This window comes from Pan paniscus, chromosome 21, assembly GCF_029289425.2.
Source record: "Pan paniscus chromosome 21, NHGRI_mPanPan1-v2.0_pri, whole genome shotgun sequence".
NCBI classification, from domain to species: domain Eukaryota; kingdom Metazoa; phylum Chordata; class Mammalia; order Primates; family Hominidae; genus Pan; species Pan paniscus.
Genome location: NC_073270.2, coordinates 4,739,379 through 4,807,772, shown reverse-complemented (window position 1 = coordinate 4,807,772; position 68,394 = coordinate 4,739,379). Strand labels below are relative to the sequence as shown.

Sequence of the window (68,394 nt, the reverse complement as noted above, 5' to 3'; positions counted from 1 at the left end):
ATATTCAGTGCAGGAAACAGATGTCACCCTAGGTATTTTGTGCATGGAAGGTTTTGTTTCTTGAAGCACAATTTACATTCAGTGAAATATATCAATCTTAAGTGTATGACTTGACTCTTTTTTTTTTTTTTTGAGACGGAGTCTCACTCTGTCACCAGGCTGGAGTACAGTGGCACGATCTTGGCTCACTGCAACCTCCAACTCCCTGGTTCAAGCAATTCTCCTGCCCCAGCCTCCTGAGTAGCTGGAATTACAGGCATGCTCCACCACACCCAGCTAATTTTTGTATTTTTAGTAGAGACGGGGTTTCACCATGTTGGCCAGGATGGTCTCGATCTCCTGACCTTGTGATCCACCCGCCTTGGCCTCACAAAGTGTTGGGATTACAGGCATGAGCCACCGCACCCAGCTTTCCCTTTTTTTTTTTTTTTTTGAGATGGAGTCTTGCTCTGTCGCCAGGCTGGAGTGCAGTGGTGCGATCTCAGCTCACTGCAACCTCTGCCTCCTGGGTTCAAAGGATTCTCCTACCACAGCCTCTCTAGTAGCTGGGATTACAGGCACCCACCACCACGCCTGGCTAATTTGTGTGGGTTTTTTTTTTTTTTAGTAGAGACAGGGTTTCACCATGTTAGCCAGGCTGGTCTCAAACTCCTGACCTCAGGTGATCCACCCGCCTCCACCCCCAAAGTGCTGGGATTACAGGCGTGAGGACTTGATTCATTTTTATCCAAGTAAATGGGTGTGACACCAGCATCCAGATCAACATCTAGAATATTCCATTTCCCCAAAAGTTCCCAAGGCCTGGCATGGTGCTCACACCTGTAATCCCAGCATTTTGGCAGGTTGAAGCAGGAGAATTGCTTGAGCCCAGGAATCAGAGACCAGCCTGGGCAACATGGCAAAACCCTATCTCTATGAAAAGTACAAAAAATTAGCCAGGCATGGTGGCATGCTCCTCTAGTCTCGGCTACCTGGGAGGCTGAGGCGGGAGGATCAATTGAGCCCAGGAGGCCGAGGTGGAGGTTGCAGTGAGCCATGATCGCATCACTGCATCTGAAGCTTCACTTGTTCAGAACTCAGTTCTGGAGTTCCTTCTGAGCTACTGATCCTCCCGGCTCAGCCTCACAAGTAGCTAGGACGACAAGCACATACCACTGGCTTTTTTTTTTTTTTTTTTTTTTGAGGCGGCGTCTCACTCTGTCGCCCAGGCTTGAGTGCAGTGGCGCTATCTTGGTTCACTGTACGCTCCGCCTCCCAGGTTCATGCCATTCTCCTGCCTCAGCCTCCCGAGTAGCTGGGACTACAGGCACCTGCCACTATGCCCGGCTAATTTTTTGTATTTTTAGTAGAGATGGGTTTCACCGTGTTAGCCAGGATGGTCTCGATCTCCTGACCTCGTGATCCGCCCGCCTCCGCCTCCCAAAGTGCTGGGATTACAGGCATGAGCCACCGCACCCGGCCACCACTGGTTCTTTTTTATTTTTTGTAGAGACAGGGTCTTGCTATGTTACACAGGTTGGTCCCAAACTCCTGGGCTCCAGCAGTCCTCCCACTTTGGATTCCCAAAGTGCTGGAACTACAGTTTTGAAGCACATTAGACCTCTTACTGCTTTGACTGCTTTTTTTTTTTTGAGACTATTTTAGCCCAGGCTGGAGTGCAATGGCACGATCTCATCTAACTGCAACCTCCACCTCCAACCTCCACGTCCTGGGTTCAAGCAATTTTCCTGCCTCAGGCTCTGAGTAGCTGGGATTACAGGTGTGCACCACCACACCCGGCCAATTTTGTATTTTTAGGAGAGACAGGGTTTCACCATGTTGGCCAGGCTGGTCTGAAACTCCTGACCTCACGCTATCCTCCTGCCTTAGCCTCCCAAAGTGCTGGGATTACAGGCGTGAGTCACCATGCCCAGCCTCTGACTGCTTTTTAACTCACCTTCCCTCAGGGCAGGAACCAGAGCCTATGGTAATACTCAATCATATTTATTTGTTTTTGTTTTTGTTTTTGTTTTGTTTTTGGCGGGAGTGCAGCGGCTGGAGTGCAGTGGCATGATTGTGGCTCACTGCAACCTCCGCCTCCTGGGTTCAAGTAATTCTTGTGTTTCAGCCTCCCAATTAGCTGGGATTACAGGTGTGCGCCACTACACCCAGCTAATTTTTTATTTTTAGTAGAAACGGGGTTTCGCCATGTTGGCCAGGCTGGTCTCGAACTCCTGACCTCAGGTGATCTGCCTGCCTTAGCCTCCGAAAGTGTTGGGATTACAGGCGTGAGCCACGGTGCCCAGCCCCTCAATCATATTTGTAAACTCTTCCAGAACACTGAGGGGAAAGATAAATTTCTATTCATTAAAAGCAGTGTAGAAAGTCAGGGTAACTTTTTCTTTTTTTTCTTTTCTCTTTCTCCTTCTCCTTCCTTCCTTCTTTTTTTTTTTTTTTTTTTCGAGACAGGGTCTCACTCTGGTTGCCCAGGCTGGAGTGCAGTGGCGTGATCTTGGCTTACTACAGCCTTGACCCCCTGGGCTCAGGTGATTCTTCCACCTCAGCCTCCCAAGTAGCTGGGACTACAGGCACATGCCACCACACCCAGCTAATTTTTTGTATAGATGGGGTTTCTCCATGTTGCCCAGGCTGGTCTCAAACTCCTGGACTCAAGCAATCCACCTGCCTCAGCCTCCCCAGAGTGCTGGGATTACAGGCGTGAGCCACCATGCCTGGCCCAGCCAGGGTAACTTCTGCACATAGGGTGACTTGCAGCAGGAAACTTGCAGGCCCTACACAGCTGCTTCCTTTCTGTAACTTGTGGCTTATCTTCTCGGAAATTGCAAGCAGTCCTGGGAGTAGCATCCTTGAGAGATTAAGAGATATCTTCTATTGTTTCTCTCTGCTTCTCAGGACAAAGAAAAAGTTACATGGTGATGTTGCAGAGTCCCTGGCCCCAGGGGTTTCCTATAAGCCACCTATTCATTCATTCCTTCATTCATTCCTTAGTTCGTTCAGTATATATTGGGTGCCTGTTATGTGCTAGCCGTTGGGTATAATGTAGAAAACAAAAGAGACACAACTCGTGGAGGTTATAACAAGATGGAAAAAAGAAATGGTAAACTAAATAACACAAAAGAAAGACTATGTAGGGGGGGAACGTTGTTGAAAAAGTTGGTAAAGCTCTATGTGCCTCTTAAGGAAAATGCATAATTCATCTCCAGAAGGATATGTCTTTCTGTGGCCCCCTTCAGAACAGACAGACATCAGTGGGGAAGGAGGTCTTGCCCATGAGTTTCATCGTGTTCCTTGAGTCTGTAATTTCAAAGCGGAGTTGAAAACGTGCTTTGAGATGCTAACGGTGGAGCTTCAGCTCTGCATTTTTCCTTCTCTTTTTTTAGTGGGCACAGCTATGATATCAAAAGGTAGGCCTGGAACCAAGCTGATGGGAGAGGGAGACCTGAACTGGTCAGTATAAGAAGGAAATGAGAAATGAACAGGAATGAAATGGGGTGCGAGTGGTCAGAGAGCAAAGAAGGAAGTGTGGGCAGTGAGTGCCTGATGGCTGTGGAGTTTCTGTTTCAAACGATAAAAAAAAAAATTTTAGAAATGGACACAACATTGGCCGGGCACGGTGGCTCACACCTGTAATCCCAGCACTTTGGGAGGCTGAGGCGGGTGGATCACTTGAGGTCAGGGGTTCGAGACCAGCCTGGCTAATATGGTGAAACTCCATCTCTACTAAAAATACAAAAAATTAGCCAGGCGTGATGGCAGGCGCCTATAATCCCAGCTACTCGGGAGACTGAGGCAGGAGAATCACTTGAACCCAGGAGGTGGAGGTTGCAGTGAGCCAAGATTGTGCCATTGCACTCCAGCCTGCGTGACAAGAGCGAGACTTTGTCTCAAAAATAAAAAATAAAATAAAAATAATGGACACAACATTGTGAATGCACTTGATGCCACCAGATTCTACACTTAAAAATGGTTAAATGGTCTTTTTAATGTTAGGTATATTTTACAATAAAAAAGAAAAAAACAACAATTTTCTTTTTTTTAGGATCGAGTCTTGCTCTTGTCGCCCAGGCTGGAGTGCAATGGCGCAATTTCGGCTCACTGCAACCTCCGCATCCTGAGTTCAAGCAATTCTCCTGCCTCAGCCTCCCTAGTAGCTGGGATTACAGGCATGCACCACCACGCCCGGCTAATTTTTGTATTTTTAGTAGAGACAGGGTTTCACCATGTTGGCCAGGCTGGTCTCCAACTCCTGACCTCAGGTGATCCACCCGCCTCAGCCTCCCAAAATGCTGGGATTACAGGCGTGAGCCACTGTGCCTGGCCAAAAAAAACCCCACAATTTTTTAATTAAAAAAAATGAAAAGGAATGTAGCCCCAGCTACACAGGAGGATGAGGCCGGAGGATTGCTTGAGCTGAAGAGATCCAGCCTGGGCAAAAGACAGAGATCCCATCTCTCCAAAAAAAGAAAAGAAAAAAGCTCTTTTTGGCTGGGCGCAGAGACTCACCCCTGTAATCCCAGCACTTTGGGAGGCCGAGGCAGGCAGATTACTTGAGCTTAGAAGTTTGAGACCAGCCTGGGCAACATGGCAAAACCCTGTCTCTACCAAAAGTACAAAAAGGAAATTAGCTAGGGCCAGGCACGGTGGCTCACACCTGTAATCCCAGCACTTTGGGAGGCCAAGGTGGGCGGATAACCTGAGGTCAGGAGTTCGAGACCAGCCTGACCAACATGGAGAAACCCCATCTCTACTAAAAATACAAAATTAGTCAGGCATGGTGGCGCATGCCTGTAATTCCAGCTACTCAGGAGGCTGAGGCAGAAGAATCGCTTGAACCCGAGAGGCGGAGATTGCGGTGAGCCGAGATAGCACCATTGCACTCCAGCCTGGGCAACAAAAGCAAAACTCCGTCTCACAAAAAAAAAAAAAGAAAAAAGAAAGAAAAAGAAAAGAAAATTAGCCAGGCTTGGTGGCACATGCCGGTGGTCCCAGCTACTCGGAAGCCTGAGGGGCCGAGGTGGGAAAATTGCCTGAGCCTGGGAGGCAGAGGTTGCAGTGAGGCGAGATCATGCCATTGCACCCCAGCCTGGGCAACAGAGTGAGACCTCATCTCAAAAAAAAGAAAAAAAAAGCTTTTAAAAATACAATTTTATTAAGATAGGATCTCGCTTTGTTGCCCAGGCTGCTCTCAAACTCCTGGCTTCAAGCGATCCTTTTGCCTCGGCCTCTCAAAGTGCTGGGATTATAGGCATGTGCCACTGTACCCAGCCTGAAAACAGTTTAAAAATAAGGAGTAGCGTGAAAGCTGATGAGAAGCTGAGGCCCCAGGAGGAGACTAGGAGTGGGGAAACCCCACTGGGTGGAATGGGCAAGAGACTCAGGGGAAAGGTAGCATGTAACAATCAATTGTAAGTTTTTTTGCTCTGTCATTCTGTAAGATGACTCTCCTCTATCCCCCTAAATTTTTCTAACAGTTGGCTATACCCAAATGTCTGTTTCTTTAGGGACATCGAGGAAAAGATCTTCGTTTAGACAGACAGCAGGGCAGGGAGAAGAGCCGTATGTCCTGACCCCAAGTGAGACTGACAATGCCATAGAAGCAGAAAGCTAATGTACATAATGCCTAGGAGACATACATCCCCATGAGAAGCCCAGAAATGCTGGAGTACTAGGCATCCCATTGCAGGTAGGATGAGGACTCAGGAACTTCCATTTGCACACTAAGGGATGGAGCAATTCCATAATGGTGGAGGACCTGGAACTGACCAGAAGGCATAGACGTGAGTCACACAAGTGAACCTCCTGAATTTCACAGCTTGCAGCCTCTCTCTTTAGTTAAACTAAAGTGGGTCTTCCCTACGGAGCTACATTGTAGTCCCTACTTTACTGCAAGTAAGAGATACATCTTCAGGAAGCAGTTTTTCTTTTCTAGCGCTTTCTGAGATGCACCAAATTAAAAGGATTAAAGGGGTGGGGACAATATAGCTACAATTGATAGGCAAAGAAGAGCCAACTAGTGCATAATCGGAATTCCTAGATGAGACAGAAACAATGAAATACAATACCTATTTAAAGATATACATTGGGAGGCTGAGGTGGGCAAATCAAGAGGTCAAGAGATCGAGACCATCCTGGCCAACATGGTGAAACCCCGTCTCTACCAAAAATACAAAAATTAGCTGGGCATGGTGGTGTGTGTCTGTAGTCCCAGCTACTCAGGAGGCTGAGGCAGGAGAATCACTTGAACTCCGAAGGCATAGGCTGCAGTGAGCTGAGATTGCGCCACTGCACTCCAGCCTGGCGACAGAGCAAGACTCCATCTCAAAAACAAATAAAAATAAGATATAATTCTGGAAAATATTTCTGAAGTAAAAAAGGACTTCAATCTACTTTTGAAAAAACACAATATGGGCCGGGCGCGTTGGCTCACGCCTGTAATCCCAGCACTTTGGGAGGCCAAGGCGGGCGGATCACCTGAGGTCGGGAGTCTGAGACCAGCCTGACCAACGTGGAGAAACCCCATCTCTACTAAAAATACAAAATTAAACGGGCATGGTGGCGCATGCCTGTAATCTCAGCTACTCGGGAGGCTGAGGCAAGAGAATTGCTTGAACCTGGGAGGTGGAGGTTGCGGTGAGCCAAGATCGAGCCATTGCACACTTCGGCCTGGGCAACAAGAGCAAAACTCCGTCAAAAAAAAAAAAAAAAAAAAAAAGAATAAACACACTATGTTTGCACTATGAGATACATTCTAATAATGTTACTGAAATGTAAAGATAAAGAATCTTTGGGGCACTCAGGCAGAAAGATCAAGTATAAAGGCTCTAAAAAGATTTTTTTTTTTTTTAGACAGAGTTTCGCTCTTGTTACCCAGGCTGGAGTGCAATGGCGCAATCTCGGCTCACTGCAACTTCCATCTCCTGGGTTCAAGTGATTCTCCTGCCTCAGCCTCCCAAATAGCTGAGATTACAGGTATGTGCCACCACGCCCAGCTAATTTTTTGTATTTTTAGCAGAAACAGGGTTTCACCATGTTAGCCAGGCTGGTCTCAAACTCCTGGCCTCAGGTGATCCACCCTCTTTGGCCTCCCAAAGTGCCGGGATTACAGGCATGAGCCACCGTGCCCAGCCAAAAATAATTTTTTAACATACAAGAACTCAAAAATATTGTTCTCACGAAGTCATGTAAAAATAGGGAATTAAGAAGGAAAAAAGTGAAACTACAGATTTCTAGAAAATGTCAACAGTGAAAACACCACATCAGAACATATGGGATACAACTAAAGCTGTATCATAGGAAAATTCATAACTTAAAGACTAATGTCATTTCCTAAGACTGCAAACAAATGACTTAAGCACCCCTAAAGAGGTATGGATATACTAAATGAAAACAGAAGGAAACAGTTCATGAAAATAAAAGCCTAAAATAATGAGGTAATGCTGGGTTTTATTTCTTTTTTGTTTCTGTTTTTGGAGACATAGTTTCACTCTTGTTGCCCAGGCTGAGTGCAATGGCGCGATCTAAGCTCACCACAACCTCTGCCTCCCGGGTTCAAGTGATTCTCCTGCCTCAGCCTCCCAAGTAGCTGGGATTACAGGCATGCACCACCACATCCAGCTAATTTTGTATTTTTAGTAGAGACAGGGTTTCTCCATGTTGGTCAGGCTGGTCTCAAACTCCCGACCTCAGGTGATCTGCCCACCTCAGCCTCCCAAAGTGCTGGGATTACAGGCGTGAGCCACCACACCCAGCTGGTTTTTATTTCTTAAATGAAATGACAGGTACTTGGATGCTCATTATATAATTCTAAGCACCTTTTTGTAAATGTGAAATATTGTAGTTCACAATAGCTTTTAGGTTTGCTACATTAACTATAATCTAGCCACGTGATGGATAAGAATTTAAAAGAATACAGATGCTGTCTCTGTAGTGCTATGACAAAAATATCCAGGATACACTGGTGAGTGAAAAAAGCAAGTGATGGCCAGGTGTGTGGTGGCTCACGCTTGTAATCCCAGCACTTTGGGAGGCTGAGGTGGGTGGATCACTTGAGGTCAGGAGTTCGAGACCAGCCTGGCTAACATGGTGAAACCCCGTCTCTACTAAAAATACAAAAATTAGCCAGGCATGGTGGCGTGCACCTGTAATCCCAGCTACTCAGGAGGCTGAGGCAGTAGAATCGCTTGAACCTGGGACGTGGAGATTGCAGTGAGCCGAGACTGCGCCTAAGTAGCTGGGATTACAGGCGTGTACCACCGTTCCTGGCTTATTTTTGTATTTTTAGTAGAGACGTGGTTTCTGCCATGTTGGCCAGCCTTGTCTCGGACTCCTGACAGAGGGAGGGAAGGAGGGACGGAGGGAAGGAGGGAAGGAAGGAAGGAACGAAGGAAGGAAGGAACGAAGGAAGGAAGGAAGGAAGGAAGGAAGGAAGGAAACTACAGACCAGTATCTCTTGTGAACATAGATGCAAAACTCCTCAACAAAATAGTAGCAAATCAAATCCAGTAATGTATAAAAATAATTACTCAAAATGACCAAGCGGGATTTATTCCAGGTATGTGAGGCTAGTTCAACATTTGAAAATCAATTAAGATAATCAATTACATTGACAGGCTAACGATGTAAAATTGCATTATCATACCAATAAAAGCAGAAAAAGCATGTGGCAAAGTCCAACCACCATTTGCAATAAAAACTCTCAACAAACTAGGAAATAGGAGAACTTCACAAGTTGATAAAGAACATTTACAAAAATCATACTTAATGGTGAGAAACTGGAAGCTTTCCCACTAAGGTCAGGAACAAGGCAATAATGTCCTAACAACTCATTTTCAATGTTGTACCAAAAGTCCTAGCTAATGTAGAAAATCTGAAAGAATCAACAAAAACAAACGAACAAAAACTCTTGGAACGAATAAGCATTACAGCAAGGTTGCAAGATACAACATTAACATACAAAAGTCAATTGCTAAGCTGGACGAAGTGGCTCATGCCTGTAATTCCTGCACTTTGAGAGGTCAAGGCAGGCGGATCTATTGAGTCCAGGAGTTTGAGATCAGCCTTGGCAACATCCCTGTAGGAAGACCTTATCTCTATTAAAAAAAGAAAAACTCAGCCGGGTGTGGTGACTCACACCTGTAATCCCAGCATTTTGGGAGGCTGAGGTGGGTGGATCACTAGGTCAAGAGATTGAGACCATCCTGGCCAACATGGTGAAACCCCGTGTCTATTAAAAATACAAAAATTAGCTGGGCATGGTGGTGCGCACCTGTAGTACCAGCTACTCGGGAGGCTGAGGCAGGAGAATCGCTTGAACCCAGGAGGTGGAGGTTGCAGTGAGCTGAGATGGTGCCACTGCACTCCAGCCTGGGCAACAGAGGAGACTCCGTCTCAAAAAAAAGGAAAAAAATGGTGCCCAGGCACGATGGCTCACGCCTGTAATCCCAGCACTTTGGGAGGCCAAGGTGGGCGGATCACTTGAGATCAGGATTTTGAGACCAGACTGGCCAACATAGTGAAACCTCGTCTCTACTAAAAACACAAAAATTTAGCTGGGCATAGTGGTGCACATCTGTAATCTCAGCTACTTGGGAGGCTGAGGTGGGGGGATCACTTGAGCCCAGAAGGCACAGGCTGCAGTGAGCCAAGACTGCGCCACTGCACTCCAGCTTGGGCAACAGAGTGAGACTCTGTCTCAAAAAAGAAAAAAAAGTCAATTGCTTTCACTTATACAAGCAATCAGCAAGTGCAATGTTTTTTGTTGTTGTTGTTGTTGTTGTTGTTGTTTTTGAGACAGAGTTTCACTCTGTTGCCCAGGCTGGAGTACAGTGGCGCGATCTCGGCTCACTGCAAGCTCCGCCTCCCGGGTTCATGCCATTCTCCTGCCTCAGCCTCCCGAGTAGCTGGGACTACAGGCGCTCACCACCACACCCAGCTAATTTTTTTGTATTTTTAGTAGACACGGGGTTTCACTGTGTTAGCCAGGATGGTCTCGATCTCCTGACCTCGTGATCCGCCTGCCTCAGCCTCTCAAAGTGCTGGGATTATAGGAGTAAGCCACTACGCCCAGCTTTTTTTTTTTTTGAGACAGAGTTTCACTCTGTCACCCAGGCTGAAGTACAGTGGCGTGATCTCAGCTCACTGGACCTCCACCTCCCAGGTTCAAATGATTCTCCTGCCTCAGCCTCCCAAGTAGCTGGGATTATAGGCATGTACCACCACTCCTGGCTAATTTTTGTATTTTTAGTAGAGACACGGTTTCTGCCATGTTGGCCAGGCTGGTCTCGGATTCCTGACCTCAGATGATCTACCCACCTTGGCCTCCCAAAGTGCTGGGATTATAGGCATGAGCCACTGTGCCCAGCCAAGCGCAATCTGATATTAAAACCACATTACCCACTTTGGAAGGCCAAGGTGGGAGGATTGCTTGAGCTCAGGAGTTGAAGGCCAGCCTGGACAACATAGCAAGACCCTGTCTCTACTAAATATTTAAAATTTAGCTGGGTGTGGTGGTGCATGCCTGTGGTGGGAAGATCACTTAGCCAGGGAGGTCCAGGCTGCAGTGAGCCGTGATCACACTACTGTACTGTAGCCTGGGTGACAGAGTAAAGACCTTGTCTCCAAAAAAAAAAAAAAAATATATATATATATATATATACACACACACACACACACACACACCACACACACACATATATATATAGATATATATATGAAGAAAAAAGTTGAAGACTGACACTGCCTGACTTCAAGACTTACTATAAAGTTACAGTAATCAAGATAGTGGGCCAGGTGCAGTGGCTTACGTCTGTAATCCCAGCACTTTGGGAGGCCGAGACGGGCAGATCACAAGGTCAGGAGATCAAGACCATCCTGGCTAATATGGTGAAACCCCGTCTCTGCTAAAAATACAAAAACAAAATTAGCCAGGTGTGGTGGCGGGCGCCTGTAGTCCCAGCTACTCAGGAGCCTGAGGCGGGAGAACGGCGTAAAGCTGGGAGGCGGAGCTTGCAGTGAGCCGAGATTGCGCCACTGCACTCCAGCCTGGGCGACAGAGTGAGACTCTGTCTCAAAAAAAAAAAAAAAAAACCTTGCAAAAAGATAGTGTGGTGGCCAGGCACAGTGGCTCATGCCTATAATCCCAGCATTTTGTGAGGCTGAGGCGGGCAGATTACCAGAGGTCAGGAGTTTGAGACCAGCCTGGCCAACACGGTGAAATCCCATCTCTAACAAAAATAGAAAAATTAGCTAGGCATGGTGGTGCATGCCTATAGTCCCAGCTACTAGGGAGGCTAAGGCGGGAGGGTGGCTTGAACCTGGAAGATGGAGGTTGCAGTGAGCCGAGATTGCACCATTGCACTCCAGGCTGGGTAAGAGTGAGACTCCATCTCAAAAAAAAAAAAAAAAAAAAAAAAAAAAACAGTGTAGTATTGGCAAAAGAATAGACAAACAGATTAATAGAACAGAATAAAGAACCCAGGAGAGACCCACATTAATACAGTCAACTGGTCTCTGACAAAGGAGTAAAAGCAATACAGTGGAACAAAGATAGAAAGACTCTTTTCAAGAGATTATGTTGGAACAACTGAACATCCACATGCAAAAACATGAATCTACACATAGACCTTACACCCTTCACAAAAATGAACTCAAAATGGATCATAGACCTAAATGTAAAACGCAAAACTGTAAAACTTCTAGTAGATAACATAGGAGAAAATCTAGATGATATTGGATTGGTGATGACTTTTTAAATACAACAGTAAAGGCAGGATCCATTTAAAAAATTGACAAACAGCTGGGCATGGTGGCTCACGCCTGTAATCCCAGCACTTTGGGAGGCCGAGGCGGGTGGATCACCTGAGGTCGGGAGTTCGAGACCAGCCTAACCAACATGGAGAAACCCCGTCTCTACGAAAAATACAAAATTAGCCAAGGGTGGTGGCACATGCCTGTAATCCCAGCTACTCAGGAGGCTGAGGCAGGGGAATTGCTTGAGCCCAGGAGGCGAGGTTGTGGTGAGCCGAGATTGCACCATTGCACTCCAACCTGGGCAACAAGAGAGAAACTCCGTCTCAAAAAAAAAAAAAAAATTGACAAACTTCATTAATTTTTTTTTTTTTTTTTTGGAAACAAGGTCTTGCTCTGTCACCCAGGCTGGAGTGCAGTGGCACAGGCACAGGTCAGTGCAGCCTTGACCTCCTGGGCTTAAGCAGTCCTTCGACCTCAGCCTCCCAAGTAGCTGGGACCACAGGTGTGCACCACACTCAGCCAATTTTTGTATTTTTTTGTAGAGATGAAGTCTCTATGTTGTACAGGCTGGTTTCGAACTCCTGGGCTCAAGCAATCCTCCTGCCTTGGCCTCCCAAAGTGCTGGGATTACAGGCCTCATGAGCCACCTCCCCCGGCCCACTTCATTAAATTATATGAAACTGGACTTCATTAAAATTAAAAAGCTCTGCTTTGTGAAAGACACTGTCAAGAGAATGAGAAGACAAGCCACAGACTGGGAGAAAATATTTGCAAAAGGTATATCTGATAAAGAGCTGTTATCCAAAATACACAAAGAACTCTTAAAACTCAACAAAAAGAAATCACCCAAACAAGTTGCCTGTTTTAAAATGGGCAAAAGACTTGAACAGACACCTCACTAAAGATTTACAGATGGCAAGTAAGCATAGGAAAGATACTCTACGTCATGTTATTAGGGAACTGCAAATTAAAACAAGATTTCACTACATACCTATTAGAATGGCCAAAAGCCAGCCGGGTGCAGAGGCTCATGCCTGTAATCCCAGCACTTTGGGAGGCTGAAGCAGGCAGATCACTTCAGGTCAGGAGTTTGAGACCAGCCTGGCCAATATGGTGAAACCCTGTCTCTTCTAAAAATACAAAAATCAGCCGGGCGCGGTGGCGTGTGCCTGTAGTCCCAGCTATTCAGGAGGCTGAGGCAGAAGAATGGTTTGAACCCGGGAGGCGGAGGTTGCAGTGAGTGGAGATTGTGCCACTGCACTCCAGCCTGGATGACAGAGTGAGACTCTGTCTCAGAAAAAAAAAAAAAATCAGCCAGGCGTGGTGGCACACACCTATAATCCCAGCTACTCGGGAAGCTGAGGCAGGAGAATTGCTTGAACCTGGGCAGTCAAGGTTGCAGTGAGGCGAGATAGTGCCACTGCACTCCAGTCTGGATGACAAAGGACACTCCGTCTCAGGAAAAAAAAAAAAAAAAAAAAAAGAATGGGCCAAAACCAAAACAGTGACAAAACCAAATGTTTCAGAGGATATGGAGCAACAGAAACCCTCATTAACTGCCAACAGGAATGCAAAATGGTACAGCCACTTTTGAAGACAGTTTGGCAGTTTCTTACAAAATGAAACATACTCTTACCACAGAATCCAGGACTCATATTCCTTGGTATTTATGAGTATTTATACTCCCAAAGGAGTTGAAAACTTATGCTCACACAAAAACCTGTACACAAATGTTTGTAGCAGTTGTATTCATAATTGCCAAAACTTGGAAGCAACCAAGATGTCCTTCAGTAGGTGAACAGATAATGTACATTCACATAATGGAATACTATTCAGCAGTACTTCCAAAATGAGCTGTCAAGCTCATGATTCAGCCACGAAAAGACTTGGAGGATTCTTAAATGTACATTACTAAGTGAAGGAAGTCAATCTGAAAAGGCTACATATACAGGATGAATCCAACTACACAACATTCTGGAAAAGGCAAAACTATGAAAGCAGTAAAAGGATCAATGGTTGCTAGGGGCTGAGGGGAGGGAAGGATGAATAGGTGCAGAGAGGACTGTTAGGGCAGTGAAACTCTTCTGTATGATACTATAATGGTAGATGCATGTCACTGAAAATACATCCAAACCTATAGAATGTACCACCCCAAGAGTGAACCCTAATGTAAACTATGGACTCTGGTGATAGTGACATGTCAATGAAGGTCCATTAGTTGTAACAAATGACCACTCTGGTGCCCAGTGTTGGTGATAAGGGAGGCTGTGCATGTGTGGGGACAGGGAGTAAATGAGAACTCTCTGTACCCTCTGCTCAGTTTTACTGTGAACCTAAAATTGCACTAAACAAATAAAGTATATTTAAGAAAACGGTCACGGCCACTTCAATTGCAGTAATAAACATACAGAGACTTGGTTAACGGGTCACAGAGTATTGAATCTGACAAACACGGTTAACTGCATTACAATAAAATATAGGAATAATTGTTTAAAAGAAAAGATTGAGGCCAGGCATGGTGGCTCACACCTGTAATCTCAGCACTTTGGGAGGCCAATATGGGTGGATCACCTGAGGTAAGGAGTTCGAGACCAGCCTGGCCAACACGGTGAAACCCTGTCTCTACTAAAGATACAAAAATTAGCCATGCATGGTGGCACATGCTTGTAATCCCAGCTACTTGGGAGGCTGAGGCGGTAGAATTGCTTGAACCCAAGAGGCAGAGGTTGCAGTGAGCCAAGATTGCACCACTGCACTCCAGCCTGAGCAACAGAGTGAGACTCCATCTCAAAAAAAAAAAAGAAAGAAAAAGAAAAGAAAACATTGAGCCCTGGGGGGATGCTGGACAGTGCGCAGCACCACAGGGCTAGAAAAAAACACCCTGCCCTATAGAAGACACGATGATCCAATCCCATCCCAGGGCTCACCACCCTCCCAATCAGTGACCCACATACATGCAGGCCAGTTCCTGCCTTAAAACCTGTGACTTCATGCCAGTCAGTCGTGGTGGCTCACGCCTATAATCCCGGTACTTTGAGAGGCCACGGCGGGCGGATCACAAGGTCAGGAGATGTAGACCAACCTGGCTAACACGGTGAAACCTCGTCTCTACTAAAAATAGAAAAACTTAACCGGGCGTGGTGGCAGGCGCCTGTAGTCCCAGCTACTTGGGAGGCTGAGGCAGAATGGCGTGAATCTGGGAGGTGGAGCTTGCAATGAGCCGAGATTGCGCCACTGCACTCCAGCCTGGGCAACAGAGCGAGACTCCGCCTAAAACAAAACAAAACAAAACAAAACCTGTGACTTCTTCCTCCCTCCAGGTAAGCTCTCTTCTCTGGGCTCTACTGCCCTCCTGTCATCATCTGTTGTCCCAGGAGTGTTTGTGGAGGTACACTGGTAACACTACTAGCTGCTCAAAGTCTCTAGTTCTCTCAAGAAGCTGAGGGATATGTGGTTTGGCCAGGGTTCCTGGGGCAGGGAGAAGAAAGGGAGGAGGCTTGGAGAGGGAGGCAAGTTTGCTTCCATAGCCATCTCACTTTTAGTTCTAAATCCTGGCTCCTTCACTTGGCCTTCGTCACTGAAGTGCCCCTTCTTCCTTTGGGTGTTTAAAGCACTTGTGAGCAGCAATTCAGGGATGCTCAAACCATTGCTGCTTTGCAGTCATCTGCAGTCACCTGGCCTTAGCTCTGTCTCTCCTGGAACTCTGGGGTCATTCTGTATCCTGCATTGCACCCAGCAGAGCATCAGGCCCAAGGGAGGCTCGATAAATATATGGTGAGCATAAACTGTGGTGGAAACCCAGCCCAAGGGGCTGGGGCAGAAGTGTGAAGTGTGGGAAGGGTGCTGGGCAAGCTCATCTGGTTAAGAAAACCCTGGTCCAGCTGGACAGGAACTGGAGCTCAGCAGCCCCAGGGTGTGGTCTCAGTCTCTACTATTCTCTTGTCCATCAGTTTGCCCCACCTCATGAGAACCAGGCCACCAGCCACGCCTAACCTCAACTTCCCACAGCTCCCAGGGGAGCAGAGTCTCAACCTCTTCCTTAAGTTCCGTTTGAAAAAAAGGCAGAAAGAATTCAGATCAGTAAGCTTGAGCCTTTCCATAGAGGACAAAATGGCCTGTTCCCTGAGAACATAGCCAATCCACCAGGACCGCCAGCCTGGGGTGAGGGGTGGGCCAGGAGAACAGAATGTATAGGGAAGGGGTGTCCCTACTAGAGGCCTGTGGGACATTTCCACTGGTGGGACTTGGCCACACACACAGAGTAACATCCCTTTAGGTCTTCACGGTCAAGGTGGTTTGTGGCACCATAAAATGGAAAAGGTGGCCTCATCCCAATTATGTTGACAGTGGAGGTAGAAGGCCTGGCATGGCTGGTGGCCTTGGCCATGGACTTGGAAGGGCTAATCATCAGTGCTGCCTCCAAAGTGGGTGTAGTTGGGTCCATCCTGGATGCTAAAGGGCAACTGATGGATGGCAAGCATGAGAGCTGAGCACCTAGGAGGCTCGTTCTGCCAAGAAAGCCTCACCTTCCTTGGTAACAGGAAGATCATGAAAATCAATGTTAACTGAAGTGGTTCCCCCCCCCCCCAACTGAGTAAGTTTAAACCTTCACTAGAAGCTGCTGATTGAAGACCTCCTAACCACCGGCTTTTGGTACCCCACCCATATCCCTTTGGGACTCAACATGGTGCAGGTAGGCCCAGCTCCACATTGTCTGAAGGCTTTTTCTCAGGGGCAGAAAGAGCCAGGGAATGTATGCACCCTGGGATCAACCTGTAACCACTGACTAGAGGCAGTAGGCAAACACCCACAGCTGCCACCTCTCAGGTGAGGTAACTTCTCAGAGGCAACTGCTGTGTGCAGCCCCCTAGAGGCACTCAGCTCCCTACCATAGTCCTAATAGGCTTGACAAGCATTCACGAGGACTGTGTCCCCTTCCTGCTTCCCGGGATCACCACCCACCCCACATAAACCACTCGCACCAATTCTTAGCCCAAGCACTGCTTCTCAGACGGCTCTGCCACAGACACCTGCCACCTGTGATATATACTTTGGTGGAGAAATGTGTGCCACCATCCAAAGGAGGCCTCTAAGGAGACAGAGGTGAGGTGGGGATGAGAGATGGAGGCATCCCAAGAAGCCTCCTAGGGGGATCCTTGACCACGAAAGCTCAGACACGCAGCTCTGGGGCCATCCAGAGAGGCACTCACTCATAGGAGCAGGATGCACGCATCAAACTCACAGAAAGAGGGTAAAATCACATAGCCAGTGCTTTTAATTCAAAACGAAAAATATGTCATCCAGGCTAGACTGCTCACATTCATCTGACAGCAACTTCTCTCCCTGCAGATGAGGGAAGGCTGTGATGACTTTATCTCGAGCCTGCCTGGTGGGCATGGGCTTGTCACAAAAGGAGCTGCAGAATCCTGCTGCTGATTGGCAGATGCATTTCTGAACTCAGCGGGGGCTGGACACTGAGCAGGACCTTGTTGATAATACTGCCTAAGTGGGCACAAAGCCAGGGGCTGGGGCCTGCCAGCATGCAGGCACAGCTCCTCCACCCTCAGGGGAGTCTGAGACCCCTTTTGTGTTTCGATGACTGTGGGTGTTTTTTTTTTTTTTGAGACGGAGTCTCCCTCTGTTGCCCAGGCTGGAGTGTAGTGGCACACTCTCGGCTCACTGCAAACTCTGCCTCCCAGGTTCAAGTGATTCCCATGCCTCAGCCCCCTGAGCAGCTAGGATTACAGGCGGGCCCCCTACACCCAGCTAATTTTTGTATTTTTAGTAGAGATGGGGTTTCACTATGTTGGCCAGGCTGGTCTTGAACTCCCGACCTGAGGTGGTCCAACCGCCTCAGCCTCCCAAAGTGCTGGGATTACAGGCGTGAGCCACCGCGCCTGGCCTTGACTGTGGGTTTGGAAGAAGTGTGGGCTGAGCTCCAGGCAGCTCCTCACCCTAGCACTAGCAGCTGGCAGGGATGGAGGAAGGTGGGTTCAAGGACAAGCGTGGCTGCCGCACTGCAGTGGTCTAAGTAGCACAGCAGCTCTAGGCTCAGCAAGTTCTGTGGTTCCACTAACCTGAGGATAGGCAGGACCTCCTCCACCCTCTGCCCAGCTCTCTTTCTGCAGGCTTGTGTCACCCACTTGTCCTGGTATAGCAGCACATCAGAGCTGCTGGGTAGGAGGTAGATGCCAAGCTTCATCTGGCTGTGTGTCTACCCTCTGCCTGCCCTCAGAAGCACCATCCCAACGAGGAATCAGCGGGGCCAAGCGGCACTGAATTCCTTCTCCAGGCCTTGGACAAACTGGTCGTTGAGGAAAAGCAGCTGACCATGTGGCAGGAAGCGGGTGAGGATGCCCTCAATGCGGTCAGCCCGCAGCAGAAGGCTGGTGCTGGGTGCCAGCAGCCGGAGGTGGTCAAGGAGGAGGCGTGTCAGCAGCCGGAGCGTGCCCTCAGCCAGTAGCAGGTTCTCATGGGCATCCAGCACCAGGGCAAAGCCTAACGAGAGCACGCCCAGCCACACCACCGTCCGTGGCTCCTGGAAAGGGTTCTCTGCTGCCAGGCGGAAAGCCCCGCGTGGGGCCTCGTGCAGCGGCACTTGCTCATCTGAGGATTGCGGCTGCAGGTCCATGGGGGGCCGGCCAGATGCCTGCTGCTGCAGCCGACACATTGACTCTACCTGCCTGGGGAGAGTAGGCAGGTCAGGGTGGTGGGCTCACACACCAACTCTGTCATCCTCATGATCAACCCTGGTGCTGGGAGCTACCATCATCCCCATATCTCAAGTGAGAAAACTGAGGCCTAGAGAGACTAAGTGATCTGCCCAGGGCCACAGAATCAGGAAGTGTGAGCCTCCAGGTCCTGAACCACTTTATTCCATGTGGCCAAGAGGGCAGGTTTTCAACCCAGCTCCCTGGGCTGAAAAAGGGCACCAGAAGAAGATCCTGCCCTCACCTGCTTCACAGAGGCCTTCTCCACATAAAGGAAAGGGAAGCGGCTTGGCTGGGTGCGGTGGCTCAAGCCTGTAATCCCAGCACTTTGGGAGGCCGAGGCGGGCGGATCACGAGGTCAGGAGATCGAGACCATCCTGGCTAACATAGTGAAACCCCATCTCTACTAAAAATATTTTAAAAAATTAGCCAGGCGTGGTGGCGGGCGCCTGTAGTCCCAGCTACTCGGGAGGCTGAGGCAGGAGAATGGCATGAACCCAGGAGGCGGAGGTTGCAGTGCGCCAAGATTGTGCCACTGCACTCCAGCCTGGGCAACAGAGCAAGATTCCATCTCAAAAAAAGGAAAGGGATGAGGCAGAAAATAAACGCCATCACCCAACATGGGCAGTCCAATCTCCACCCTACCCTGCAACCCTCTCCAAATATGAAAGAAAGACCTTCCATTGGACCAACAAGGCTTCTTAGAAGCTCCCTTTGATCTTTCCTGAATCACCTTCCAGTCTGAGCCACGCACAGGCTGGTTTTAAAGGCATGTATTTGGTTTTCTGAGCTACAGGGAGGGGAAGGAGAATAAGAACAAGGGAAAGGCAGGAGTTGGCAGAAGGTTGCCCCAGAGTGGTGCTACCCCACCCAGAATGCGGAGGTCCAGGAGGCTCCAGCACCTACCAGTTCTGGCTGGGTCTGAGAGGGGAAGAGCCAAGGCTAGCCACCCTAGTCTGGAACAGTATATTCCAAACTGTGATCTGGATCCCTGGCTTTCTGGAGTCCTCACGTACCACATCCTCTCTCTTCGTTAGAGATTCATAAAGTCTACAGGCACACTAAAGGCCCTGTTAAGTACTGCACTGAAAAGCATGTTTAATCTGTACTGTCTGCCTGCCTACTCTCAAATCTTAGTTCTGCTACTTTCTAGCTATGTAACCTTGGACAGGTTAAATTCCTCAAACACTCTGTACCTCAGTTTACTCATCTATAAGGTGGAGATAATAACTATACCTACCTCAAAAGACTATTATGAGGATTAAATGAGTTAATATATATAAGATGTTCAGAATATAAATGCTTAGCACTTACAGGCTGAACAAATGCTAATTATACTAATAATGATAACAGAATTATTATTTATTTAACCCTTTTCACGTAACACTTATGAAAAGCTGTGGAAGACTCTCTGGGAAATGCTTCTCTAAAACTTCCTCTCTGCTTCTTAGTCCTCCTATTTCTCTGCGTCCCCACTCCCCGAAAATACCTATTACAATCAGGTACGTGTTCAATGAAGGCCTGGGGCTGGGCTGTGTGGTTACCTGGCCACAGCTAAAATCTGTTCCTTCCGGAGAAGCCTGTCCCTCTCGGCACCATGCGGCCGTGGGTCATCAGGTGACTTCTCAGCACCAAAGACGCAGGAGTACAGCACTCGGCAAAGGCCCGTGTCCTCAGTATTCGGGGCCCTCAAGGTGTGAATGAGGAAGGCGTGGACCATGGCTCCAGGGTGGGTGCTACAGGGAAGCCAGAGACATTGGTAAGGTGAGAGTGAACCCCAGCAGGAGAGGCGACCACAGGAAGGGGCTGACCTGGCAGTGTCTGGGAGTGTATCCAGAGGCCAGTGAGGCTGGACACTTTGAATAACAGCATCTGAACAACATCACATAACAGAATCCAGTGATAAAAAATCTCAGACATATATAAGCAGAATAGACATAAACTAAAAAAAAAAAAAAAAAAAAAAAAGAAAAACAAACAAACCAAAAAAAAAAATCTCAGACCACCCTAAACCTAGTTCTACAAAACAACAGGAATCTTCAAAAGCGTCAAGGTCATGAGGTCATGGAAAACCTGAGGAGCTGCTCCAGACCGAAGGAGACTGAAGATACCAGATAGCTGAATGCAACGTATACTCCTGGATCGGGTCCTGGACCAAGGAAAGGGTAATTTGGGCCAGTTGTGGTGACTCACGCCTGTAATCCCAGCACCTTGGGAGGTCTAGGTGGGCGGATCACTTGAGGTCAGGAGTTCCAGACCAGCCTGCCAACATGGTGAAACCTCATCTCTACTAAAAATAAATTAGCCGGGCATGGTGGCGCATGGTTGTAACCCCAGCTACTTGAGAGGCTGAAGCCACAGAATCGCTTGAACCCGGGAGGGGAGGCTGCAGTGAGCCGAGATCGCACCACTGCACTTCAGCCTGGGCGACAGAGGGAAACTCTGTCTCAAAAAAAAAGAAAGAAAAACAAAAGGATAATTTCCATAAAGGGCATTATTAGGACACTAATAAAAACTTTAAAAACATTTCAATATGGACTATGGGTCAGAAAAAGTCTTGACCAATGTCACCCGATTTTGAATGCAGGAGCTCGTCCTTGTTTTTAGAAAATAAACACGGATGTGCCTCTAAATATAGAGGAAACAGGATTTCATATCTGCAACTAACTCACATGGTCCAGGGAAGAAAAAAGGCAGAGAGAAAAAACAGAGGAAATAATAAGGTAAATGGGGTAAAAGAGGTTACAACTTGTGAATCTCATCAAAGTGCATACAGGAGTTACCTGAAACTGTTTCAAAATAGAAACTAAATAATAGCAACGGTTATCTGGCTGGCTCAGTGGCCTGCCCGGGGGTTGAAAGGCGGCGGGTACACAGTCAGTGGGTATCTGTAGCTAAGGCTAAACAGACCGTCAGTTTAAACTGGTCAAATAGCAGGTTCGCAAAGGCACTTCGAGAACCGGAGCCCAGCACCCAATTGCTGACCTCCGCAACCCTCCAGCCGCCAGCAGAGCGCGTCATCACTCCGCGCCGCCGCGTCCCCCCTCTACTAAAGAAATGGTAGCGGTCAAGACAGCTTACATCACTGCCTCCGTAACCTTGAGGCGCAATGCACTTCGGGGGTTGTAGTTTCTTACTCCAGTCAGCCAGGCCTAAATGGGGCACCCCGCCCTGAATGTGTTGCCCCTGCAGCTCCGGTCCGCTGTCGTCGAGGCGTCGCCTCAGCCTTCCGTCCGGGCCCGCGGACTGCCAACAAGCGCTCCCCTCCGTGGCAGGAGAGCAATGGCGGCTGCGCGGCCCGTGGGCGCCTGCGCACGTCGGTCGCGGGCGCGCGCGCCAGCTGACGCCATCGGGTTGGGCGGAGCGCTCACGTCCAGCGCGTTGTTGCAGCGGCCAGGTGCGGGCGGCATATCCCGATGCTTGGACCCTCGGCGTGGGCTGACCTTGCAGTCAAAACCCTCCGGCCCCGAGCTGCCGGCAGGGACCATGCTGGTCACTCTCGCTGCGGGCTCGAAGCGTCCCCCGCTCGTTGCCCTAGACCAGCGGAGCTCCAGGCTGCCGACCCCGGCGGCCGCGAGGGGGCGCCGCGGCTCGGAGCACGGAGTCTGCGGAAAAGGCCGGGGCCTAGTTGTCCCCGGAGGGCGGGGCGCGTCGCCTGCGGCCTTAGGAGGCTCCGGGGCGGGCGGCGGGTGGACCCAGGCCGGGCCGCGCAGCTACGGGCTGCGGCTGAGTTCTTATCTAGCCAACATGCGTGAGAATCACTGGGGCACCAGTTCAAATGTACATTCCTGGGCTGTACCCCCGGAAATTATGACTTTGGAGGGAAATATGTGTATTTAGGCACATGGGTATTTTGCGCGGATTTTAAATACAAATATGTGTATTTTGCGCAGATTCTGAATTTGTGGGTTCCTGCAGCGGGTTACTGCTGGCACTCGGTTCGGCGCAGAACGATTCGAACGCTGCTTCCGGACTCTCAGTGTGTGTCCCTGGCAGATCTGTCAATTTCATTGGGCCCCAGTAAAACCTTGTAGAGTGTCGCCCAGGGCGAACGCTTAGTAGGGCTGACCAGCAAGCCCCCTTCTTGACTGGAGGCCATCAAAACAACAGGGAAGAGGTATATACCTTAAACCTGAAAGGGGCACTCTGGCACTAACCCCTATAGAGCCTTACGTAAAAGCCCCAACTTGGAGGCTTGGCCCATTGGTGTTTGGGGGCCCCACAAGGCCTGCCTGGGCCTCACTGCCTGACTTGCATGTGTTCCTCCAGCCACCACCACCACTACCACCCCCACTGCGACCATGAAGCTGCACCTCCTTTACCTCTTGGCATGTGAATGGCTTCAGCCTTGTCCCCCAAATGTGCCTCGGAGCCTCCCCCACTGACTGTTCCCCCAGCCTAGAATTCCCTTTCCTGGCTTTTTTTTTTTTTTTTTTTTTGCAGCCTCGCTGCCCCCTCCCATCAAAATGCTCCTGCCTCAGCCCCCCAAGTAGCTGGGACTATAGGCAGGCAACACATCCAGCTAATTTAAATTTTTTGTAGAGTTAGCGTCTCACTGTATTGCCCAGGCTGGTCTCAAACTCTGGGCTCAAGTGATCCTCCCGCTTCTCCCCCACAAATTGCTAGGATTACAGGCGTGAGTCTCCACGCCTGGCCTTTCCTGTCCTTTTAATTGACCTTGTAGATATATACTCAGACAAAATGGGAGGAAGCCTTCCTGCTCAGGCTGCCCGTTGGCATTCAGCTGCGGCCTTTGCACCCCTGTGAATCAGGTCTCGCCAATAGTGCTGATGGCTTCCATCTCCACTCCCCAGGGCCATGCACAACGCAGGACTGGAGCCGGCTTGAACACGCTCTTTGGTGACAAGAAAGGAGAACAGGGTAGGGTGGCCCAGGCAGGGATCCTAGAGCCAGCACCCCCTGAGAAAGTGCACTCTGGGCCCCTTAAGCCATAGGACCCAGGATAGGTTAGGAGGTGACTGAAGGGAAGCTGCAGGTGGCCAGGGCCTGGCCAAAGCATGTGACAACACATAAATGTGTGTGCAGGTGTTGTGGCAAGCCCAGAGACTGTGGGGCCTCAGCTACGAGGCTGGGGAGTGATGTTGGCACAGCTCCTGGTCCGCAGTCCCTATTGCTCTCAGCCAGGGCTGGTGTCTGCCAGCTGATTACAGCAGAGAGCTAGCAAGGAGAGGGCTCTGGTTGCTGGGGGCCACCTGGCATCTGGAACACAGTTTCCCAGCCTCTGTCCACTCCTCAGGCAGTGAGTCAACACCAAGTTTCTGACCACTAGAGGGCTGGCCTCATGTGAGGTGTGTGGAGGAGACAGCTGTGGGAGGCTGGCTTGAGCTACTACTCCCAGAGGACAGTGGGAGACCCAGATGGAGTGACAGCATGGAGAGCTTCCTCAGCGTACTGGGAGTGGGGGTTTTGCTTGATGGTTTTGCTGGAGGCTGCTTGTGGGTGTGCCCTGGGAGATCCCTTTTCCCTGGCCACTGGGCTCTCCTGGGTCCAACCCATGCTTCTGAGAGTCTGTTCTGGGTACATTGGGAATGTCTATGCCTGCTAGCTCAGACATCAACTAAAACAGCAAGCCCAGCAGTGACTACTCATGCTGACCTCACTGCTCCATGACCCAGCAGCGCCACTCTTGATGTGTACCTGAGTGAAGTAAGGGCTGTTGTTCACCAAAAGACACAAATAGAATATTCATAGTATCTTTGCTCTTTTTTTTTTTTTTTTTTTGAGATGGAGTCTTGCTCTTGTCACCCAGGCTGGAGTGCAGTGGCACGATCTCGGCTCACTGCAACCTTTGCCTCCTGGATTCAAGCGATTCTCCTGCCTTAGCCTCCCGAGTAGCTGGGGTTACAGGCACCCGCCACCACGTCTGTCTAATTTTTGTATTTTCATTAGAGACGGGGTTTCGCCATGTTGGCCAGGCTGGTCTCGAACTCCTGGCCTCATGAACTCCTGCCCGCCTTGGCCTCCCAAAGTGCTGGGATTACAGGCATGAGCCACCACCCCTGGCCAGTATCTTTACTCTTAATTGTCCCAAACTGGAAACTACCCAAATATCCATCAGTTATGGAATGATGGATAAATTGTGGTATACTCGTACAGTGGAATAGTATAGGGCAATGGAAAAGAACAACTACTGATACACAACATGAGTGACTCTCACAGACACAATGTTCAGTGAAAGAAGCCAGTCATAGAAGTGTACATGCCATGTGACTCCATTAACATAAAAGGTCCAAATCTAGGCAAGCCATGCTGCACTGTTACAAGTCAGAATGGTGGTTATCCTAGGGAGGCAATGACTGGAGAGGCATGGAGCTTTAGGAGATGGTCACATTCCGAGTCTTGATCTGGGTGGTGATTACGTGAGTATATTCTCTTTGTAAGTATTAACCAAGCTGGACACTTAAGATACATGCACTTTTCTATATACTAAATTCAATTAAAACCTAAACAATGGCTGTGACAATTCCACTAAAACGATTTTACTTTGAAGTCTGCCTTTAAACTGGAAGATAAGAATGGGATAGCCGGGCGCAGTGGCTCACGCTTGTAATCCCAGCACTTTGGGAGGCCGAGGAGGGTGGATCACGAGGTCAGGAGATCGAGACCACGGTGAAACCCCGTCTCTACTAAAAATACAAAAAATTAGCCGGGCATGGTGGCGGGCGCCTGTAGTCCCAGCTACTCGGAGAGGCTGAGGCAGGAGAATGGTGTGAACCCGGGAGGAGGAGCTTGCAGTGAGCCGAGATCGCGCCACTGCCCTCCAGCCTGGGTGACAGAGCGAGACTCGTCTCAAAAAAAAAAAAAAAAAAAGGAATGTGATAGAATCCTTCCCCTGCCCCAAGGCTTGAATTCTGGCAGGGTTGAGGTTTTTAGCATGAGAAGAAATTTAGAGCATAGCCTTTCATTTAACAGATAACTAAGTGGGCTCAGAGATGCTCCCTGATGTGGCCAGTGTCTCACAGCATGGTGCCAAGTGGAAGGCACCGGGGACATGAGCTCTGCTCCCTGGAGCAGCCACCATGGAAGTAAGAGAGGTCAGGGGAGGACTGTACGTGGAGGGAGGACTTGAACAAGATCGCAGAGGATGGAGATGGCCTAAAAGTGAGAACACACCATTCATTTGTGTGCTCATCCACTCATTCTGCTGGGAAAATCCTCTGGGTGCTTAGAGTTCCCATCAGGCTCTGTGCAGACAGGTGCAATGGCCAAGGCAAGTAGGAGTCAAGATGGCCAACAGATTCAGAAGTGGGGAGGACTCTGGAGGAGCAATCTGGCAAGACTGTGTGGAGGAGGGAGCATCTGAACTGGGCTTTCTGGAGAGGTAGGAGTTCAGTAGCTGCAGATGGCAGGAAGGGCATTCTGGATATAAGGACTAGATCAGAGCAAATACAAAGGGTGAAAAGAAGCCAGCCTTCCCAGACTCAGGGTCCCCTGGCCCTCCTTTATTTAGAGGACATGAGTCCAATCAGAAATGCATCTGCATCCTCCCCAGCCGGTGGGGCACTGTAGGAGCCACCTGGGTGAGGCCTCAGGAAAGTCATTGTTTTCCAAATAAGGGGGGCAGACTCAGTGCCATTCTCTGACTTTTTGTGACCCCAGGGCCAAAAGCTGTGTGCTGAGAACAGTGAGGCAGGAAGGAGCCTCAGCCCCAGAGATGCTGCAGAGTCTACTTGTTGAGTGAGGTGTACAGACATTTATGTGGTTAAACCGCTGAGTGGGATTTCTGTTACATGCAACTTAACGCCCTCCTAAGTGAGGCAGCATGTGAAGTGGACAGGGTAGAGCCTGGCACCTAGTAGGCACTCTATACATCAATAAATGTTGACAACCGTTAATCCAGCGGCAGACAGGGGAAGGTATCAGAGAGGACTTGATCAGCACCAGAAAAAACAGGTGGGGTAGCTCAGAGGTGAGGGGGGACCAGCAGGACATCCTGTGGTTGCCAGACCTGCCCTGAAGACGAAACAGAAGAGTCTGAGTGTGCTGCGGCCATGTGTGTGCATGTTCATGTGTGTGAGGCTTTTTATTTTATTTTTTAGATAGTCTTGCTCTGTCCCCCAAGCTGGAGTGCAATGGCGTGATCTTGGTTCACTGCAACCTCTGCCTCCCCGGTTCAAGCGATTCTCCTGCCTTAGCCTCCTGAGTAGCTGGGATTACAGGCACCTGCCACCACACCCAGCTAATTTTTATAATTTTAGTATAGATGAGGTTTCACCATGTTGGCCAGGCTGGTCTCGAACTCCTGACCTCAAGTGATCCACTCGCCTTGGCCCCCCAAATCGCTGGGATTACAGGCATGAGCCACTGTGCCCAGCCGTGTGTGAGGCTTTTACAGGGGTTAGCCCAGGGCTTGTGGCAGAGCTGGGCACCCAGTGGCTGCAGATGTGGGATTGTGTGTTTGTGTGTGCCAGAGAAAATGAAAAGGAAGAAAGATAAAATAAAGCACTACCAAAAAAAAAAAAAAAAAAAAAAAAAAACCTAGAGAAGCTTGAAGGCAACAGGTGGCTGGATTTGTGACCCAGCCCACCTACCTAGAGGGGCCACGTCTCCCTCATTCTTTCCCTTCCCCTCCCTCTGACTGTGGGCAGAGGCGCCCATCGCCACACCCCCCAACCCTGCTTTTCTCAGTGGTCCTCCAAGTTGGGGGGTTGCCCACAGCCACTCCCTGCCTCCTCACATTGGCCCCTTTCCCACCTTCCCACCCGCCTGCCTTCCACTTTCTATTCACATAGGGTGGGGCCTGCCCCCACAATAGAGGCAGCCGGGCTTGCCTTTTTGTTTGTTTTTTTTTTTTTTTTTTTTTTTTTTCTTTTTTATTGATCATTCTTGGGTGTTTCTCGCAGAGGGGGATTTGGCAGGGTCACAGGACAATAGTGGAGGGAAGGTCAGCAGATAAACAAGTGAACAAAGTTCTCTGGTTTTCCTAGGCAGAGGACCCTGTGGCCTTCCGCAGTGTTTGTGTCCCTGGGTACTTGAGATTAAGGAGTGGTGATGACTCTTAACGAACATGCTGCCTTCAAGCATCTGTTTAACAAAGCACATCTTGCACCGCCCTTAATCCATTCAACCCTGAGTGGATACAGCACATGTTTCAGAGAGCACAGGGTTGGGGGTAAGGTCACAGATCAACAGGATCCCAAGGCAGAAGAATTTTTCTTAGTACAGAACAAAATGAAAAGTCTCCCATGTCTACCTCTTTCTACACAGACACAGCAACCATCCGATTTCTCAATCTTTTCCCCACCTTTCCCCCCTTTCTATTCCACAAAACCGCCATTGTCTTCATGGCCCGTTCTCAATGAGCTGTTGAGTACACCTCCCAGATGGGGTGGTGGCCGGGCAGAGGAGCTCCTCACTTCCCAGTAGGGGCGGCCGGGCAGAAGCGCCCCTCACCTCCCGGACGGGGCAGCTGGCCGGGCGGGGGGCTGACCCCCCCCACCTCCCTCCCGGACGGGGCGGCTGGCCGGGCAGAGGGGCTCCTCACTTCCCAGTAGGGGCGGCCGGGCAGAGGCGCCCCTCACCTCCCGGACAGGGCGGCTGGCCGGGCGGGGGGCTGATCCCCCCACCTCCCTCCCGGACGGGGTGGCTGGCCGGGCGGGGGGCTGACCCCCCCACCTCCCTCCCGGACGGGGCGGCTGGCCGGGCGGGGGGCTGACCCCCCACCTCCCTCCCGGACGGGGCGGCTGGCCGGGCGGGGGGCTGACCCCCCCACCTCCCTCCCGGACGGGGCGGCTGGCCGGGCGGGGGGCTGACCCCCCCCACCTCCCTCCCGGACGGGGCGGCTGGCCGGGCGGGGGGCTGACCCCCCCACCTCCCTCCCGGACGGGGCGGCTGGCCGGGCGGGGGGCTGACCCCCCCACCTCCCTCCCGGACGGGGCGGCTGGCCGGGCGGGGGGCTGACCCCCCCACCTCCCTCCCGGACGGGGCGGCTGGCCGGGCAGAGGGGCTCCTCACTTCCCAGAAGGGGCGGCCAGGCAGAGGCGCCCCTCACCTCCCGGATGGGGCGGCTGGCCAGGCGGGGGGCTAACCCCCCCACCTCCCTCCCGGACGGGGCGGCTGGCCGGGCCGGGGGCTGACCCCCCCCACCTCCCTCCCAGACAGAGCGGCTGGCCGGGCAGAGGGGCTCCTCACTTCCCAGAAGGGGCGGCCGGGCAGAGGCGCCCCTCACCTCCCGGATGGGGCGGCTGGCCAGGCGGGGGGCTAACCCCCCCACCTCCCTCCCGGACGGGGCGGCTGGCCGGGCCGGGGGCTGACCCCCCCACCTCCCTCCCAGACAGAGCGGCTGGCCGGGCAGAGGGGCTCCTCACTTCCCAGTAGGGGCGGCTGGGCAGAGGCACCCCTCGCCTCCCGGACGGGGCGGCTGGCCAGGCGGGGGGCTGACCCCCCCACCTCCCTCCCGGACGAGGCGGCTGGCCGGGCAGAGGGGCTCCTTACTTCCCGGTAGGGGCGGCCGGGCAGAGGTGCCCCTCACCTCCCGGACGGGGCGGCTGGCCGGGTGGGGGGCTGACCCCCCCACCTCCCTCCCAGACGAGGAGGGAGGACGCTCCTCACTTCTCAGACAGGGTGGCTGCCGGGCGGAGGGGCTCCTCACTTCTCAGACGGGGCGGTTGCCAGGCAGAGGGTCTCCTCACTTCTCAGACAGGGCGGCCGGGCAGAGACACTCCTCACATCCCGGACGGGGCGGCAGGGCAGAGGTGCTCCCCACATCTCAGACGATGGGCGGCCGGGCAGAGACGCTCCTCACTTCCCAGATGTGATGGCGGCCGGGAAGAGGCGCTCCTCACTTCCTAGATGGGATGGCGGCCGGGCAGAGACGCTCCTCACTTTCCAGACTGGGCAGCCAGGCAGAGGGGCTCCTCACATCCCAGACGATGGGCAGTCAGGCGGAGACGCTCCTCACTTCCCAGACGGGGTGGCTGCCAGGCAGAGGCTGCAATCTCGGCACTTAGGGAGGCCAAGGCAGGCGGCTGGGAGGTGGTTGTAGCGAGCCGAGATCACGCCACTGCACTCCAGCCTGGGCGCCATTGAGCACTGAGTTAACGAGACTCCGTCTGCAATCCCGGCACCTCGGGAGGCCGAGGCTGGCGGATCACTCGCGGTTAGGAGCTGGAGACCAGCCCAGCCGACACATCGAAACCCCGTCTCCACCAAAAAAATACGAAAACCAGTCAGGCGTGGCGGCGCACGCCTGCAATCGCGGGCACTCGGCAGGCTGAGGCAGGAGAATCCTTTGTTTGTTTTTTGAGGCAGGGTCTCTTTCTGACCCCTAGGCTGGAGTGCAATGGCGCAGTCCCGGCTCACTGCAACCTCAACTTCCTGGACTCAAGCAATACTCCTGCCTCAGTCTCCTGAATAGCTGGGACTACAGTTGCACCCCACAACACCTGGCTAGTTTTAAAAAAAATTTTGCCGGGCGCGGTGGCTCACGCCTGTAATCCCAGCTCTTTGGGAGGCCGAGGCGGGCGGATTACAAGGTCAGGAAATCGAGAACACGGTGAAACCCCGTCCCTACTAAAAATACAAAAACTTAGCCGGGCGCGGTGGCGGGCGCCTGTAGTCCCAGCTATTTGGGAGGCTGAGGCAGAAGAATGGCGTGAACCTAGGAGGCGGAGCTTGCAGTGAGCCGAGATTGCGCCACTGCACTCCAGCCTGGGCGACAGACCGAGACTCTGTCTCAAAAAAAAAAAAAAAATTTACAGAGACAAAGTCTCGCTATGTTGCCTAGGCTGGTCTCAAACTCCTGACCTCAAGTAATCCTCCAGCCTTGGCCTCCCAAAGTGCTGGGATTACAGGTGAGCCACCACGCCCAGCCAGGGCTTGCCTTTTGGAGCTCCACTGGTGCCCAGCTGGAAACTCATTGATGTGGTTTATTTATTTATTTATTTATTTTTGCGATGGAGTCTTGTTATGTTGCCCAGGATGGAGTGTAGTGGCTATTCACAAACATGATGATCACGATGATAGCGCCCTACGGCTTTGAACTCCTGGGCTCAAGCTATCCTCCTACCTCACTTTGTCTAGTAGCTGGGACTAGGCACTTACCACCATACCCAGCCACATTGATGATCTTTACAGAAACTGAGACTTCAAGCTAGACCAGCAACCACCTATTTCTGGATGTGGGGAGAGCAATTAGGTAGAATCTGCTAGCCCCAGGCAGTGGAAATTTTTTTTTTTTTTTTTTTTTTTTTGAGACAGGGTCTTTCTCTGTCGCCCACGCTGGAGTGCAATGGCGTGATTTTGGCTCACTGCAACCTCTGTTTCCTGGGCTTGAGCCAACTTTGCACCTCAGCCTTCAGAGTAGCTGGGACCACAGGCACGTGCCACTATGTCTGGCTAATTTTTGTATTTTTTGTAGAGACGGGGTTTCACCGTGTTGCTCAGCTGGTCTCAAACTCCTGAACTAAAGGGATCTGTCCGCCTTGGCCTCCCAAAGTGCTGGGATTATAGGCGTGAGCCACTGTGCCCAGCCAGCAGTGGATTTTTTAATGCCTCTCTGATAAGAGTGTTTAGTCATTTCTCAAAGATCAAAGCAGGAAACTAAGAAGAAAAGGGAATATGCTTTTCTGCAAATCAAGGTGGACTGAAATTCGGTGGATTATGGCTGCCCTAGAATAAAGGAGGCCAAAGTCGGGCAATGTCTGTCTCTTCCTTTCTTCTACCTCCCTGGGCCCTCTCAGACACAGCAGCACTCTGTGTTGGGAGCCTCCCATTGGGCACTCAGACAGCTCTCCCATCTTCTGTCTCCACCAAACCTCCATTGGCAGCTTCCTAACTGCTACCTGTACTGCTGCATAGGCTGCTGCTTCCTACACACCACAGCTGGGCTTTGCTTATTTTGTTACAGACAGGGTCTTGCTCTATTGCCCAGGCTGGAGCAAGCAAAGTGGTGCAATCCTAGCTCAGCAGCCTGAACTCCTGGGCTCCAGTGATCCTCCCACTTCAGCCTCCCAAGTAGCTGGAATTACAGGCACGTGCTACACCCAGCTAATTTTTAAATCATTTCTTTGTACAGACAGGGTGTTGCTTTGTTGCCCAGGCTGGTCACCAACCCCTGGGCTCAGGCAATCCACCCGTTTTGGCCTCCCTGTTACCGGTAGGAGCCACTGCAACCTGCCAAGCTGGGCTTTTCTCCTGTGACCCATCACCCAGAATCTTGTCCATGTGCAGAAAGAAAAGGAAACCTTCAGACTGGCTCCTTTAATTAAATGTTTTCAGGCATGTCCTTTTAACCTTTCTGATCTCCTGTCAATCCCTACATTGGCTCTAAGCAATAATGGCCATAGCAGCCTCTTGTATGGCACTTGCTGTAGATGTCCTTGTTTTTTTTTTTTTTTTTTTTTTTTTGAGACAGAGTCTTGCTCTGTCACCCAGGCTGGAGTGCAGTGGGACGATCTCGGCTCACTGCAAGCTCTGCCTCCTGGGTTCACGCCATTCTCCTGCCTCAGCCTCCCGAGTAGCTGGGACTACAGGCGCCCACGACCACACCCGGCTAATTTTTTTGTATTTTTAGTAGAGACGGCGTTTCACTGCGTTAGCCAGGATGGTCCCGATCTCCTGACCTCGTGATCCGCCCGCCTCGGCCTCCCAAAGAGCTGGGATTACAGGCGTGAGCCCCCACGCCCGGCCGCCCTTGTTCTTTTTTGAAACAGAATCTTCCTATGTTGCCCAGGCTGGTCTCCAACTCCTGGCTTTAAGTGGTCTTCTCAGCTTGGCCTCCCAAAGCACCGGGATGACAGGCATGAGCCACTGCACCCGATCAGCAGGCCCTGTTCTGAGTGCTTTGCACACATCAGCTCATTTGATCTAATCCACAGCCCTGTGAAGTAGGAGCTTTATTATTCCCATTTTACACATGAGGAAATAGAGGCCCAGTGGGATTCAGCAACTATTCTGATGTGACACATGTGTCCTTGGAGGTGTACATATCAGTAGATTTCAGCCTCTACTGAAATCTTCTACTGAAGCCTTCTACTCCCCTTGTGTTTCCCTGTCTCCCCCTGTCCTCTTGTAGTCATCCCAAGGGCTGGCTTAGCCCTCTTCTCCTGGAGCTCTGGAAGGCCATAGCATCCCTGCAAACCCATCCCTGCTCATCCTCCATGACCCAACCCTGAGAGCTCCCTGCCCGCCCTATGCTTGGATGACCTCCTTCCCCAGTGCTCCCAATCCTGACCCAGGAGGCACCCTCCCCTCAGCCATCCTTCAGGAACATAGTCTTGGCTGGGCCCCAGGAGGACCAGGCCATGTGTGATTTGTCCTTTCAAACAGCCGCACTGCCTGCAGGGCTGACAGCCAGGAGGCCCCACGAGGCAGAGGAGGCCCAGCCACGTGAGGCCCCTCCCTTCCTGCTGCCCCAGGCCCCGCTGACTCAGAGCCTGGCACTCCTCCCAGGGTTCTGCGTGCCAGTAAGCGCTGGGTGGGGCCAAGGCAACCCTCGCTGCGCCCCTTGGCACCCACACAGACTCCTCCTGTGTGGGGAGGGTGGGAACGCTTCTTACCTTCTGTCCCATAATCAACTGTCTTCTTTGAACAATAGATTGTGAATAATTTCACATCCCGGAACATTCTCTCTCCAGGCATGATTTTCGTGGCTGCAAAACAGCGGCTTCTCCATCATTACGCAACTGGCCTCTCTGATCGTTTCCAGATTGCTCTCGGCCATGCACCTCCTTGTCTAAACTCCGTTCTGCACCACCAGCAGTATCATGGCCTGGGGAGAAGGGGCTGTGTGCTCCATTCCAGGATCAAGACTTTGTAGAAATCATGTTTTCTAGATGGTTGTGGGCTGCTGTCAGCAGAAGGACTCAAGGCAATTAACATACAGCTAATGAACTCCAAAGAGGCGCTTTGATTTTTGAAGAATCTGACTTGAGAACAAATCAAGACTAAGACTAATATAGCCTCATCTTTCAACATAGGAGAGTCGGAAAACAGGCTGAGTCTGCGACACCCAAATGCCTGCCACCACCACATCCCGGTATGTCGGTTCAGCACTTGACAGCTAACAGATCTCTTTGCTAGATACAGCAATCACATTTTCTGGTTAAGGGAGTGAAATTAACATTTACCTTTTTTTTTTTTTTTTGAGACGGAGTCTCGCTCTGTGTCCCAGGCTAGAGTGCAGTGGCGTGATCTCGGCTCACTGCAAGCTCTGCCTCCTGGGTTCACGCCATTCTCCTGCCTCAGCCTCCCGAGTAGCTGGGACTACAGGCGCCCACCACCACGCCTAGCTATTTATTTTTTTGTCTTTTTAGTAGAGGTGGGGTTTCACCGTGTTAGCCAGGATGGTCTCGATCTCCTGACCTGGTGATCTGCCCACCTAGGCCTCCCAAAGTGCTGGGATTACAGGCGTGAGCCACCGTGCCTGGCCTTTTGTTTTTGTTTTTGTTTTTTTTGGAGACAGAGTCTCACTGTGTCGCCCAGGCTGGAGTGCAGTGGAGCAATCTCGGCTCACTGCAAACTTCCCCTCCTGGGTTCAAGGGATTCTTGAGCCTCAGCCTCCTGAGTAGCTAGGACTACAGGCGTGCGCCACCACATCAGGCTAATTTTTGTATTTTTAGTAGAGATGGGGTTTCACCATGTTGGCCAGGCTGGTCTTGAATTCCTGGCATCAAGTGATCTGCCCGCCTCGGCCTCCCAAAGTGCTGGGATTACAGGCGTGAGCCACCGCGCCCAGCAACATTTACCAATTTTGATGAGAATGTGGAACACTAGAACTCTGGGACGCTGTGGGTGGGAAGGTAAGGTGGTGCAAGGACCTTGGACAACTATGTGGAAAATACTAAAGTTAAATGTACACACGGTAACCCAGCACTCCACTCCTGGGTATGTTTCCAGCAGTTTGTAACAGGCCCAAATAATCCATCGAGGATAGGATGAATATGTTCTATATCACAACTGTGGCGGGGGTTATACAACTGTATATATTTCCCCAAACTCACAGAACTGTACACTCAAAAGGGGAAATTTTAGCACTGACTTTGGCAGCACATATAATAAAAAAGGGAAGACTTAATTTTACTGCATGTAAGTTTTTCTTTTTAATTTTGAAACAAGCCAGGAGCACTGGCTCATGCCTGTAATCCCAGCACTTTGGGAGGCCAAGGCAGGAGGATTGCTTGAGCTCAGGAATTCAAGTCCAGCCTGGACAACACGGCAAGATCCTGTCTCTACAAAAAAAAAAAGAAAAGAAAAGAAAAATTAGCTGAGTGTGTTGGCACGTACCTGTGGTCCCAGCTACTCGGGAGGCTAAGATGGGAGGATCACTTGAGCCCAGAACGTCAAGCCTGCAGCGAGCCACGTTTGTGCCACCGCACTCCAGCCTCAGCAACAAAATGAGACCCTGTCTCAAAAAAAAAAAAAGAAAAGAAAAAAGAAAAAAAAATTCAGCCTGGGCAACATGGTGAAACCTCATCTCTATAAAAAAAAAATACAAAAAATATTAGCTGTGGTGGCATGCACTGATAGTCCCAGCTACTGGGGAGGCTGAAGTGGGAGGATCGCTTGAGCCTGGAAGGTGGAGGTTGCAGTGAGCCGAGATCACGCCACCACACTCCAGCCTAAGCAATAGAGCAAGACCTCGTCTTGAAAGAAATAAGTAAATAAATAATATATATATATATATATATTTTTTTTTTTTTGAGAAGGAGTTTCACTCTTGTTGCCCAGGCTGGAGTGCAATGGTGCGATCTCGGCTCACTGCAACCTCCACCTCCCAGGTTCAAGTGATTCTCCTGTCTTAGCCTCCCAAGTAGCTGGGATTACAGGCATGCGCCACCACACACGGCTAATTTTGTATTTTTAGTAGAGACAGGGATTCACCATGTTGGTCAGGCTGGTCACGAACTCCTGACCTTAGGTGATCTGCCTGCCTTGGCCTCCCAAAATGCTGGGATTATAGGCGTGAGCCACCGTGCCTGGCCATAAATATTTTTTAAAAGATAAGAGAAAGAGAGCCGGGCGTGGTAACTCACGCCCGTAATCCCAACACTTTGGGAGGCCAAGGTGAGTGGATCATGAGGTCAGGAGTTCGAGACCAGCCTGGCCAACATTGTGAAACCCCATCTCTACTAAAAATACAAAAAATTAGCTGGGTGTGGTGGTGGGCGCTTATAATCTCAGGTACTTGGGAGGCTGAGGCAGGAGAATTGCTTGAATCCGGGAGTTGGAGGTTGCAGTGAGCCGAGATCATGCCATTGCACTCCAGCCCAGGCGACAGTGTGAGACTCCGTCTCAAAAAAAAAAAAAAAATTAGCTGGGTGTGGTGGCAGGGGCCTGTAATCCCAGCTAATTGGGAGGCTGAGGCAGGAGAATCGCTTGAACCTGGAAGGTGGAGGGTGCAGTGGACTGAGATCGTGCCATTGCACTCCAGCCTGGGCAACAAGAGCAAAACTCCATCTCAAAAAAAAAAAAAAAAGAAGAAGAAAGAGAGTAGGGGTATATTCATACAGTGGAATAGTATGCAGCAATGAAGAAGAGACAAACTCCTGCTACACAGGACAAAATAATGAATCTCAAAATCATTGTGCTGGGTGAAAGAAGCCAGACAAAAGAGTACTCACTGTATAATTTCATTTATAGGAAGCTCATGAACAGATAAAACTAAATTACTGTGACAGAGGTCAAAATAGTAGTTACCTCTGGAGTGGGGGTAACCCGGAGGGAGCCTCCTGAATTGATGGAGATGTCCTACATCTTGAGCTTTGTGGTGGTCCCTTGGGTCTACACTCCATGCTGAAGATCTGTGCCCTTGATGAAATGTCAATTATTCCTCAATTTTAAAAGAAAACCTTAATTTGTAAAATTGTCATGGCAAAAGTTACCGGGTGAACAATTCAGACAATGAAGTGGATGAAGATTCTTCCCCCTTCCCTCCAGACACTACTGTTCCCCCAACTGGCTCTCTGTGCTTATGCCAGCCTCATGTAGCTCTCTAACCATGTGAGCTGGCAGCACGTGGCTGCACGGAACTCCTGCAGGCTGGAATTCCTGCCCCACCCTGGCCAAAGCTAAACAACTTTTAAAACTGGCTGGCAGCCTGGGATTTTAAACTGCCTTCCTGCCTGATCCACTTCCCTTTAGCACATCCAGGAAGAAAGTTATAGCTTCTCTTGCTGGGGGGAAGGGAGATGAGACACCTCTGCCCCATCCCCCTGAACTTTCCAGGGCAGAGGGGGTCCTGAGTCAGAAACTGAGAGGCAAGCCCACAGCACCCGCTTTCCCAGGCCCAGGCCCAGGCTCCTGCTTCCTCAGCAGAGATGTCAGCACCAGGGCCTTTTCTTGGGGAAGAGGTGTCTCCTGGCTTGACCAATCCCCGCATCTCTCCCACAAAATGAGCTGAATACCTGTTGGGTGGGCTTAGGAGACATTATATCTAAAAGTGTCTAGAGCATACTAATTGTCCCATGGCTGCAACTAAGACTCTGATGGTGAGTTACAATGGGGACAGATGTGGCCACGGACATCAGCACTTGGCACAAGGCCTGGGCATTGTAGACACTCAGCCCATGTTTCCTCATCACGTGGCCTGATCCCGGAGTGGGAAGAGGACGCGCACAGCAGAAGTGAGGCTGCCCAGCCCCACCCGCCTGAGGACTCTGGGACTAAGATGGGAGGTAAGGGGGGATGGGATACTCCTGGGAAGGCGGGGGTGGCTGCTCTGCTTACATCTTCTGTGTGCCCTGGGGCAAGTGAGTGCCTTCTGTGAGCTTCTGAAGCTGCTTTCGTCTGTGAAACCAGGAGGAAGGGTGGCTTCACAAGACTCCCTAAGCACTTAGGGTGGAGCAGGCATGCCAGCATGATGGCGCCCGGGGCCCATCCTCTCCCCTCCTCCATCTCCCTTTCTCAGGGATCTGCACAGCTGTTTCCCCTTTTCTGGGGCAAATCCTCTCACCAAATAAACATTTGCCTTTCTATCGCCGCCTGCTAGGTGGAGGGGACTTCTGAACCCTTGAGGTCCGTTCCCTCCCTGAGCACAGCCCAGCCCCAAGACCAAAACCACACCCCAATAACTCCCACCTATTGTGCCCTCGCAGAGGGCTCTGAACCAGGAGTGAAGACCAAGCTCTTGGGCATAAGAAACTTGAGAGAACAAGCTAGAGACAGCGCAAGTGTCCTTTAGACTCAGCATGGGGATCTGGAGTCCCCTTTTTCTGTTCTGATAGGAAATAGCCTCCATTTTCCCATCTGAAAAATGGGGTGGATAATCATTGCATCACCTACTTCACAACATAGATGAACTGTCCCAGAAAGTGGTAATCATGCCTGACATGTGTGTGCACTGTGTCAAAGACAGCATCTTATATATACAGATGCAAAGGAGTCCCTCCCATTGCACAGCTCCCATTTGTGTGTAGGGGGCTGGGGGGAGGGTCACCTGCAGTGGTATTCAGGGATTTCCTCAGAGATCTGGGTTTGGCCTGGGCTCCCAGATTGGCCCTTTCCCAATTTCTTGAGGGAATGAGGCTGGCGAGGGCCCAAATCTCAAAAGGCCATGCCAGGAGTTTTTTTTTTTCTTTTTTTTTTTTGAGACGGAATCTCATTCTGCTGCCCAGGCTGGAGTGCAGTGGCGCAATATCAGCTCACTGCAACCTCTGCCTCCCAGATTCAAGAAATTCTTCTGCCTCAGCCTCCCAGTTAGCTGGGACTACAGGTGTGTGCCACCATGCCTGGCTAATTTTTGTATTTTTAGTAGAGATGGGGTTTCACCATATTGGCCAGGCTGGTCTCGAACTCCTGACTTTGTGATCTGCCCACCTCAGCCTCCCAAAGTGCTGGGATTACAGGCGTGAGTCACTGCAGCTGGCTTTAAGTTTATCCTGAGGACAATGGGGAGCCATTGATGATCCTTGAGTGATGAGGTCACTCTTGCCTTTTGGTGCCAAGTTTAGGAAGGGCAAGCCTAGAAGTGCTTGGGAGGCCAGGTGAGGGGAAGGAGGGGTTGAATGCAAAGTCCTGGCAGGAGTGTCACCCAAGAGATGGAAGACATTGGGAGAAGAAGGGACAAGAGCATGAGGGCACCTCTCCAGCAACTCTTCCTGCCTCTGCTGACCCTGTCCCCTACCCCAATCCCGCCACTGGCGGGCTGCTGGGGTTCTTGCCCAGGGCCCCACAGGACACAATGCTGGTTTCTCAACTTGCTCAGTGCTTTATTGAACCAAGGCCCTAACAGATGACTCAGCAGGGCCTTCAAGCACAGCCCTGCCCCCATCTTGAGATTCAGAATCCAGAGGGTGCTCAGTCCTTGGTTTAGCTGCTTCTGTGACATTTCCTCTTGAATAGTTCCAAACCCTAAGTGTAAATATTTTTGTCCACACAAATAGACACACATATATTCCTGCTGCAGGCTGTCATGCTCAACAAAATGCTCCCACCTGGTTTGGGTGTGCAAGGCACTGTGCATCCATGGCCATCCACGGCCATCCACCCATCCATCCAACCTTCCATCCATCCGCAACAAGACAGCAGCAAGTTCTGACCAGTCAGGCCCCAGGGTTCACAGCAGTAGGGACTGGGCTTCCAGCAGGCTCATGATTCAGGCCTTAGCCCTAGCCCTGGGAGCCCCCAAGGATAATAACATCCCTTTCTGGGGCAACAAAACTGGGACCGAGTGGGTAACTGATATTTGACAGGGGAACCTAAACAGTCTACGGAAGTGTCCTGACATGGGCGTAAAGTCAAACAGACCAAGCACACAGGTAACACTGAAATAGGAAAGAGTAAGAGCTTCTGTTCAGGCTGGAGGTGCTCGTATGGTGGGACAGGAAAGGGGAAAAGAGAAAGGGGCAACATGGCAGACATACCACGGTTCCTACAGAGATTAGGGGCAGCCCTGGCCCGGGAAGTACACAGGGCAGAGAGCTGACTCTCAGGCCAGGAAGGAGTTTAGCTCTGACCCATCCTCAGGGACCATGGCTCTCCCCCAGCCTCAGCTGACACACACACAAAGGAGCGTTTCAGGACACAGGAAGATGAAGGGTTAACCCTAACAAGGAAACAAGAAGCTCCTGGAGGACACAAAATACTGCCTTTAAGCTGGTATTAACCCAACTTAACTAACTCAACAGACTGGGCTCTTCCAGGGGTGGGGGGCACCAGGATATGGAAAATGATGGGATGACACAGGGGAATCTGGGCTGGGGCAGACAGGCAGGACACCCACACTATCTTTCCCATGGACAGCACCTGAGGCCTCCAGCAGGCCCTCAGCCCGGCAGGCCCATAGGGCAGCTGGCTTCAGGCCTCGAAAGGCAAGGGAGGTAGCAGGACTGACGCAGGCCCCTCACTGGTCCTGCAGCCGGCTACAGAGCTCCCGCCGGCTCCGCTCCCCAGCCCAGCTGCGAGTCTTGAGGCGGAAGGTCTTTAGCTCATCCTTGAAGGCCTCGTGGTTCATGGGCCGGTAGTCCTGGGGTTCACAGAAGTTCTAGGGCAGGACAGGAGGGGTCAATGCAGTGGAATGGGTAAGTTTGGCAGGGACCCAACCCTCCCACCCCCCATCCCATGGCTCCAGCCTGGCCAAGCCAACCCTCACACAGAGACTGTGGCCTTCCCCACCCACGCTACCGGGTGCTGAGGGAAGAACTCCTTGTAGCCGCCTTTCAGGATATACATCTCGGGGTAGTAGAGGCTGGGGTAGTCGTTGACAGCACGGTCTCGTTCCCTGATGAAACGGCACCTGGGGCGTCATGGGCAGGGTGTGGTCAGAGTGGGGCATGCAGTGGCTTGTACATCATGGGACCTATCCCCCACGTCCCCTCCTTTGAGGGCCTTGGGGAGCCACAGAAAGCTTTAGAGCACAGGAATGTAACCACAAGAACACTTTTAGATCACTCTGGCTACAGAAGAGGGTGGGGAGGTGGAAGGAAGGAGGTAAAATCAAGGGGATGAACTCTCCGTTTCTAGAAGGCAGTTGCACAATCTTTGTTAGAGATATCTGTGCCTGGACCAGGAAAGGAGAAGCAGGAGAGGAGACAAGTGGGCCAAATTCAAGGGATCCATTCGGGCCACTCCTGGACAAGACCTGGTGAGGATCAGTGGTGGGGAGAAGGGAGGAGGAGGACCCAAGACTGAAGCCAGTGCCCAGGCCCGGTGCCCAGGTGGAGGTGGGTGCCATATGCTGGGATGCCTGGAGAAGTTGGGAGGGCCGCAGGGATGCGACTCTGTAAGGGGCGTCTGGTTGCAGATTCCCACCACAGGGGTGAGGCCAGGCTGGGGAGCTACTAGCAGTCATATGGACCAGTGGCAACCCAGGAGGAGGCAGGGGTGGGAGGACAGATGGCCAGGCAGAACAGGAATAGTGACAGAAGGAGCTCAGCCAGGGAGGCCCAGGTGCTGTGGATGCCAATGGAAGAGGTTCTAATGGAGACCTAACAGCACTGAACATGGGGAGGGTCCGTGTACTGGGGACTGACACGCGGCCCTTAGATTTCGAGAAAGACACCGCTAGAGACTTGGAACTAAATTTTCTGAGGGTGGCAGTAATGGATGTGGGGTGGACATGAGGCTTGATAGGCAGGACAGTGAGGGAGATGGGAGGCGGGTACCATGCACAGTGAAGTGGGGCTGAGGTCAGCTCCAGGCCATCAGATGGGACAGAGGAGGACCTGGACTTGCACCCCTGGCCATCTCAATGGTGCCAGCACCTGTGAGCCTGGGCAGGGAAGGCCAGGGCAGACACTAGCTGGCTGGGCGGAGCTGGGACTCACATGCGGGGCCCACGCTCAGATGAGAATTCACAGTGGAAAATGAGGATGACTCTCTTGTCCAGGCTACAGGCTGTAATGGGGCTCTTCAGCAGGAAGCTCTCGGCGTCGCGTTCCAGGGGCAAGTTCACCGCAGTCTGTCAGAGGAGCCAGAGGTCAGGCACAGCCCCGGGTCCGGGAGTCAGGGCCCTCCCCCTGCAGTCGCTGTCCTTCTCTTAGTAGGAACCCTCCCCATGAGAGGGGGCACCTGTCCTCCACCCATTCACCCTCTTGGCAAAGCAAGGACCTAAACCAGGTGGGATCTTCAGGGCCTCTCCCCACTGCCCCATCTTACCTTGATGTGCCCGCCTTCATATTCATAGGGGTATCTGCAGTCTACAATCACAAACTTATCCACGATGTTGCTGAACTTGCCCGTCAACAGGGCCACCATCTGTAGGAGGTCATGGGGGTTGGTTCCGGCAGGTCAGGCTGGCAGCTGGCAGGTGGCCCTAGCCTGTCCCCAGGGAAGGTCAACAATGGAGCTACAGTCCCAAATGTGCCTAGAAAATGGTGCAACGCTGTTTACCGTTTCTGGTGAGATGTACTTGAGGTCTTGGTGCTTTCCATCTACTGTCTGTAGGAGGAAGGCCTGAAGGGAAGGGAAGGGATGCGGGAGAGAGGAGAAAGTTAAATTGGTAAGACCAGGAGCCTAAAAGAATGAAGTTTCATTCCCAAAATCAGAGGCCACACCTGCTTTGGCCTTCAAATTCAGTTCTGGTTCCCATGGCAACTGAGAGGCACCTCTTGGGTCTGACACCCAGGGAACAACCTTCCAAGGGGAAAGAGAAATGAAAAAGGGAAGTGGAAGAGATGAACTCCACACTCTGCTCCCTACCCTCTGCCAAGCCCGAAGGTGAGGCATGAGGGGGTTCCAAGCTAGGTATGAGCTTGGAAATAAGATGGAGACTCAACAGATGCCTGGACTGACTTGAGGTGGAGTCAGGAGACAAGGAGGGCCAGAGGGAGGAGTCTATGTGAGAACAAAGGATGAAAAGATACAAAGGACAAAGAAAAGGGGGGCTCCGGGGAGAAAGGGAGGAACCCAAGCAGCCCCTGGGCTACAGGACCCCTAGTCAGTAAGAGGTCAAGCCCCCAAGGTACCCCCTTCGCTGCTGCAGGTACCTTAGAGTAATCTCCAATCAGCTCTCGGTGGTCACTGTCCAGGAGGTTCTCGATCTCATCGTGACACAGTGATTTTGAGCGGAGGACGCGGGCTTTCTGGAAAGTGAGTCAGATGGAGGCCAGGGTCAGGGTGGGGCTGCCCCTCAGTGCTCTGTCTGGCTGGTACCCCCTTTCTCTGCCATGCCCAGGCTGCCACCTGCCCTCTGCCACAAACTTAGCCAAGCGGGTGGCTGCCCAGGTGCATGCCAAAGTGAACCCCAGGAGGAAGGCACTCACAGGTTCCTCAGCCTCCTGCTGCTCCTCAGGAGGGGTCACGCTCCGCCTCCGCTTATTCTGCACGGGCGTGTCCCTGTCCTGGGGCCGCTCCAGCCTCTTGAGGATGGGCCGGATCACGCTGCAGGGCATGGACGGAGAGCGGAAGAGCCGCTGGCACTTGCTGTACATGACGAGGTCCTGGCAGGGACAGCAGGTTAGGGATCAGGGTGCCCAGGCCCCATCCCATCCCTCAAATCCACTGGAGAGTAGGCTGGACCCCATGCCTCCAAATTCGGAGGGGGCCACCCCAGAGGCCCACCTTTTCCTCTTCCTTTTCCAAGGTCTTGACCAGTGGGGCACTAATGAGACTCTCCATGCCTGGGGGAACTGCATCATCATCCTGAGGCCAGATTAGCAAGGACAGGGTCACACCCACAGGCATAGGCCAAACCCCTCCAGTCCCGGAATCCTCCAGCACAGCCTTCCCTGTTTCCCTGGCAAACTCCAGGTTGGGGTGAGAAGCTCCCCTACCTTCCAAACCGCCCTCCACTGTGGCACCAGCCACCTGCTCTTCTCTCATTGGCCAGAGGTTAGGCTGTGACTCAGTTACCTCAAATTCTTCTTCTGACACTGGAATGACGTCACGGTCCTGCCACAAGGGCTCAGAGCTCTCTTCTTTTGGGCGAACCCAGGGATAGGAAGGTAGGGACCTGGTGGGACAAGGCTGTTTACCTTTAAGTCACTCTCTAGGATGTCCACAAATCCATCATCTTCCTCAGTATCCCCCTCTGCAGGGGTCAGAGAGAAGCGACCTAGGGCCAGGGGGCTGAGCTCCTCCACTTCCATCTTCCGGTCAGGACTGAGACACTGTCCACATGACAGACAGACACAGACTTAGAGGTGGAGATAGTTCCCGCCCCCATCCTCCTGAGGAAAAGTTCCCAGTGCCTGGGGGTTCAGGGCCACCCTCCTCTTCTCCGAGGCTGCCTCCCCAGGCCCCTCCCAGGGGTCCGCTCTCTGGATGTACCATCAGGTCGGGGGCCGAGCTGGGTCTCTGGGCAAAGGCTTCCCTGCGGCTGGCCCACTCTGCCAGAGCATGGGTAGAGCTGGGATGTGTGGGCTTCCATGGCATCTTGAAGACAAATCCATCCTGCAGCCAAGATGGGAGAGGAGGGTCCTCACATGCCAGGGAACCACCCCAGCATGCCCCCTCCTCTCCCCGGAGAGCTCCCACCCCGGCCTTCCAGAAGCGCACATTCTCCTTGTCTTCCCCAGAGCTGCTGGCAGCTCCACTGCCCGCCTCGCTCTTCCTCCGGCCGTCGGGCGCCTGGGAGTTGGTGATGTTCCGAAGCACGGGGCTGTGGCCCAGCAGCCTCACCTAGAGAGCCAGGCAGGGCGGCAGGCAGAGGAATAAAGGCTGCATTCCTCCGGCACGAGCCCAGGCCCCACCTTCTCCACCTCTCCTCCAGCTCCTCCCACTTACCTACCTACCTCTGAAACCCCATCTCCTAAAGCCTGCCTGGGGACACCCAGCTGGGAGGTGATCCCTGGATGCATCCTGCTCATCTACCCCATGCCTGGCTAGCATGCCTAAGCCTCAGTCAGGCCTCGAAGACACTCACCGGCATAGACTGGAAGCGTCTGATGGCAAACTGCTCGCTACAGGAGGAAATGGGGACAGGTGAGAGCTGGGAGAGGCAGGGCAGGGACCGAGAGCATGCAGCATGCCCTTCTGGAGCCCTGTACGTCCTAAGGGAAAGCTTGTGGTAGATGGAAGAGGCCCAGGAACACTTACTTTCGAATGATCCGGCTGGCTGCCTGGATGGCCTGTTCAAACCTAGGACAGAGAAGGGTCCCATGCAACCCATGCTCCCTCCGCACCCATCACCCACCCCAGCACCAGGCCCCCAGTCCCCAGCACCAGGTCTCCAGTCCAGGGGGGAGTAAGGGCAAAGACAAGGGCCAAGGCTCAAGGCAGTGGAAGGGGTGGGGTAGGAAGAACGCCCACCATCAGGGGGCCCAGGTATTGGGGAGGGGGAAGATAAGAGGCAGCTTGGAATTTTAAAGGCTGCCCTGAATGAAAGAAAGCCCAGAGAATGGCAGTGATAGAGACAGCTGGGGCAGGTCAGGGTCAGGGAGGCGTCACCAAGGCAACAGTCTCGCCAGCCTGCACCAGGCCTTCCACCTGTATGCAAATCACCTCAGCGGGGCCATATGGCTGCCAGGAAAGGCATCCATCCATCCTATGATAGGCCAGGGGCACCCAGCAATGTGGGTGTCTCCAGGGCCTGGACAACAGCAAGGCTAGGCTTCCTCTCCCCTGTGAGGAGCTGGCCTGGCTCCCGGTCCTCCGAGGACTGGGGCCTGCTTTAGGGCTCCCCCAATCAGCTCCAGTCCGATACAGTAGACCCCCAGTGACAAACGTGCAGGCTCACATCCTCTCCTCCCTCCTGTGGAATTTTCCTGGACCAGCCTCTGTCCCACCCCCTCCTCCTGCCTTAGAAGAGGCCAGCAGGCAAGGAATTCCAACACATGTTCCCTCTGAGGCCCCGCCCCCCCAGCCGTGTTACAGGAGACCACCTGCCACGCGGAGCTTTTGTGCATCTACACACACACACACACACACAGCTTCTGAGAAACTCTGTATAACTGTCAGAGCAGGTGCAGGGCAGGGAACCACTCAGGGATAAAGTATGAGGGGGATGCCCCCCGGGGGGCTGCTGTGCCCAGCCAACCTGGCATCAGGGATGACCAATTTCATTGGCTTGCACATGGCCCTTGGGGGTAGGGCAAGATTGCTCTGTGCTGCCACCAAAACCAACCTGCAGTCCCCCAACCCCACCCAATCCTCTCCCCATTTCCTGTTTGTGAACCAATCTGCAGCCCAACCCAGTCTGATCAAAGGCAATGGGAGGTAAGACAAGTCACTATCCTAAACCCAAAGCCACAGTCCCCAGCACAGGCCAGAGATGCCCAGCTGTCCCTACTAATGGCTGGCAGCTGCCCCGCTGCTTGGGCTTTAACAACTGGATGGGAACAGCTGTGCTCTGGAAGACACCACCCATGCCCACAGCCAAGGGGATGGTCTGTCCAGGCCAGAGCCCACCAACTCTCTCTCCATTCCCTTGCACAAAGGGCCTAGACCAGGGCTGGCCAGAGGGTCAAGTGTCATCAAAGTCAGAGGTTGCTGATCGGCCAAGAGCCAAATCAATCTGCAGGCAACTGTGTTTTGTTTGGCCTAGAGTGAGTTAAAGTTTTGAATTAGTTGGATCATATTTTTAAATTGTAATATTTCACAGAAAAAAATGGGTATAGGCAAGAAAGAAAAACGGGACATACGCTGGGCTTGTATTCCTGCAAGACATGGGCTGTAGTCTAGTATCTGCTCTCCCAGTGGCCACTGTCCCCACTATCCCTGGCCCTGAGCCCACACTCGGTTGGCTCCCATGAGAGCAGATCCTTCTCTGAGACAGGGAGCAGAATGCCAAAGCCTGAGAAAGTCAGTGAGCCCCCGGCCATGGGGATCCTGAAGCCACCCCATGGTCTGTCTGCTTTCCCAGGCCTCCCCGGTGAATTTATGGTAGAACTAGGATTCTTAAAGACAGGTGCTGAATGCTTGGAAGTACACATTCCCTTCTCTACTCACGTCTGCTCCGCCATGTGGGGGTCCATAGGGCTGGGGGAATCCATGCAGAGACCTGAGGGGACAGAGCACCTTGGTTTGAAAGTAGTGGCACTTTCTGTATTCTTTCCCCCACCATGTCCCAATATGAAAAAAAAAAAAAACAGTTTCTAGTTTGGACTTTGACACATTAGAAAATGAAACAAAAACCCAACCATGGACCCTGAGAGCTGACACATCGTCCCCCAAACGGTACAGGGCTCCACTCCCTGTTTACTATGGAAATTCCTTCATATGCGTCTTTAAACCACAATGCTCACTAAGCATTTTTCTTGAACTGGTTTAAAATAATTTGTTCTAGAAGAGACAACAGATTTTTAAAGAAGAGGTTATAGGCTAAGAATGTTTTAAAGACCAACTCTCAGCCCTGGGTGCTTCCCAGGTAGGGTTGTGGTTTAGGAACTTTGGAACGTGGTTTTACATAGGTAAGATCTCATCTCCGTAGAGGGCCCCACCCTCTCATCCACTCAGCCAGTCCGCGTTGGGTGTGGTGAGCCCCACAAGAGGTGTGTCTTCCTCCCATCTCTGTGGAGGGTGGGGGAGAGGCTCCTGGGCCCACCAGGTTGTGGGGAGGATGTTAGTTTGATCGGCAGGGAAATTGGGAGGCCCAGGCAGCCCCCACAAACTCTCCTGGCACAGGCAGATCTCCCCAGGCTCCCCTGGGCCTCACCTGCATCAGAAGATTCGGAGGATTCAGACGACAGGGAGGATTCGGATGCCCGTCGAGACAGGGATAGGTGCGTCAGGCGGCTGCGGCTGCGGAAGAGCAGGGTCCCTACCTGACTCTTTGGGGTTTCGCTGGGAAGGGAACAGGGACCCGGGAAAGGAGAAAGGTAAACGTGGGGCTCAAGGCCTGGCTAGCCCACGTTCCCACTCCCTTGCTGAGAAAAGAACTGAGCGAAACACTACACTGGGAAAGCAATGGCCCTGAGGGCCCCCTCTTCTCAGGTCAAGGCAGGTTCATTCTACAGAGGCCCTAAAGCGTCTTCTCTTCGTTGACTGGTTTAGGAAAGGTCCTCTCAGGTGCAGGGCAAGGTGAGCCCAGGGTGTGAGCAAGGCTGCCTGGCTGGAGGCCAGCCTAAGGGTTGGTGGTCTAGCAGAGCCGCCCCAGAGAGCCTTCCCCTAAACTGTCAGACCCCCACCTTTCCAGGACCCTTCCTGAAGGATGGACCAAGACCAGGTTCTCCTACTGGAACAACCCAGCTCTCCCCTTGCAGACTTAGGGAGCAGGATCAGTGTTTAATTAATTGTCTTAATTCTGGGGGCAAAATTGGGGTGGAGGGAGCAGGGGCATGGATGTGTGAGTGCTCCACGGCTCTGCCACCCTTAAGTTCCCTCTCCAGGCTTGAGATTCCCATCCTGGGGCAAAATGGTGGCTATCCGGGCAGAGATTACGGAGGCAGCGTGGTGGAGGCACAATGAGGGAGGAGGGAGTGAGGGGAAAGAAGATTTGGAGAGGCTTGTGCAGACTGAGAGCAGGTCACCTGGAGGTGTGGGGGGCACAGCCCAGGTCTCACTTCCCAGGTCCTGGGCCCCTAGGAAGGAACAAGGGCGTACCTCTCCACTGCTCAGGATGCCTCCCCGGACTCCACCTCCTGGATTCGACTACCATGCCCAGTTCTCCCGGAGGCCCAGGACTCCAGACCTAGCCTCTCACCCCCATATGCAGCCTCCTTGGGGTGTCCTACCTGCCGAGCCCGGCGAGGTCGTGCATGGTCTGTGTGAGGGTGGTGACCGGCGAGGAAGCGGCCGCCCGCACCGGGGACCCCAGGAGGCCATGAGATCCCAGCAGGAGGCCCGGGAGGTGGCCCGGACGCTGGGCGCCACCGCACACGCCTGCTGGACTGAGAGCCGAGCCTGGCGCGGGCTCCGGCTGGGGCACCTCCATCGCGGCGGGGCCGGCAGAAGGCTGGCTGGAGGGCCGGGCGCAGGGCAGCCAACAAACGCCGGCACAGCTGGCTGGGCCGAGGGAGGCAGCGGGCGAGGGGGAGGGGGGGAAGGAAGGGAGGGAGGAAGAGCCACAGGGCCAGGCGCGAGGGAGGAGAGGGATGCGGGGAGGGCGGGGGGCGAGGGACGCGGGGCTCGGGCACCAGCCTGGGAAGCCTCTAGTTGCAGCTGCCACTTCCACCTCCTTATATATTCGAAAAATAACAGCAGCCGCGCCGCCGGACGCCACCAATGGGGTAGCGGGTTAGATGAGGGCGGGATTGAGGGCGGGGCCCGCAGGGCAAGAGGCGCGGAGGCTGGATTTCCAGGCTTTGGGTGGGCCGGAGGAATTAAGATTTATCCCACACCCTCGCACATCCCCTGGCGCGAGGATCCTGGCCTCCCAAAATCCGCCTCTCGCGACATGGTTTGGAGCTCCACACTCCCAAAGGCAGCAGCAACGCCCTAGGGTGGCCTCCGCAGGATCCCCCGCGGCATGTCGTCACCTGGGATCACCGCTAGGGACGGGGAGAGGCTCCAACTGGCTCCCGGAAGTTTGCTAAACCCAGCTGGGCTGTACGGTCTGCGTTAGATACTCCATTTTACAGACCTGGACGCTGAGGCGTGAAGTTCATTAACTCAATCAAGGTCACGCGGTTGGGCAGGCGGTGGGCCAGGATTCGCTCGCTCCAGGCGCCTCTGACCGCGCAGCCTCCCCGCCTCCGCGACTGGCTGCACTGAGCAGCAGCAAAACGTCATTCGCAGGCGGAGCGCCCAGCGTAGGAGGTGGGAGGGCAGTGGGGCCCCCAAGCGGAACTGATGGGCTCTTTCGGGGGACCCCAGGTTAGATGTTACCCCAACCGGCCCAATTTTCGCGGCAGCCCCAGGAGAGGCTCTAAACGGTGGAACTAGGAATGGATTTCCGCGGCTGGGGGTCGAGGAGGGTGTCAGCAACCAGAGAAGCGAATTAAGTATCACGCCCATTGATGATTTGGCTAACTTGGTGCCAATGGCACCATATTATTTAATTGGTGTTTCTTTGATGACCAGACCACAGAGGCTGAATTTGTCATTCGTTTTAAGCGGAGCAGCTTCCAATTATCTTTCTTTCTTTCTTTCTTTTTTTTGAGATGGAGTCTCCCTCTGTCAACCCGGCTGGAGTGCAGTGGTGATCTCTGCTCACTACAACCTCCGCCACCCGGGTTCAAGCGATTCTTCTGCCTCAGCCTCCCGAGTAGCTGAGACTACAGGAGCGCGCCACCACGCCCAGCTAATGTTTGTATTTTTAGTAGAGACAGGGGTTTCACCATATTGGCCAGGCTGGTCTCGAACTCCTGACCTCGTGATCCACCCACCTAGGCCTCCCAAAGTGCTGGGATTACACGCACGAGCCACTGTGCCCGGCCCATCTTCCAATTATCTAAATGCCTTCCAGCCCCGCTCGTTTTCCAGGCCTCCTGGAACAAGAGGCCTGAAGGCTGCACCCAAAAGCCAGTGGGTAGTGAGCAGCTTTTGCATCCTGTCTCTCCAGGTTAGAAGTGGCCTCTGGCTGGGCGGGTGGTGGTGCGGGGGGCGGGCTGCAGCTCAGCAAGGCAGGAGCACCCCTTCTCGTGCAGTCCCAGCCACCCAGACCCAAGGTGCATTGGATGGGGGTGGCAAAAGGGAGGGCCTGGTGATGGGGGGCTGGGTGGGCCAATGCATCTGAAGGGGAGGGGAAGACCCCAGCCCCACCTGAGAGGGGTGGCCAAGGTGGGAACGTGACCTTTCCTTTTCTCCAAATTTTGCCCAGCTCCTGTGCTGTGCAGAGGGCTCTGCAAGACTGAATTTCCGGTTCATCCTCCCTGGGTCAGGGGTCATGCCCTGGACCTCCAGCCACTACTTCCAGTGAGGATGTGACTGCCCTTAGTGCCAAGAGGGAAGGGGGAAGTGTCCTTGTAAAGCCACCCAGCCCAAAAACCAGAAAAAAAACTGCCCCGAGATTTGCATTTTCAAAATAAACACAACAGGTATCCCCCCACCCCCAACCCAGCCAATATACATCTGCACAGGGTGTATGTGGCAGGGCAGGCATTATACTATTGAATCCCTTGAAATCCCACAGTCAAAAAACACATGAAAAAATGCTCATCATCACTGGCCATCAGAGAAATGCAAATCAAAACCACAATGAGATACCATCTCACACCAGTTAGAATGGCAATCATTAAAAAGTCAGGAAACAACAGGTGCTGGAGAGGATGTGGAGAAATAGGAACACTTTTACACTGTTGGTGGGACTGTAAACTAGTTCAACCATTGTGGAAGTCAGTGTGGCGATTCCTCAGGGATCTAGAACTAGAAATACCATTTGACCCAGCCAACCCATTACTGGATATATACCCAAAGGACTATAAATCATGCTGCTATAAGGACACATGCACACGTATGTTTATTGCGGCATTATTCACAATAGCAAAGACTTCGAACCAACCCAAATGTCCAACAATGCTAGACTGGATTAAGAAAATGTGGCACATATACACCATGGAATACTATGCAGCCATAAAAAATGATGAGTTCATGTCCTTTGTAGGGACATGGATGAAATTGGAAATAATCATTCTCAGTAAACTATCGCAAGAACAAAAAACCAAACACCGCATATTCTACTCATAGGTGGGAATTGAACAATGAGAACACATGGACACAGGAAGGGGAACATCACACTCTGGGGACTGTTGTGGGGTGGGGGGAGGGGGGAGGGATAGCATTAGGAGATATACCTAATGCTAAATGACGAGTTAATGGGTGTAGCACACCAGCATGGCACATGTATACATATGTAACTAACCTGCACATTGTGCACATGTACCCTAAAACTTAAAGTATAATAATAATAAAATAAAAAAATAAAATAAAATTCTCTAAAACCAAAAAAAAAAGCCAGAAATCCCAGAGTCAGGTCACCTCTGGGCCAGTGAGGGGGGAGGTGGGCAAGACCACAGAGGGGTTCTGGGTTTTTTTGTTTGTTTGTTTGAGATGGAGTCTCGCCCTGTTGCCCAGGCTGGAGTGCAGTGGCATGATCTCGGCTCACTGCAACCTCTGCCTCCTGGGTTCAAGCGATTTTCCTGCCTCAGCCTCCCGAGTACCTGGGATTACAGGTGCCCGCCACCATTCCTGGCCAATTTTGTATTTTCAGTAGAGACAGGGTTTTGCCATATTGGCCAGGCTGGTCTCGAACTCCTGACCTCAGGTGATCCACCCACCTCGGCCTCCCAAAGTGCTAGGATTACAGGCGTGAGCCACCGCGCCTGGCCCACATACATAATTTAAAATATTCTAGTAGCCACATTTAAAACAGTAAAAAAGAAACATGAAATTACTGTAATATTTTATTCAATGTAATGTATTCAAAATATTATTTGACATGTTATCAATATAAATTAATGAGATATTTTACATACTTTTTTGGATATCAAGTCTTCAAACTAATATGCATTTTACACCCCCAGCACATCTCAATTTGTACTTGCAACATTTAAAGGGCTCAATAGTGCTGGCACTGTGGCTCACACCTATAATCCCAGCAACTCCAGAGCCTGATGCAGGAGAATTGCCTGAGGCTAGTAATTCAAGACCAGCCTGGGCAATATGGTGAAACCTTGTCTCTACAAAACATTTTTTAAAAACTTAGCCCGGTATGGTGGCCCCTGCCTATAATCCAAGTGACTCGCTGGGCACGGTGGCTCACACCTGTAATCCCAGCACTTTGGGAGGCCGAGGCAGGTGGATCACAAGGTCAGGAGTTTGAGACCAGCCTGACCGACATGGTGAAAACCTGTCTCTACTAAAAATACATACATTAGCTTGGCCTGGTGGCACCGACCTGTAATCCCAGCTACTCGGGAGGCTGAGGCAGGAGAATCGCTTGAACCTGGGAGGCGGAGGTTGCAGTGAGCCTAGATCATGCCATTGCACTCCAGCCTGGGCGAAAAGAGCAAGACTCCGTCTCAAAAACAGACAAACAAACAAAAAATCCAAGTGACTCTGGAGGCTGAGGTAGGAGGATAGCTTGAGCCCAGGAGTTTGAGTCTGCAGTGAGCCATAATTCCACCACTGCACTCCAGCCTGGGCAACAGAGTGAGACTTTGATTCTAAACATAAAATAAATAAATTAATAGTTCAATGGCCACTTAGGGTTAGTGGCTGCAGGTCTATATCTTTACAAGCGTAAATCCGTCTGTATTTTAAAGAATATACAAACAGCATATGAACATTGTTCTAGGCTGGCATGGTGGCTCACACCTGTAATCCCAGTACTTTGGGAGGCCAAGGTAGGTGGATCACCTGAAGTCAGGAGTTCAAGATCAGCCTGGGCAACATGGTGAAACCCTGTCTCTACTAAAAATACAAAAATTGGCCAGGCATGGTGGCGTGTGCCTGTAATCCCAGCTACTTGGGAGTCTGAGGCAGGAGAATCACCTGAATCCAGGAGGCGGAGGTTGCAGTGAGCCAAGATCGTGCCACTGCACTCCAGCCTGGGTGACAAAGTGAGATTCTGTCTCAAAAATAAATAAATAAATAAAAATAAAAACCACTGTTCTATACCTTCCTTCATCTTACTTGGAGATGGATCCATATTAGTACCATAACAATATATATTTACTCAAGCCCCTAATGCTGAACATTTAGGATATTAGCTTTTACAATGATGCAGTAAGTATGCCCTTATGTGTCTGTGTGCTATCTACAAGATGAATTCCTAGGGAGGAACTGATGGGAGGCACAGCATTTAGTTTGTTTTCTGTTTTTGTTTTGAGTCCAAGTCTCTCCGTCACCCAGGCTGGAGGGCAGTGTTAAATCTCGGCTCACTGCAACATCTGTCTCCTGAGTTCAAGCAATCCTCCCACCTCAGCCTCCCGAGTAGCTGTGACTACAGGCGCATCCCACTATGCTTGGCACATTTTTGTATTTTTTGGAGAGACTGGGTTTTGTCATGTTGCCCAGGCTGGTCTTGAACTCCTGGGCTTAAGCGATCCACCAGCCTCAGTCTCCAAAAGTGCTGGGATTACAGGCATGAGCCACCACACCCAGTAGCATTAAGTATTGAAATCTCCTTTTCCCTTTCTTGAATCTCGTCTCAAGCTGACTGGACTATTGAAGGACAAGGACTAAATCATTTACCTCTCCCAGGCTCCCAGGACCTTGGTTCAAGACCAAAGTTGGCCCCTGACCCTAATATCCCACTTCTCAGCATTTCTCTTAAGGAGATGATAAAAGTACACACAGATGTATGTTCATTGAGTTATTGTCTTCAATAGGGGAGGTGATTCCTCTGCACTGTGCAATACATGCAACCTTTAAGGAGAACGGGCAGTCAGGTGGGGATGCCTGCTTGGTAGGGGCTCATTATTGAAAGACTACATATTGAGATCATAGCAAATGGACTTCTGAACAAAAGGTTCCTAGAGTAAAAGAAGTGTGGGTGGTGGCTCATGCCTATAATCCCAGCACTTTGGGAGGCTAAGGAGGAAGACTCGCTTGAGCTCAGGAGTTCGAGACCAGCCTGGGCAACATGGTGAAACTCTGTTTCTACAAAAAATACAAAAATTAGGCCAGGTGTGGTGGCTCACGCCTGTAATCCCAGCACTTTGGGAGGCCCAGGCAGGTGGATCACCTGAGGTCAGGAGTTTGAGATCAGCCTGGCCAATATGGTGAAACCCTGTCTCTACTAAAAATACAAAAATCAGCCAGGTATAGTGGTTGGCGCCTATAATCCTAGCTACTTGGGAGGCTGAGCAGGAGAAATGACTGAACCTATGAGGCAGAGGTTGCAGTGAGCTGACATTGCACCATTGCACTCTAGCCTGGGTGACAAGAGTGAAACTCTATCTCAAAAAAAGCAAAAAAAAAAACCAAAAAAACAAAAAAAACCCAAAAATTAGCCCACCATGGTGGTGGGTGCCTGTAGTCCCAGCTACCCTGAAGGCTGAGGTGGGAAAATTACTTTAGCCTGGGAGGCTGAGGCAGCAGTGAAGCAGTGAGCAGTAATTGAGCCACTGCACTCCAGGTTGGGTGACAGAGCGAGACCCTGTCTCAAAAAAAAAAAAAAGTGTGAAATTCACTGATGTAGCTATTTATTGACATGAAAAGATGTTCACAATATGGGCTACAAAATATTATGCCAAGTGTAGTCCCATTAAACACAATATGCATGGCCAGGCGCGGTGGCTCACGCCTGTAATCTCAGCACTTTGGGAGACCGAGGCAGGCGGATCACGAGGTCAGGAGATCGAGACCATTGTGGCTAACACGGTGAAACCCCGTCTCTGCCGAAAAAATACAAAAAAATTAGCCAGGCGTGGTGGCAGGCGCCTGTAGTCCCAGCTACTCGGGAGGCTGAAGCAGGAGATTGGCATGAACCTGGGAGGCGGAGCTTGCAGTGAGCTGAGATCGCGCCACTGCACTCCAGCCTGGGCGACAGAGCTAGACTCTGTCTCCAAAAAAAATAAAATAAAATTTAAAAAACCACACAATATGCATGTGAAAACATTCTACAAGGATATTCTTTGAGTGGTGGAAATAAAGTTGATTAAATGTTTTTATCTTCAAAATGTTCTGTATTTTAAAACATTTTTCAAACAACAGGTATAATTTTTTTGATTATCATTATTATTATTTTTTGAGACAGAGTCTTGCTCTGTCACCCAGGCTGGAGTGCAGTGACATGATTTCAGCTCACTGCAACCTCCACCTCTCGGGTTCACACCATTCTCCTGCCTCAGCCTCCCGAGTAGCTGGGATTACAGGCACTCACCACCACGCCCGGCTAATTTTTTTGTATTTTTAGCAGAGACAGGGTTTCACCGTGTTAGCTAGGATGGTCTCGATCTCCTGACCTCGTGATCCACCCGCCTCAGCCTCCCAAAGTGCTGGGATTACAGGCGTGAGCCACCGCGCCCAGCCCGAGATGTTAACTTTTAAGCAAATCTTTTTTTTTTTTTTTTTTTGAGACAGAGTTTCTTGAACCTGGGAGGCAGAGGTTGAAGTTGAAGTGAGCCGAGATTGAGCCACTGCACTCCAGCCTGGGCGACAGAGTGAGACTTGGTCTCAAAAAAAAAAAAAAAAAAAAAAGATATTCCAAAATGGACTGTGGTGACAGTTGAGCATATATGTGAACTGTACACTTTAAATGGGTGAATTGTATGCTTTTTGAAATATATCTTAATAAAACTTTTTTTTTTTTTTGAGACGGAGTCTCACCCTGTCACCCAGGTTAGAGTACAGTGCCGTAATCTCGGCTCACTGCAAGCTCTGCCTTTTCTTTCCTTCTTTCTTTCCTTCTTTCTTTTTCCTCCTTTCTTTCAAACAAAGTTTGTTACCCACGCTGTAATGCAGTGGTGCAATCATAGTTCACTGCAGCCTCATGCCCCTGGGCTCAGGTGATCCTCCGGCCCACCCCAGCCTCCCTAGGAGCTGGGACTACAGGTGCAAGGCACTATGCCTAGCTAATTTTTTTTTTTTTTGAGACGGAGTCTTGCTCTGTCGCCCAGGCTGGAGTGCAGTGGTGCGATCTCCGCTCACTGCAAGCTCCACCTCCCGGGTTCACGCCACTCTCCTGCCTCAGCCTCCTGAGTAGCTCGGACTACAGGCACCCGCCACCATGCCTGGCTAATTTTTTGTATTTTTAATAGAGACAGGGTTCCACTGTGTTAGCCAGGATGATCTCGATCTCCTGACCTCATAATCTGCCCACCTCGGCCTCCCAAAGTGCTGGGATTACAGGCATGAGCCACCGCGCCCAATGTTGTTCTCTTTATTTTTATTATTTATTATTATTTTTTGGCCGGGTAAGGTGGCTCACGGCTGTAATCCTAGTACTTTGGGAGGCCAAGGTAGGCAGATCACTTGAGGTCAGGAGTTTGAGACTAGCCTGGCCAACATGGTGAAACCCTGTCTGTACTAAAAATACAAAACTAAGCCAGGTATGGTGGTGTACGCCTGTGATCTCAGCTACTCAGGAGGCTGAAGCAGGAGAATTGCTTGAACCAGGGAGGAGGAGGTTGCAGTGAGCTGAGATCGCACCACTGCACTCCCAGCCTGGGCAACACAGTGAGACTCCGTCTCAAAAAAAAAAAATTAAAAATTAGCCAGGCATGGTGCCTCATGCCTGTAGTCCTAGCTACTGAGGAGACTGAGGCTGCAATGAACTATGATCGTGCAACTGTACTCCGTCCTGGGTGACAGAGCTAGACCCTGTCTCAAATAAACAAAAGGAGAATGGAAAGCTTGCTGAGGGGCCTGAAGGACAGCTTTGGGCAGGCTGGACCAAAAGAAGAGAAGGTGAGTTATGGATTTCCCAAACAGTCCTAAAAGCAGAAAGCTGGGACTTACAGAAAGAGGTGGGGAAGCCCAGGGCCTCAGATGGATTGCTGGGGGAAATGGTCACTTGAGAGGGGATGGAAATGGGCTCCGTGCACTGCTACAGGCAAAGGGTAGACGAGGTATCTGGAAATGGCTATGATATCAGCATATGATGGGCGTGGCTTTTCTGTCCTAGAAGTGATTGTGCCAATGCCCTTTGTATGGCACTAAGGAGGGGCCACAGGAAAGGAAAGGAAGAGAAAGGAAGGAAGGAAAGAAAGAAGGAAAGGAAGGAAAAGAGAGAAAGAGAAAGAAAGAAGGGAAGGAAGGAAGGAAGGAAAGAAACAAGGAAAGGGATGAAAGAGAGGAAAGAAAGAAAAGATGCATGGCAAGGAGTTCTCATCCAGGTAATCTTAGATTCATTTTTGCCCAGTGACCACACACTCCTCTTGGGCCAAGCAGTGCTTTGGAAAAGTCTCCCACGTGTTCTTTTGGACCTTGAGATTAAAAGAATATCTTTTATATCTCAGGGATAGGGAAGTCCTCTCTAAGTAAGACACAAAACCCCGAAGCAATAAGGAAAAAATTGACAGGTTGAAGATTAAAAACTTCTCATATCCAAAAGATTCCCTAAACTAACTTAGACAAGTGGCAGACAGGGAGAAAACATTTGCAACATACTTAACAAGATCTTTTCTTCAGAGCATGTAAAGAGCTCCTAAAAGTCAAGAAAAAGACAAACACATGGTCAAAGGATATGACTAGAAAATTCACAGGATTCAAATGGCCAAGAAACATACGAAAACAGAAATTTGCACTAAAACAGCAATAAGTAAACACTTTCTTCCTTTGGCTTCCAGAATGCCACAGTAGCCTGGTTTTTCTCCTGCTTCAGGGGCTCCTCCGCTTCAAGAGTCTCTATTTGGTTCTTTCTTTCTTTTTTTTTTTTTTTTTGAGATGGAGTCTCACTCTTTTGCCCAGGCTGGAGTGCAGTGGCATGATCTTGGCTCCCTGCAACCTCTGCCTCCCAGGCTCAAGCGATTCTCCTGCCTCAGCCTCCCAAATAGCTGGGACTACAGGTGAGCGCCACCACACTTGGCTAATTTTTCGTATTTTTAGTAAAGACAGAGTTTCACTATATTGGCCAGGCTGGTCTTGAACTCCTGATCTCAGGTGGTCCTGCCTGCTTCGGCCTCCTAAAGTGCTGGGATTACAGACGTGAGCCACTGCACCTGGCCTCTTTCTTGAGCCCTTAACCTTGGAGGACCCAGGGCACTGTCCTTGGTCCTCTTTTCTTCTTTGTCTACACTCACCCACAGCTTCATCCAGCCCCAGGTCCTCAGCCTGTCCCCCTGGGTCACAGCCTTCCCCTCTGCCAATGCTGGAGTTCCCCTTACTGCTGCCCTAAGAGATTTTTAGAAACACAGCTATACATTCATTGTTTTAAGAGCTTGGCATTTTACTGTTTTGCTGCAGGAGAAGGAGGCTTCAGGGATTCACACTTATGTATATACATGATGTTATTTCTGTAAGTGCAAACACATACATTTATGGCTATATGCATGGAAAAGCCCAGAAAGTGACACACCAAGATGTTATGAGTGTTTATCTATGGGTTGTGGGATTACTAGAACTTTAAAAATGTCATTAGCACCATCAAATAGATTTACAACTGTAATGCTGATTTTAAAAATAACTTAAGTGTGTAACAATAGGTTACATACGCTAGTGTTCCTTCATAGCTGGAATGCTACACAATCATTAAAAAGCGTGTTGGCAATGATACTTACCGATATGGCAAAATTCTCACTACTTGATGCCAGGTAAAACAGCAGGAGATGCCAGATATACAGTCTGATGCCAGTTTTATATAATAAATTTTTAAAAAGAAAACGACATGCATCTAGAGAAAAGACTGGAAGGAAATGTATCAAAATGTTACCTGTGCATCTCTCCAGGTGATGTGAAAAGCGTTTTTCAACTTCTTGAATTTTTCAGTTTCCGCAAAAAAAAAAAGTGCGTTATTTTTACCTTAATTAAAAACAAACAAACAAACAAAAACCCTGGTTCTTATTCTTTTTGAGCAGCAAGTCGCTGTCCGCCGGGCGCAGTAGCGATGCACCGCGTCCCCGCCCGGGTCGCCGGAGGCCGCAGCACGGGCAGGTCCAGCAGGCCGCAGCGCCCCCCCGCGGTATGTCCTGGCGGCGAGAAGGGGGTGGGCGCGGAGGGCGGGGAGGAGGCGCCGGGCGTCCCCGCGCTTCCCGCGAGATCCCGCTCCGCCCGCTCCGCCCCGCTCGCCGCGCTCCCAGCTCCCCGCGCCGCGGCACTTCCTGCCTTCCGCGCCCGCCCCGCCCGCCCTCGTCTGCGCCCGTCGCCTGCCGCCCGCCGCCCGGCGACGCGCCCGCCGGCGTCCCCGGAGGTGCCCCCGGCCCGGCCGGGTCGTCGCCCCGCCGCCGCGCCCGCGAGCCGCTTTGTCTCGGGCGGGGCGCGCGGGACAGGCCGCCAGGTGCCCCCCGCCACGGGCCCGGGCCCCCCGCCCCGGGGCGGCGGCGGCGGCGCCGGGCCCCGGGGCGGGGGGCGCGCCGGGATGGGCCCCAAGAGGCGACAGCTGACGTTCCGGGAGAAGTCACGGATCATCCAGGAGGTGGAGGAGAATCCGGACCTGCGCAAGGGCGAGATCGCGCGGCGCTTCAACATCCCGCCGTCCACGCTGAGCACGATCCTGAAGAACAAGCGCGCCATCCTGGCGTCGGAGCGCAAGTACGGGGTGGCCTCCACCTGCCGCAAGACCAACAAGCTGTCTCCCTACGACAAGCTCGAGGGCTTGCTCATCGCCTGGTTCCAGCAGATCCGCGCCGCCGGCCTGCCGGTCAAGGGCATCATCCTCAAGGAGAAGGCGCTGCGCATAGCCGAGGAGCTGGGCATGGACGACTTCACCGCCTCCAACGGCTGGCTGGACCGCTTCCGCCGGCGCCACGGCGTAGTGTCCTGCAGCGGCGTGGCCCGCGCCCGCGCGCGAAACGCTGCCCCCCGCACCCCGGCGGCGCCTGCCAGTCCGGCCGCGGTGCCCTCGGAGGGCAGTGGCGGGAGCACTACTGGTTGGCGCGCTCTGGAGGAGCAGCCGCCGTCGGTGGCCGAGGGCTACGCCTCGCAGGACGTGTTCAGCGCCACCGAGACCAGTCTATGGTACGACTTCCTGCCCGACCAGGCCGCGGGGCTGTGCGGAGGCGACGGACGGCCGCGTCAAGCCACCCAGCGCCTGAGCGTCCTGCTATGCGCCAATGCCGACGGCAGCGAGAAGCTGCCCCCGCTGGTGGCCGGCAAGTCGGCCAAGCCCCGCGCAGGCCAAGCCGGCCTGCCCTGCGACTACACCGCCAACTCCAAGGGTGGTGTCACCACCCAGGCCCTGGCCAAGTACTTGAAGGCCCTGGACACCCGAATGGCTGCAGAGTCTCGCCGGGTCCTACTGCTGGCCGGCCGCTTGGCTGCCCAGTCCTTGGACACCTCGGGCCTGCGGCATGTGCAGCTGGCCTTCTTCCCTCCGGGCACCGTGCATCCGCTGGAGAGGGGAGTGGTCCAGCAGGTGAAGGGCCACTACCGCCAGGCCATGCTGCTCAAGGCCATGGCCGCGCTAGAGGGCCAGGATCCCTCAGGCCTGCAGCTGGGTCTCACGGAGGCTCTGCACTTTGTGGCTGCCGCCTGGCAGGCAGTGGAGCCTTCGGACATAGCCGCCTGCTTTCGTGAGGCTGGCTTTGGGGGTGGCCCTAATGCCACCATCACCACTTCCCTCAAGAGTGAGGGAGAGGAAGAGGAAGAGGAGGAGGAGGAGGAAGAAGAGGAGGAGGAAGAGGGTGAAGGAGAGGAAGAGGAGGAGGAAGGGGAGGAGGAGGAGGAAGGGGGGGAAGGAGAGGAATTGGGGGAGGAAGAGGAGGTGGAGGAGGAGGGTGATGTTGATGACAGTGATGAAGAAGAGGAAGATGAGGAGAGCTCCTCCGAGGGCTTGGAGGCTGAGGACTGGGCCCAGGGAGTAGTGGAGGCCGGTGGCAGCTTCGGGGCTTATGGTGCCCAGGAGGAGGCCCAGTGCCCTACTCTGCATTTCCTGGAAGGTGGGGAGGACTCTGATTCAGACAGTGAGGAAGAGGACGATGAGGAAGAGGATGATGAAGATGATGACGATGATGAGGAGGAGGATGGTGATGAGGTGCCTGTACCCAGCTTTGGGGAGGCCATGGCTTACTTTGCCATGGTCAAGAGGTACCTGACCTCCTTCCCCATTGATGACCGCGTGCAGAGCCACATCCTCCACTTGGAACACGATCTGGTTCATGTGACCAGGAAGAACCACGCCAGGCAGGCGGGAGTTCGAGGTCTTGGACATCAAAGCTGAGTCACTGGACCTAGCTGTGCCCCCAGGCTAGATTGGCAGCACCACCCCAGGGCAGAGGACTCTCTGGGCACCCGCTGTGCATGGAGCCAGAGTGCAGAGCCCCAGATCCTTTAGTAATGCTTCCCCTGGACCTGCAACAGGCCCGGTCACCTCGGCCGGGCCCGGGGCTGAGGTCAGCCTCACTGCCTGCTTATTGCCTCTTTCTCAGAATCCTCTTTCCTCCCCATTTGGCCCTGGGCTCAGGGGACCACGTGGGGCGGGTGGGGAGCTGTCCGGTGCTACCACACCGTGCCCTCAGTGGACTAACCACAGCAGCAGCCAGGGATGGGCCCTGGAGGTTCCCGGCCGGAGAGTGCCTCTCCCCTCTGCCATCCACGCCAGGTCTTTGGTGGGGGGGACCCCAAAGCCATTCTGGGAAGGGCTCCAGAAGAAGGTCCAGCCTAGGCCCCCTGCAAGGCTGGCAGCCCCCACCCCCACCCCCCAGGCCGCCTTGAGAAGCACAGTTTAACTCACTGCGGGCTCCTGAGCCTGCTTCTGCCTGCTTTCCACCTCCCCAGTCCCTTTCTCTGGCCCTGTCCATGTGACTTTGGCCCTTGGTTTTCTTTCCAGATCGGAGGTTTCCAAGAGGCCCCCCACCGTGGAAGTAACCAAGGGCGCTTCCCTTGTGGGCAGCTGCAGGCCCCATGCCTCTCCTCCCTCTCTGGCAGGGCCCCATCCTGGGCAGAGGGGCCTGGGGCTGGGCCCAGAGTCCAGCCGTCCAGCTGCTCCTTTCCCAGTTTGATTTCAATAAATCTGTCCACTCCCCTTTTGTGGGGGTGAACATTTTAACAGCCAAGGGTGCATCCTTCATGGTCTGGGCTTGCGTCTGTCTTGGGGGACATATTCGTCCTGGCTCCCTTTGGTCCTTGCTCTGGTGGGACATGGAGGCAAGTGTTGAGAGGGTTGCCCTGACCGGAAGAGGGGCAGGAGGAGACCTCAAGCTTGGGGTCACTTGGCTGGGGCAGGAGGGAGCCATCAGTCTCTGGGGGCAAATCAATATGCACGTGGGGACTAGGCCTACTGAGGCTGGTTTGAAGGCCTTTGCAGGAGTGGGGTCAGGACAGAAAGAAAGGAGTGTTGGGGCAGCTTCTGGGGTCCAGATTGGAGTTTGGAGGGGCATATAGGGCACCCTTTGGTTTACCTTTGGTGCCTTAAGAGGGAGCCCTTTAGGCCTTTCAGTGATTGGCATATCCAAGCCTGGTGGCCACCTCTAGGCACAGTGGCAGGAGGAAGGTGAAATTGCTAGGAACAGGTTGCACCCCCAAGAGGCAGAGGATGGTTGGTAACTCCCTGTGCAGTGCCTTCCAGGGGGCCCCCAGTACAAAGGTGAGGTCAGGTCCCTTTGCTGATCCTACCCTTTTTCCTTTCAGAGCCAGCCCCTCCCTCCCTACCCCTCCCTCACTGAGGCCCTCAGGCCCCAGCGGTTCCAACCAAGGGAGGGCCTGGGCTTGAGCATGGCTGGCAGCTCTGGGCCCCAAACCGGTTTTCCCACCTCACCTGAGGCTGGCACATCACTTCTGTGTTTCCTTCCCATCCCCGGCCCACCTTTACCACCAAGTTTCTCCTCTCCAACACTGGGAATGTTAATGGGGGAGTATCCAGTTCATCTCTTGTCCCTGGCCTGCCCTGGTTATGGCCCCTTGTGGAAAATCAAGACCACTATATGTGACTTTAAAACAAGAAATGGGGGTGACTTCCACTCTTGGCCTGCACTTCTGGCATTCAGGAATCCCCTCCAGGCCTTGAGGGCTTTGAAGTGACAACAAAAAGTAGTTGGGATCCCCCTTGCCACCACCTTCCCTCCCCAAATCCTAGCCCTGGAGTTGGGAGACCAGAAGGCCACAAGGAAGCCCCACCTGCTCTTGAGTGAGCAGGAGGAGCATTGTCTGCTTGCCCAGGTGCTCCTGTTTAACCCAGCTACCTCACCGCAGGTTCCAACAAGACGAATTACTTCCATTTGTCTCCTGCGAAAAAGAACAGTTCTTGCTGGAACTGAGACTGTCTCATTAATGATAGTACCAGCTGATACTAATAGGGCCCCTGCTCTGTGCTAAATGCTTTAGATGCTCACAAAGCCCCTATAAGGTAGGTAAAGCCATGAGAAACCAGGCAGAGGTCCGGTCAGGTGCCCAAGGCCATGCCATTAGTCAAGCTCTCTTCTCATCCTGACTCTAGAAGTACCTCTTCACTAAGGAGGGACCCATATTCCTAACCCCCTTATGGGTACTGCAATGAATTTGTTTCTTCCTTTTCTTTTCTTTTTTTTTTTTTTTTTTTTTTGAGATGGAGTCCCGCTCTGTCGCCTAGGCTGGAGTGCAATAGCATGATCTTGGCTCACTGCAACCTTTGACTCCCGGGTTCAAGCGATTCTCTTGCCTCAGCCTCCTCAGTGGCTGGGATTACAGGCATCCACCACCACGTATGGCTAACTTTTTTGTATTTTCAGTAGAGACGGGGCGAAAGCCATGTTGGCCAGGCTGGTCTCGAACTCCTGACCTCAGGTGATCTGCCCGCCTCGGCCTCCCAAAGTGCTGGGATTACAGGCATGAGCCACTGTGCCCTGCCTGAAATGAATTTCTAATCCATGGAAGAATAGCTCATTGACGGGTGATGAGGGGTTTGGGACAAATAAGTGAGAACCATCGTCATTTCACAGAGGAAATAGAGTTAAGAAGTTAAATGACCTGCCAAGGTACTGGCCTTGAACTCTGGTGTTCTCCCTGGGAGTCTGGGTTACCTATTAAATACCCCACTAGAACACTGCTGGGAAGGGCAAGTAGCAATGGCCCCATGAGCATAGAGTTTTGGAGAGGGACGAAGCAGGAAGCAGTTGTATCACGCAATCCATTTGGGTGGCAGATTATCAACAATGCACCCCCAAATAAAGCTGACAAACATTGGAGTGCTCCCCTCACTTGGGACTAAAGGGCTAAAGGGCCAAGAAGGGGAATCCCCACCCTAGGGGTGCAGATGCAGGAATTCTGGCGTCCTGGTTGGCTTTGGCTGGTCCCAAAATGGATGAGTGGCTGGTCACTAGGTGGCGTGGGCACAGAAGTGATGCTTTCTTGGGAAGAAGACAAGGGCAGCTAACCGCCTTTTCAAAGCTCGGGCCTGAGAGGAGGTAGCGGGGAGGGGATAAAACTACAACTCCCAGAAGTCTTTGTACCCAGGAGAGTCGGGGATGGTTTCCATGGTTTCAGAAAACAATATGGCCGCTCCCAGCTGGGACGTGAGTCTCTGGATTAGGCAGGCAGAGGCAATTATGGGCTTCTGCAGTGGCGAGAAAGGAAGCGCCTGAAGGGTCGTGAGGCTGGAGCTGGACCCGGCACCGCTGGGGCGGCCAGGCTTTGAGGACGCCAATGGCGAGCAGCGTGGACGAGGAGGCGCTGCACCAGCTGTACCTGTGGGTAGACAACATCCCTCTGTCCCGGCCCAAGCGAAACCTCTCCCGGGACTTTAGTGATGGAGGTGTGTGCCCTTGTGTGTCTGCATGTTCTGTCCTGTATGTTCGTGTGTAACGGGTCTCTGTGCAAACTCTTTGTGTTCGTGTGCTTGTGGGAGTGGGGAGGAATCTGCCTCCTGGGACTTCAAATTTTAGACGTGTGTGCTTGTTTTCTATTTGCATCTGTGTGTGAACGATGTGTGTCCATATATGTATGTCTATGTGTTCTATCCTGTGTGCATGTGGGGGGGGTGTGCCTCTAACTCCCTCCAGGGACATTAATGATTAAGATATGTGTCTGCATATGTATTTATGCATTTCTGTATGTGCTCACTCATTGCTATGTGTTCTATGTCTTGTGGGAGTCTGAGCATGTGTGTGTTCATATGTGTTGACATGTTTAGTCTTGTATTGGGGGGTCTTGTGTGCATGTGTTTCTTTGTGATTGTGAAGGTGTTTGTGTTTCTAGGAATGTCTCCTGGGATCTCAATGACAGAAATACTTATCTGTCATCTTTTCATGTCAAGTACTTCTATGCATCTCTGTATCTGTATATTTGGGGAGGCTGTGTGCATATGTGGCTTTTTGTGCTTCTGTTTATGTGTGTTCTACATGTGTGCCTATGTGTGTCTAGCATGTTTTTGTTCTATGTGTCTACACATTCTGCCCTATGTAGCTATGTGTAGGGGGATCTTATCACATGTGTCTCTGCTTACGTGAGTCTTTTACTCTCCTGGAACTTTGGTGTTGGAGTGTGTGTGTGTGTGTGTGTGTGTGTGTGTGCGCGCATCATGCATCCATGTGAATTCCCTGGGCTCCTGAAAGCTTCTCTTGGAGACTCATTCTCTTTTTTTTTTTTTTTTTTTTTTTGAGACAGAGTCTCACTCTTGTCGCCCAGGCTGGAGTGCAGTGGCATGATCTCAGCTCACTGCAACCTCCACCTCCTGAGTTCAAGCGATTCTTCTGCCTCAGCCACCCAAGTAGCTGGGTTTACATGCACCACCACGCCTGGCTAACTTTTGTATTTTTAGTAGAGATGGGGTTTCACCATGTTGGCCAGGCTGGTCTCGAACTCCTGGCCTCAGGTGATCTACCCGCCTCAGCCTCCCAAAGTGTTGGGATTACAGGTGTGAGCCCCTGCGCTGGCTGACTTATTCTCTACTGGAGGACCAGAGACTCAGTATTCCCATTCCTAAATTAGTGGGGAAGGGATGCAGCTCTTCTGAGGTATACTGGAGACTTAGTCTCCTCTACCTATCACTAATCTTAATGTCTTTGTCTCCCTCCTTATCCTTCCTCTTTCTGCATCTCCACCCCTCCATTGGGTTCCACCACTCTGCCATGCCTGATTCTCCCACCCCCACCTTCTCTCACCTCCTCCTTCCTTACCCATGCCCCCACTTTCCATGTCTGCTCCCCTCTCCCTCAGTCCTTGTTGCAGAGGTCATCAAGTTTTACTTCCCCAAGATGGTGGAGATGCACAATTATGTCCCCGCCAACTCTCTCCAGCAGAAGCTCAGCAACTGGGGTCATCTGAACAGGTAGCAGAATACCTGTGCAGCCCCATCATCCCCTATGGTCTTGGTTGCCCAGGCTGAGACTGTTTTGGTGGCAGGGTGGGGAGGGTCAACGCAGACAGAATTCGTCTGATTACAAAATCAAGAGACTCTTCTATTAGGAAGGAGGCAAGGAACCTCGGGACACCCACACAAGGAAGCTCAGATGCGATGCGCTTTCACTCCCCCAGGGCTGTACACTCAGAACAGCAACCACCATGCCCCCTTCCCTCTCCCCCATCCCCTCGCTTCATTTCCCCAGGACCCAATCTGCTATCCCAGTGTCTACCCCTCAGGAAGGTACTGAAGAGGCTGAACTTTTCAGTACCGGATGACGTGATGCGCAAGATCGCGCAGTGCTCCCCAGGCGTGGTGGAGCTGGTGCTCATCCCGCTGAGGCAGCGCCTGGAGGAGAGGCAGAGGCGCAGGAAGCAGGGCGCCGGCTCCTTACAGGTGCCACCCCGCTCCAGCTTCTCCCACTGCTCTGGGGGCTGGGTGGGGGGCGCTCCCCAGACCACAGAAAGGCCAGCCTGGGTGATAAGTGCGTGGGAGGGGTGCTTGGCTAATAGAGCCTGGCCGGGGGGCCCGTGGAAGGGACATGGGGCTCCTTGGGGATGACTGAGCCCGGGTTTACAGCGGACCCCCGGGGTTCTTTCAGGAGCTGGCTCCCCAGGATGGCAGTGGCTACATGGATGTGGGTAAGGTGGCCTTTTCCATTTCTCCCTCCCGGTTGGAGCTTTCCTTCTGTCCTTCTTCCTGTCGCTTGTGAGAGTGGAAGTAGGGAGGGGGAAGCAGGAGAATGAGACTCCAGCACAGTCATTCCTCCGCTTGCCTTGTCTCAGGTGTATCCCAGAAGGCCCGAGGTGAAGGTGTCCCGGACCCCCAGGGAGGGGGTCAGCTCAGGTAAAGAAGCTGGGAGTTCTAGACTTCACCAGGCTGGTGATCTCTGCACACAGCTGGGGTTGGGGGGCACGGTACGCTGAGCCTGAGACAGTTGGGAGGCAGGAAAGGGGCTAGAGGGGGAGAAGGGAAGGCCTGGTCGAGGGCCCTGGAAGGGTGAGTGTAGGGCCCGAGGTCCAAGCCTCCGCTAAGCTGCTTCCCACCCCAGCTGGGACCGGCCGCCGGCGCCTCGGCCTCCAGCGTATAACCGGGCGTTGCAGGGCGACCCAAGCTTCGTCCTCCAGATCGCTGAAAAGGAGCAGGAGCTGTTGGCCTCTCAAGAGACCGTGCAGGTGAGGGGTCTAGGAAGGCTGCGGGTGGGGGCTCGTGGCCAGCAGAGGCCGGGCAGGAGGGAGCAGACCGCCAGGCTTGACGCCTGCGCGGTGCGGCTTAGGTCCTGCAGATGAAGGTAAGGCGCCTGGAGCACTTGCTCCAGCTCAAGAATGTGCGGATCGAAGACCTCTCCCGGCGGCTCCAGCAGGCGGAGCGTAAGCAGCGGTGAGCGGCGGCCCGGGCCGCGCGGGGACGCCCGGGTACCCGCCAGAGCCCCGACGCCGCGCCGGACCCACCCACCGATGGATAGACCATTGGGAGGGCGGAGCCCGCTGCTCTCACGAGCCTCCTGGGGCCCGAGTGCCCTCCTTCCTTGGGATGGGTGAGCGTGGGAGGAGATGGGACAGGAACTCTAGGAGCGGAGGCCCGGGACTGAGCCGCCTCCTGCCACTCCGGAGATCCGGGTCAGGAGAATGGACCGCTTTCCAGAGCCCAGAAGCCACGTGCAGAGACCTAGCCTGCCCCCCAAAGCAGTGTCCAACACCTTGGGCCCGGCCTTGCATCTCCCGGCGCCGGGCCTTGGGGGGCGGTCCCTTGGCTCTGTCCACACCCCCAGAATCAGGTCCCCGCCCAGCTCCGAGGACGGCGGCGTCTCCATGCAGGCTAGCTCCCCATGCCCTCAGCCATGGGGGAATCTGTCCCGGGCCGCTGAGGGGCTCCCCTGCCCCTCCTGGGAGCTTACCTGGGACCCACCTCGGCGACGGAGACCGCAGCAGCTGGAGAGGAAGGGGTGAGGAGTGGGATCGCCAGGAGTAGGGAGGACATCGACGATGTGCCTGTAGCAGTCGCCCCTCCCTCCTCGCGCACGGGGTACTGAGGGGGAAGGTTTGAAGGTTACGGCTCAGGGCTGCCCCATTAAAGTTAGTGTTGTGTTCTATTTCCTGTGCCTGCCTTCTCTTTTTGCATCTGAGGGGAGCCAGTTTCTTCTTCACTTGTCCTCCATCTCCCCACCCCCGCCTTGAGTGAAAGAGCTTTCTGGACCCAGAGTGGATCTCATCTTGTGGGTGGCTGGGTCCTGTGCGGCCACAGCTTGGTAGGCTGATGATATCACCAGGGGTCAGGTTTTGCACAGGATGACAGCCTAACTTCTAACCCTGGCCTTAGATTGACCCCCAAACCCACCCTCACAGTGTTCTCCAACCTTGTCCA

General features: G+C 52.4%; 4 protein-coding genes and 1 long non-coding RNA gene across 17 annotated transcripts; 2 read left to right on the top strand and 3 right to left on the bottom strand.

Moving 5' to 3' along the window:
* Positions 1–17,000: 17,000 nt before the first annotated feature.
* On the bottom strand, positions 17,001–22,162 carry AP5S1 (adaptor related protein complex 5 subunit sigma 1). 2 transcript variants are annotated; one of them, XM_055104726.2, is made up of 3 exons: positions 21,540–22,162; positions 20,003–20,194; positions 17,001–18,431 (listed from the first exon to the last, which is right to left on the bottom strand). In XM_055104726.2, exons 2-3 carry the CDS (start codon positions 20,176–20,178, stop codon positions 18,005–18,007), a joined length of 603 nt encoding a protein of 200 aa, XP_054960701.1. In that variant the 5' UTR covers positions 20,179–20,194; positions 21,540–22,162; the 3' UTR covers positions 17,001–18,004. The 2 variants fall into 2 exon arrangements, with proteins under 2 accessions (XP_054960701.1, XP_054960702.1); XM_055104727.2 differs by having other exon boundaries at positions 21,596–21,970.
* A 9,636-nt stretch (positions 22,163–31,798) lies between these two features.
* Positions 31,799–35,169, bottom strand: LOC134729690 (uncharacterized). The gene is made up of 2 exons (XR_010110995.1): positions 34,704–35,169; positions 31,799–33,189 (listed from the first exon to the last, which is right to left on the bottom strand). It is a non-coding gene; the product is annotated as an uncharacterized LOC134729690 (long non-coding RNA).
* Positions 35,170–38,605: 3,436 nt separating this feature from the next.
* On the bottom strand, positions 38,606–58,770 carry CDC25B (cell division cycle 25B). 12 transcript variants are annotated; one of them, XM_055104503.3, is made up of 16 exons: positions 58,492–58,770; positions 46,951–47,078; positions 46,245–46,296; positions 44,394–44,435; positions 44,221–44,257; positions 43,854–43,976; positions 43,626–43,748; positions 43,331–43,465; positions 42,918–42,998; positions 42,620–42,796; positions 42,344–42,439; positions 41,748–41,810; positions 41,514–41,612; positions 41,183–41,316; positions 40,041–40,152; positions 38,606–39,900 (listed from the first exon to the last, which is right to left on the bottom strand). In XM_055104503.3, exons 1-16 carry the CDS (start codon positions 58,497–58,499, stop codon positions 39,760–39,762), a joined length of 1,551 nt encoding a protein of 516 aa, XP_054960478.1. In that variant the 5' UTR covers positions 58,500–58,770; the 3' UTR covers positions 38,606–39,759. The 12 variants fall into 12 exon arrangements, with proteins under 12 accessions (XP_054960478.1, XP_057156905.1, XP_054960473.1 ...); XM_057300922.2 differs by having other exon boundaries at positions 46,951–47,036; positions 58,492–58,706; XM_055104498.2 differs by lacking the exon at positions 58,492–58,770 and adding an exon at positions 47,969–50,017.
* A 108-nt stretch (positions 58,771–58,878) lies between these two features.
* Positions 58,879–61,771, top strand: CENPB (centromere protein B). The gene has a single exon (XM_003846020.4). It carries the CDS (start codon positions 59,137–59,139, stop codon positions 60,934–60,936), a length of 1,800 nt encoding a protein of 599 aa, XP_003846068.3. The 5' UTR covers positions 58,879–59,136; the 3' UTR covers positions 60,937–61,771.
* A 1,493-nt stretch (positions 61,772–63,264) lies between these two features.
* On the top strand, positions 63,265–68,122 carry SPEF1 (sperm flagellar 1). The gene is made up of 7 exons (XM_003821312.5): positions 63,265–64,443; positions 65,847–65,958; positions 66,270–66,426; positions 66,632–66,671; positions 66,816–66,876; positions 67,082–67,205; positions 67,307–68,122. Exons 1-7 carry the CDS (start codon positions 64,335–64,337, stop codon positions 67,412–67,414), a joined length of 711 nt encoding a protein of 236 aa, XP_003821360.1. The 5' UTR covers positions 63,265–64,334; the 3' UTR covers positions 67,415–68,122.
* The last annotated feature ends 272 nt before the right edge of the window (positions 68,123–68,394 follow it).

Excerpts from the sequence above, each read along its gene's own strand:
- AP5S1 (XM_055104726.2), bottom strand. The coding sequence starts at position 20,178 with ATGGTCCACGCCTTCCTCATTCACACCTTGAGGGCCCCGAATACTGAG. Across the intron at positions 18,432-20,002 it reads CAGATTTTAGCTGTGGCCAG|GCAGGTAGAGTCAATGTGTC; the intron begins GTAACCACACAG and ends TACTCTCCCCAG.
- SPEF1 (XM_003821312.5), top strand. The coding sequence starts at position 64,335 with ATGGCGAGCAGCGTGGACGAGGAGGCGCTGCACCAGCTGTACCTGTGG. Across the intron at positions 65,959-66,269 it reads AACTGGGGTCATCTGAACAG|GAAGGTACTGAAGAGGCTGA; the intron begins GTAGCAGAATAC and ends TCTACCCCTCAG. Across the intron at positions 66,427-66,631 it reads AGGGCGCCGGCTCCTTACAG|GAGCTGGCTCCCCAGGATGG; the intron begins GTGCCACCCCGC and ends GGGTTCTTTCAG.
- CDC25B (XM_063601023.1), bottom strand. The coding sequence starts at position 48,168 with ATGGAGGTGCCCCAGCCGGAGCCCGCGCCAGGCTCGGCTCTCAGTCCA. Across the intron at positions 43,977-44,220 it reads GACGCTTCCAGTCTATGCCG|GTGAGGCTGCTGGGCCACAG; the intron begins GTGAGTGTCTTC and ends CTGGCTCTCTAG. Across the intron at positions 42,797-42,917 it reads TGGAAAAGGAAGAGGAAAAG|GACCTCGTCATGTACAGCAA; the intron begins GTGGGCCTCTGG and ends TGTCCCTGCCAG.
- CENPB (XM_003846020.4), top strand. The coding sequence starts at position 59,137 with ATGGGCCCCAAGAGGCGACAGCTGACGTTCCGGGAGAAGTCACGGATC.